Below are 72,089 nucleotides of genomic sequence, written 5' to 3'. Positions count from 1 at the left end.
GAGAGTTTAACATTTTCAAAATGATGCAGCCAACAGTGGTTGATCCAGAATTTGACACGGTGCTTTAGACTCTGAAGCCCTCCCACCCTTGCAAACTTTTCTTCATAGGACATTCTTATGGTTGAGTTTGATTTTGCATTGTTGGGACTTTAAATTCCCTATTCCTAATTCTGCCTCTGGAGCCACAGTGAAGAAGTCTAATTCCTTTGACAGGCCGAGTTTTGGATATTATTTGCTCTGAATTTGGCACCTGGTAGGTTTATCTGAAAATAGGACAATTGTGGCTTTCCTGTGAAAATTTGTATACCATTATTATGGTCTTGATGACTTCTTTTCTCCAAGCTTAGCCTCTCCAACCCTTCTCCTGATGTCTCATGTATCCATACCCTAAGTAGTGTTTTTAAAACATTTAAAAACAGAGAGCTCTTGCCTTCCTTATGATTTCTCCATGTTTCCTTTTTCCATTTCCCTTTCTTCCCTCTGTTCCTACTGTCTGCCCACCTCTCCATTCAACTCCAGACTTGGTAGGGAAAGTATTGAATGAAGTCCTCCTTTTAGGCTTCAAAGCTTTCAGATGTAACCCAAGATGGGCTAGTTGGAGGTGACGGTGGTGAACTTCTCCCAATCTTTCACAATGACCCATTTCTGCTCCTTCTCCTCAGGAATAGCTTGCTGACCCTCTGCACTAACTGGGATCCCAATATACTGTTTTTCTTCCTTAGGCCAGTGACCCACTGTCTCCTGGGAACGTTTCAACTGAAATACTTGGGCTGGCTCTCTAGAAGATAATGATTTAATTTATCCAGGGGTAATCCCCAGCAGGGATATGATTGTAAAACTTCCCAATTGAACCTACAATGTAGCCAATGCTGAGAACTACTGCTTTAGGTGCAGTTCAGCTTCTTGGCTTCATCCTACCCACAGCTGTGCAGCACTGATGATGGGTGTTTATTCCACAAGCTTGTCTATTCTTATCAATCACCACGGTGGACAGCAGGCATTCTGTTTCAACCCCTTCTTGAACTACCTACTAATTTTCTGTTGGAGAGAGAACCTAGTTCTCATTAATTTTCTGGACATCGGTGATTGGCTTACTCTAAGTCCATAATAAAGTTCCTCCTGACTCAGGACACCAGCTGTGTTCGCTCTCCGATTCTCTTTTGTGATGATTTTAGGCAACTTTCTTCCTTTGATTCTCTGGAAGAGTCTCCACGACTGTCTTTATTAGTAATAAAATGAACATCCCTAAAACTTGGGGCAGTATTCACACCTCCATACTTCCTTCCCACAATCACTTCAGACAGTAATAAACAATCACTCTGTGGATACCCAAGTCAAGACTTATCTTCTACATTCTCAGTACACTGTTCCAGGTGGCCACTACTAATCAGTTAGAACTGGCTTTGAAAATTAAACCTGTTCGTCTTAAAGTCTCAGTGAAAATGACTGTAATAATATCCAACAAAGGAAGCTGAGCGGTGTTGTCCTTACCAGCTCAGATCTGATTCTCACAACATCCTTATAAAAGGCCCCATCAAATAGAGATAGAAGATGCCTTGTGACAGCTCAAGTTTGGATGTGATGTGACTAGTGACTGCCTTCTATCACCACGTCACTTACTAACCTTGCAATGATACTTGCCCTCATTTTATTTTATTTTTTTAAAGATTTATTTATTTATGCATACAAAAACTGGGGTACGAGCCAGAGGTGTAGGGGCTGAGAGGATTCACCAGAGACAGAGTGGGGAACAGAAAAGGCAGATTGGCTGAAATATGCTGGTGAAGGGAGCAGGGGACGCAGCAGGAGAGGTCTGCTGTGCCATGTGGGTAGCTCCCTGGCCGGCCAGGGATTGAACTTGTGCTGCTGAGGCTGCGAACAGCTTCACAGTGCTGTGCTTAACCCCTTGCACCACCATTTTACATGACTGAACATTTGGGATTCTGCTTAGAGGATACTGGAGGAGATTGACTCTGTGTTTAATGATGGTTTATGTGTTGTTTGTGGCTATCTTGAAGCCCTAATTCCTAACTGAGGGTATTTGAAGATGGGGCCTTTGAAAGCCAATTAGGTTTAGGTGATGTTATGAGGATAAAGCACTCATGGTAAGACTAGTACCCTGACATAAGGGAGGAAGAGAGTTCTCTTTCCCTGTGCATGTTTCAAGGAAACATGTTTGTGGGCACAAACACAATGGAAAGGTGGCAGTCTGCCACCCAGGAAGTGTCTTCTCACTAGACTCAAAATCAGACAGCTGGACCTCCCTGGTGGCACAAGGGGTTGAGCACAGCACTCTGAGGCTATCTGCAGCCTCTGCAGCATGAGTTCGATCCCTAGCTGGCCAGGGAGCTGCCCACATGGTGCAGCGGACCTCACCTGTCTTGCCTGCTGTTCCCCTTGTTAGGGGGAAAGGATGTCCTGAGCTAATCCCATACAGGCTTTGTGGACCCCACCCCCACTCCAGACTAAAGCCATCAAGACATTGGGAAAGACAAATCCCATCACCACCAAAGGGAAAGTGGCTGGGACCTGAGGGTGGAGTTGGGCAGCCAGGTTGGATATAAAAACCAAACACGTGGGCCTTGGGGCACTGGCTATCGCTCGCCTCCTGGCTTCACGGCTCCTGGCTGGCGGCCAGCTCTCAGAGTGCCATTTTGGGATTCCTGATTGGCGGATTGGGTAGGACTCATTTAAAACTTTGTCTCCCTCTTTTCTCCCTGAGCTGTACATTTCCTCATTTCCCCTTCCCTTGTAAATAAACCTTTTATGAACATTTCGTGTGTGCCTGCAGTAGAGCATTGATAAGTCCTTTTAAGCGCGCGGGTGAGGACCCACAGTCAGGCACCCCGTTTTGTATCGGGGTTGCTCTACAACACCCTCAGCAGTGTATTTCAGTCAATCTGCCTTTTCTGTTCCCCGCTCTTTCTCTGGTGAATCCTCTCACCCTCCGTGCCTCTGACCTGTACCCCAGTTCTTGTTTGCATTAATAAATAAATCTTTTTTAAAAATCAGCCAGCTGTAAGATATAAATGGGAGATACTGGGAGATACTGAGTCAACAGAAATACTGAATTTCAATTTACAGGGAATGATTAGATTCATTTACCGGGTTTCATTTTGAGGATCCTAAAGAAAGTGTGGAAGAATTTAAGAAATAAATAAATAAAAAGATGTTCTCGTAAGACCTGTAAAAAAGTTGGAAAAAAAGCTATTTCTCCCATAATTTTTTCTTGATTTGGCAGTAGGTCAGAGCAATTTGAAATCTTTGCTCAGCCAATATGTGTTACATTTCATTACTGACAGGTTAATCTTGCAAGCCTTGCACTTGGTAGAAAGAAATATATATAAAAGCACCAATGGTGTCATATAATATCTGAAATATAGTTCATTGTAGTTGAGATTCTGAGATAAAAATCTATCATTCTTCTAATTTTCTAGCACAGTTTACCAATATAAAACTTTAAGTATGTACTAAGCAGAGTTGTAAACTATACTTTCTCATCAAATATTCAAGCTATCACAATTGTATTGATATATTTCTCAAAGGAATACATACTAAGTTAGGCTGCAAAAACACAACATTGCAGGAAATAGAATTTTCACATGAGATTGGTGAAAGTATTTCTTCTGGGAACCCCAAATTCAGTATAGTTAAATCTTTAATGTTGTAAAGATTGGCTTCTCTAGGGCATCAGATGAAAAGGCAAAGGAGGCTCTTCCTCATTCTGACTGAGAAATGGGCAGGTTTCCTCTGAACTGGATTTGAACAGTCCAGATACACTTTTGTCAATTCTACAATTTTGAAATGAACAGCATTAAATTTATTTATTTATTTTTAAATATTTATTTATTTATGTATACAAGAACTGGGGTACAGGCCAGAGGTGGGGGGTGTGTGGCTGGTGAGAGGATTTACCAGAGACAGAGTGGGGAACAGAACAGGCAGACTGACTGAAATACACTGCTGAGGGGAGCAGCGGGAGAGTCAGGAGAGGTCTGCTGCACCATGTGGGTAGCTCCCTGACCGGGGCTCAAACTCATGCTGCAGAGGCTGCAGCTAGCTTCATAGGTTGTGTCTTAACCCCTTGCGCCACCAGGGAGGCCCAACAGCATTAAATTTAAAGCAAATAAATGGAAATGTCTATTCTGCCATGGCACAAAAACTGTTCTTTTATGAAAAAACTCATGTTATCATAAAACATTGTTATAAATATAATTGTTCCCATAGGAGATGGAGTTAGGATCTAGAGTATCTTTCATGCACAATTTTTTATCACCTTCATTGTTATTATAAACAAAACACAAAGTTGGCCAAAGAGATAAACAGAAGAAGGCAGAGTTAAATGAGCAGCCAACCACACAAAATAGCAATGAATTCCTAGCCTGTTTGAGACTCAGAATTTTAATTTTTCTTATTTTAGTGCTAGTTCTTGACTGTAATTATTATAATTAAAAGAAATATGTGTTATGCAAAACATGTTCCCTAATTAGTCAATTGTCTTTCAAGTGATTCCTATGAAGAAAACTTGCCCTGACAAGGAAGTGTCTGTATTTAATACCTGTAGGTGGAGATATGGTCCACCTCATTCTAAATCTTGGAAAGGAACCCAGACCGTCTGATTTGGACACTGCCCTATTTAGGTTCCATACCTTGGCCCTTAGTTTGCCCCAAGACCCTCAAACTAGCATCCTAATTTCAGACGTAGAATCTCAGAAAATAATTCAGAATAGAGGAGTCAGGTATGACCACCAGACCTTCATCACCCCAAACACAGATAAAGAGATTCCTTATCCCTGAGATTGCTCACAACATACGAGATCTGTACATGCTGCCAAGTCCTCACCTCCTCAGGGAGGGATATTGCATAAGTGACCAGGAAATAAAGGACAGCCACAAGCAGTCTCATTTCTTGTTCAACCTAATCTATAGATAGCACTGGAAGGATCACAGCAAGACAGATTTGTATCCCTCTAGGAGAGTTGATCCAGTCTAGCTTGGAAGAAAAGACTAAGATTTCTTCTCATCTGGAGATTCCATAACCTATGCTCAGGCTTGCAACTACAGAGTCAAGGTATTTTGAGCAAGAATTTGTAGTTTACAGCTCAATTCCTTCAGTGTGAACAAGCAGTGCTATTTATGGTTATCTCATTTTATGGCTTTAATTTATGTATCTGAAAGAATCTGCTCTAATTGTGGGCCATTATCAGGAGGCAAATGTGCTCTCATGCACCTCAGGGGATTTGTTTGTGGGCCTATGGTTTTAAATAGCCCATTTATTCCCCAGTGGGTAGAAAATCAATTTTATGGATCTTCAAACATACATAATAACCATCATGAATAATAAAGTTAAATATTAAAGTGCTATAAGCTCATTTTTCATTTGCTTTCATGGTTTTCCTTTTCTTTCCATAAAGTTACCTCTATTTCTATTATGTACTTTCAAGGATAATTCTAGTATAATACAATGCTCGGACTTGGATCTTCTCTGGATTACTAGGAGTAATCCAGGGAGACGCAGGCCTCAAACAACCGAGAAGACCCTCCAAGGCATAAGACATGGTAAAAAGAATATCTTCTTGCAACAGATGGCCTAAAAGAGTCATGATGTGTCTAAGCAAAGTTCACCAACCCAATCAAGTCTCTAATATATCTCTTTCCAATCCAGTCTTCTCATTGACATAGAGTTGTTTCTGAACCAAAAGTTGAATGAAAATATTCTTCTCAACAATTGGAAATGCATTTTTGTTGCTTGTAGAATTAAGTTAGAAATTCATAGTTTGATTATTTACCCATACCCCCAACAATGTCATACCGTTTAGCACTATAGGTATGGGATTCATCTGACCTTAATGTTGTTGTTCCCCTAACAAATCCATACTCACATCACAGATAGGTGGTTCAAATGGTAGAATTCTCAAAACCTACTCACTCTGAAGCATATTCAATGAAATGCTTTCTGCTTAAAATCAACTGTCTCCAATTAAAATCAACACCCTTACATCCTTACTTGCAACCTACTAGGTAGTTATCTTATTTTGCATTCCATGACTAGCTGCTGACATGCTTATATCACCCATTAGCTTCTATACTCCTAAAATTCAGATGGTCTCACTTGTATATTCCTTAAAGTCCACTCCTAAACATAAATTATGATGGCGAGGTTATATGATGACATTATAATCTCTATATGGAAAGTTGAGCTAGATTAGAATATCCCCCTCCTTGTCCCATTCCTATCAAGGGAAGACTTGGAATCTAAAAAAATCTGATCACACCCCTGTTGGACAGCTGGAATGGTGGCTCAAGTCTTCAAGCTGAGTCCAGTGAAGAAACAAGTGTTTCTAAAAGTTCTGCACAGCAAACAAAACAAAACCAAAAAAGGGAAGGGTTCCTTTTATTTTGAAGTGGATAAAAGAAAACACGTGGAAACCAAGGGTGAAACAACCTTTCTTCAATGTGAATTTGGACTGTGTTGTCTTAAATAAAAAGTAACGTCTGCATTGGTGAGGTGTGATTGTTCTTAGAGACAGAGCTGGAGGGAAATTTGCCCCCAGTTGGATGACTAGGTATGGCTGTACCTTGTTGATGGCAGGCAGAGGAGACCCTCCATCTACAGAAACAGAAACTGATGAGGATGGAGGTGGCCACATTGGAGACCCAGGCTGCATTCACGTACTGGCAAAGAACACCCTGACAACCAAACAGGAGTAGCTTCATCGTTCTCTGCTAATGAGTATTAGGGATTTTAGGAGAGAAATTTTGCTTTGTGTCTCAAGTCGAGGGCTTCGCATTGGGTGGGTAGAAATTTAGGGTATACTAGGCGAACTCAGGTGAAATAAACCATTTGCATATAGGAGAGTGTAAGGGCAGGAAGGGACACGGTGCAGGTTTTCTACGATCCAGCAGACCTGGTAAAGGAGGAGTCAGAGTCCTCAGTGGTTTTGCAGGGTTTTATTTGGATTGCCAGATACACAGCAGGCAGGGGTACTGGGGGGCCGGGAGGCTGGTCTCTCTCTCTCTCTCTCTCTCTCTCTCTCTCTCTCTCTCTCTCCTCCTGCTGCTTCTCTATCGGCTTCTCGGCTTCCCTTTCAGCGTCTACTGGCATCCCCGTGATGCTGCCCTTAAAAGCCCTGTCTTAGCCCAGGTGAATCCCATCTACCTAAGACCACACCCTACTCCAGGTGCCCGCCATCAGGCATGCATTCAGGACTGCAAGGATCCATCATCTATCCTGATGATGACATTTTTCCTTACCCTACAGAGAGAAAACAAAAAAATGTATGCAGAGGCCATACTGACGAACACTCACCTTTTCCCAGTGGTGAGTGCTGGGGTATTGCAGAGTCAGAGTTGTCAGAAGACATCATTGGCTTCATTATGTAGAGATGGGTTTTATTCTATTAGCTATAGTCCTTGAAGTTATGTATTATTTTTATTTTGCTTTTTTTCTGTGTCAGTGACTTATCCAATTCATTTTCCTGATACAAATACAAATATTTCTTCTTTTTATTATTTATTATGGTTGTAGGGTAAAGAAAATATCAGGCTTTTCTGCCCTTCCGCCATCAGGATAGATGATGGATCCTTGTCCTGAATGCATGCCTGATGGTGGGCACCTGGAATAGGGTGTGGGCATAGGTAGATGGGATTCAGCTGAGCTAAGACTGTGCTTTTAAGGGCGGCGTCACGGGGGACGCCAGCAGCACCAGCACCAGCAGCAGCAGCCGCCGCAGCCGAAGCCGAAGCCGAGAAGCAGCAGAACGAACGCTAGAGAGCCCAGATAGAGTGAGGACTTGCTGGGGGCTGGGAGGCCTGCCAGCCTCCCAGCCCCCCAGCCAGCACCCCTGCCTGCCATATGCCTGGTGAACCCCAAATAAAAAACCTGCAAAACTACTGAGGACTCTGACTCCTCCTTTACCCGGTCTGCATGGGATCAGAAAACCTGCACTGTATCCAGTCCTGCCCCTTACAATTGGCGTATGTCGGCAAGATCCATGCAGACGGGTATTGGAGCCCTCCGAAGACCTGGAGGGACTAAGGAGAACAGACTTTGCCTGTGACGACGCTGGAGGCACCATGGCGGTATAGAAGATGGATACGTCCACGAGCTATAGGATGAGACCTGGTGTGAAGGAGACGCCCGAAAGGACCAGCCAACGACACCGGAAAGGACCAGCCAACGACACCGGATAGGACCAGCCAACGACACCGGAAAGGACCAGCCAATGACCCCTGAGGCAGCAGGCCATTGCTGAAGCAGGGAGAGGCCAATGGACTGATAGACTGATGAACTGATGATTTTGGACTGACAATCCCGCCAGAAGGCGGAGGACCTTAGCAGGTTATGTTTATTTTTTGAGAATCTGGGGGTGGCCAGTGGGCCTAGATGGCCAAAAGCAGCCTGTGTATGCCCAGTGGCCAGGTGGAGGAGAAAAGCCAACTAAGGTGGCAAAAGCTGGTACTGATGCTAAGTTGAGAAGCCCTAAAGCGGCTGTTAAGCAGCCTGGGTATGCTGAAGCCCTGTGAGTCTCGTAAAATCACCTATGGGTGATGCCCTGCTCATTCTTGAGTGAGGGTGAGGAGCTGAGGAGCCCGTCCTTGTGGGACGGGTGGGGAATGTGGCTTGGGGTGGAGCCCAAGCCAAATGCAAAGTTTGGATCCCCAACCCATGTGCTTGTGCAGTGGGTTGGCTTGAGAGCAGGGGTCTGTGAGTCGCATGGGTGGCCATGAAGGCCGAGTGTTGGAGCGACTGCAGACAGAAACCCTGAGGGTTGGCGATTACCCCCAACAGAATAAAATTGCCAATCCCAGAGCTAGTGCATCCTGGGGGTGGATGCTGTGTGTGACTTGTAGCCGAGACTACAGCCAGAGAAGGCCAGGAAGCCTGACGGCTCCTGGTGTGTTATAGCAGATGCCGTGTGTGATTTCCCTCCCTCGTATGAGCAGTGCCTTCGGCAGCAGATTTGGTGGCTCATCTGCTGGTACCAATAATTGTCTTTTGCACTTGGTTGGTGCCCTGCCTGGACTTATTTGTGTTCTGTTGTATTTTGTTATGTTGTATTTTGTTATTTGATGTATTTGCTTTTGTGGGCCATGGCTGCATTGTTTGTTTGCTTAGAAAATTGTGTATATATGTATAGACTGTATGGCAGAAAACCCTGAGGGGGTGGACTGTAGGGTAAAGAAAATATCAGGCTTTTCTGCCCTTCCGCCATCAGGATAGATGATGGATCCTTGTCCTGAATGCATGCCTGATGGTGGGCACCTGGAATAGGGTGTGGGCATAGGTAGATGGGATTCAGCTGAGCTAAGACTGTGCTTTTAAGGGCGGCGTCACGGGGGGACGCCAGCAGCACCAGCACCAGCAGCAGCAGCCGCCGCAGCCGAAGCCGAAGCCGAGAAGCAGCAGAACGAACGCTAGAGAGCCCAGATAGAGTGAGGACTTGCTGGGGGCTGGGAGGCCTGCCAGCCTCCCAGCCCCCCAGCCAGCACCCCTGCCTGCCATATGCCTGGTGAACCCCAAATAAAAAACCTGCAAAACTACTGAGGACTCTGACTCCTCCTTTACCCGGTCTGCATGGGATCAGAAAACCTGCACTGTGCCCTGTCCTGCCCCTTACAATGGTGTAAGGTAAAGAGAATATCAGGCTTTTCTGCCCTTCTGCCATCAGGATAGATGATGGATCCTTGGCCTGAATGCATGCCTGATGGCGGGCACCTGGAATAGGGTGTGGGCATAGGTAGATGGGATTCAGCTGAGCTAAGACTATGCTTTTAAGGGCAGCGTCACGGGGGGACGCCAGTAGCAGCAGCAGCAGCAGCAGCAGCAGCAGCAGCAGCAGCAGCAGCAGCAGCAGCAGCAGCAGCAGCAGCAGCAGCAGCAGCAGCAGCAGCCGCCGAAGAGAAGCCGAGAAGCAGCAGAATGAACGCTAGAGAGCCCAGATAGAGTAAAGACTTGCTGGGGGCTGGGAGGCCTGCCAGCCTCCCAGCCCCCCAGCCAGCACCCCTGCCTGCCACGTACCCGCTGAACCCCAATAAAAACCCTGCAAAACTACTGAGGACTCTGACTCCTCCTTTACCCGGTCTGCATGGGATCAGAAAACCTGCACCGCGTCCGTTCCTGCCCTTACATATGGTAACAGTCAGAAGTATAGGTTTACACTTCTTCAGAAGTATGTTACCACCCGCATCCACCACCAAAGCACCAATAATACTCCACCCTGGACACTGGGATCTCTTTCCCCTCTGGTCCCCAACTTCTTCCTCCTTATCTTGTAGCCTCAGTTCTATAGTCAGATTTCAAGGGTTTGTTTTTGTCTGTTCCTTTGCTTTGTTTCTTCATATTCCACATACAAGTAAGATCATTTATTATTTGTTTTTCTCCTTCTGATTTATTTCACTTAGCATAATCCCCTTCAATTCCATCCATGTTGCCACAAATGAGAACTATTAGCCGAGTAGTTGTTAACAATGGACGAGAAAAGTAGTGTTGAGGGGATTTATTCTGGAAAGAATATATAGACTGGAGTGTAGAATAGAAGCAACAGTAGTTGAAATTGTGTGAGGTGATAATAGGAAGGACTGAATTAAGGGTGACAGTGGTAATCCCACCTTAATCTGGGGATCCGGGCAGCTTCTCTATGGTTCACATGTTACAAATGGGAAAACGGAAGGTCAAAAGCTTTGAACTTGATTAAAAGTCCAAATAAAATAAGGTACAAAACAGAGGCTTTTTCTCCCCTAGTCCCTTGATCTGTAGCTCATGGCTTTGAACTACCGAAGTGTAGTTCTCTGGACAAGGGAAATGCAAATATGGGTACAGAAATACAAAGTGAGTGGTTGGCAATTAAACAAATGGACATGAGTCAGGACTCAAATTCATGTTTCACGAATTTTCTCTAACCACTAATAGTGCAGAAGATTTTTGTTTTTTGGGGGATGGGAGTAATAAAAATTTCACCTAGTGGAGAGGCAGGGTGGTGCAAGAGGATGCACTGGGTGAGAGAAACAGGGACCTGGATTCGCACCGTGGCTCTGTCACCTGTCAGCTATGAGACCTAACAAGCCACTTAATAGTCGGGCCTCAGTTCACTTGGGGAATCGGGCAGGTGATCTCAAGATCCGATACTCTTCAATAGAACATTTTCCTTAAATTCTCCCATCTGTGTGTGTTTATCACAGCCCATGTGATAATATCTAACTTCATTAGAATACTGGTATCCATCTGCAAACAGACATAAATGGACACCTTCTGAAGGATTTTGAGAGAAATGAAATGTAAAATTAAATTAAATTAAAAATTACAAAGAGTAGAGCTAATTGGAGTAATTTCCTTAACTCAGAAGTTTTTATGAAAGTTAATTACCTTGTATTTCAGCTCAAGAATAGCGGGTTGAGGGCTACTAAAATTTTTATAGTTCTTTACTGCCAATTCCAGAGTTCTTTGAATCTGGGCAGGCCCTATCTTTCCAAACTGCCAGGATGTGGTTGGGCACATATTCCATTTTAGTTTCTCGTCTGTACACATTCTCTCCCTTTGGAGGCAGAAGCAAAGAGCAGAGATATCAAGTTTACTTTCATGTAATTAAAGTCATCAGAATTCATCAGGGTCAGTATGTTTAGGCTGAGCCAGCTAGTAGTGTGCTCTAATCATAACTCAAAACTGCCCTTCACATAAGAAAATGAGTACATTCTAGGAGTTCAAGCATATTTCAAATCTTTAAAAAAATATGTTCATTGGTGATTTGTTACTGATTTCTTATAAACACTTCATTCATGATTTTTACTACCTATGTTCGAAGTCATAAAAATGGCAGATAAGCAGTGATAAAAATAAATGGAGTGTTTTAAAACACAAAAAAAAAGGTTTTTTTTTTACCACATGCTTATGATGGTGGCCTGGCACCACTGGTTGAGTTATTAGTATTGTTGCAGTTAAAGGGACATTTACTGGTGTTTACAGAGTAAGGAAGAAAACCAGAAAAAAAAATGTTTTCTTTTACACTAATCTGTTCTGCTATAAAGTCTGGTTTTTCCTGTCAAGTCACTCCAGGATGCAGATGCTCTGAGATGCAAAGTGGGACAGGAGGTAGAAAGAGGAGCTTAAGGGTTCCAGGTGCACAGAGTGCTGGCTTGTACAGCAAGACTGGGTGTGTCAAATTGCTCCACGTAAGTCTTTCTAACCTTCTGTGGTGGAATAATGTGGTGTTTATCAAGGAACAGACAACCCTTCAATTGAATAAAATGAGTCAAATTATAATGCTGTGCACCTGAAACATAAAATATTATAAACTAATTTTATCTCAATAAAAAGATACCTTATATCAAGTCTGTTATTAATTTCCGTAGTCTTTCCATTTGCTTTTATGTCCTGTTTCATTTTTAGTAAATTGCATAAATGATCACAATGAATGATTCTTCCAATTACCTTTGGGTAATACTGTCCTAAAGGTTAACAATCACTTCTTAATAATCAAGTCCAAACAGCTGTTCTCATCCTACTTGATTCTTATCTAATTTGACATGGCTGACAACCCCTATTCTGTGACTTCCAGCCTTGGCTTCCAGGGTGCCACTCAGTGCTCCTACCTCTCTAACTGCTCCTTCTTGGTATCTTGGTTCACTTATTATTCCACCTGCTCCACATGAGTTAATATTTCCCAAGGGATTTCTAACCTTAACAATCTTCTTTTACTTTTAATTCTTTCACTCACTTCCTTGGCTTCAGCTACAATGTATGAGACACTAATAACTCCCAAATCTATGACACAAGTCCTGACTGAGTCCACACTTTCCTGACCTCCAGAATTATGTCTCTAAGATGAAAGGAAGGCTTCTCAAAGACAACATGCCAAAAAGCTACCCCTCATTGTGGGAGACAGACTCCAGTGGCCTGCCGCTATGGTATTCACGTCCTTGGGAGAAGGCAAAGAACATGTCTGGGTGGTGGGCATATATTGAACATATTTTCCTTATTTTAATTTGTTCAGGACAATGTTGACTGTTTTAGATTATGAATGTTTCAAGTTCAGGAATTGTATCTTAATTTGTTTTGATAGCCACTTTGTCCTTAGGTGTGCAGGAAAAAGTGTTAATATCATTTTTTTGTTGTATTTAGAAAGTTCTCGCGTTTTAAAAAAATTTTTTTTAAAGATTTATTTATTCATGCATACAAGAACCGGGGTACAGGCCAGATGCGCAGAAGGGTGAGAGGATTCACCAGAGACAGGGCAGGGAGCAGAACAGGCAGATTGACTGAAATACACTGCTGAGGGGAGCAGCGGGCGAGACAGGAGAGGTCTGCTACGCCATGTGGGATTCTCGCAGGCCGGCCGGGATCGAACAGGCGCTGCAGAGGCTGTGGACAGCTTCACAGCACTGAGCTCAACCACCTGTGCCACCAGGGGAGGCCCCTAAAAAATGTTTTAACAAAACAACAAACAACTATCTATCTTTTAAAAAACCCTCAGCTGAATATTTGTATTTGATTTTGAATTCATGTCAAGCCATTAGTACTTATGCTGTTTCTGCCTCAACCTTCCATAATTATCTCACTGGAGCCCCCACACTGGCCCACACAAAGGAACTGGAGGCAGCCTATATATTTTTTTTTTAATAGAGGCATGTTTATTTATTTATTTATTTGTTTGTTTGTTTGTTTGTTTGTTTTTTGTTTATACATGCACTGGGTACAGTCAGAAGCACGGGAGGGTGAGAGAATTCACCAGAGCCAGAGCAGGGAGCAGAGCAGGCAGAAGGACCGAAGTACACCGCTGAGGGGAGCAGCGGGCGCCAGGAGAGGTCTGCGCGCCAGGAGAGGTCTGCGCGCCATGTGGGACCCTCCTCTGGTGGCCGGGGAGCAGCCGGGGATCGAACCGCGCCGCAGAGGTCGCGGGCAGCTTCACAACCCAGCGCTCAACCGCTGCGCCACCGGGGAGGCCCAGCCTATATATTTTTAAATGTACAGTTTGTTTTTGTTTCCTGATTAAGGACAGAAACCAAAGTAAAAGCAATTAGCACCATCAAACTAGTTCCTTCTCTAGGAATCAATGAGTTCCTAAATCACTCAGTGGTTTTTCCCTCTCCAAAAATGAATAATAATGCCAAATTTGCTGGTTTGTGAAAAGGATTAATTAGGTCACAATTGTAATGATAATAATTGCCTTGCAAGCTTTAAGTAAAGGTGCTATTTCTAGAATTTTGCCATTCAGTTCAGGAAATAAATATCAGATTTCACAATAACAAAGTTTTTTCCCTTGGTAATTAATAAGTAATTTGTGGGTAAAATTTGGAGATGCAAATAAAGTTAAATGAGCCAGGATTTGAAATCTGTTTCCTTCATCACATGCCTCCTTTCTCTCCTCTCTCTAAACAAAGCACACCTCAACTTTCGATCATGGTGTTCTTCAAGGTTTATTTCTGGATTATTTGTTTATCTGTAACTCACTTTATTATCAGTAGATCTCACTAGGAAAATGACCTTACATTCTCAAAAATCCTCAAGTCCAGTTTGGAGCTTCTACATTATCTTTGGTTCAGTGTCTCTTGTCTGAAACGTAGCCCTACTCACACATACCAACAACTGCAAGATAACCTGTCTGGAACAAAGTATCATTGAACACCAAATTCTTTTTCCATCTTAAATTCTCTTTTTGAAAGTGCTCCTATTTCCTCCTTTTCCCCAGACTAGAAGCATGGATAATTTTCATCCAAGTAGTTAATATGTTCCTTTTGTGTAAGCCAGACATTTTAGTCTATTGCCAAGTCCTGCCACTTCAATAATCTGTTTTTCACTACTAGTCAATGAGTGTCCCTCAGGAGCAGGGACAGGTCTTGGCTTAACAAATGTTTGCTGAATAAATGAATGATTGGATAATCTTTCTTGTTCCCCAACATCCTTATTCTCACTGCTAAGCTTGAGTTCACATTGACACTGAAGGTTGGACACGGAGTAGCTCCTGCCACTCTCCTTCCACGCATCAGTCAATCAAGTTCTTTGGGGGCTGCTTGGGACACCTTACATTAAGATGCACTTTTTATTACTTTGCCATTATATTTCACACATTTTTCAGACTATTTCACACCCCTCCTCAGAAACTTAGTTTCTTCCCAAATTAAATGAGAACTTTGAGTTGCAAAAGATTTCATTAAGTGGGTTTTCTCTTTTCCAGATGTTTCATCGCAAATTAAATTTGAAAAAATTCTGTTTTAGTCCATTAAATTTTCCCCATGGTAACTAAATGTGACTCCTCTTCTCCCATACCTGGACCTTTTGTATGTAATGTTTACATTCTGTCTCTGAGTAAATACCTGTCTCCAGAATGACTGGATATGTACTTTCCCGGCATCTAGAAACAGAAACAACTAATCAGCTGATCAGTACTCATAGACGTTTCTGTTAAACTTTATCTGCACTTAAAAATTTGACAGTTTAGGATACATGATAAAGTGGACTGGTCCAAATCCCTTTTACTATCCATGTGGAACTAATTACCTAATATCGTGAGACCTCCATTTTCTCATCTGCAAAATAGGGGTGATAATAATTACCTCATAGTGTTGCAAAGAGGATTCATGTCAAGCAGTTGGCTCAGGGGTAGGAAATGGTAAATTTGATATATGGTACTATTATAATTACTACTAGATTGAGTATAAACCTCAATTTGAGGTCTTTTGCTTTACAAAACAGACCTAGTTTTTGTACAAGAGACTTATTTCTCCTATAAATCAACTATCATATATAGTCTTCCAAGTCTTAGGAAATGAAATTCTTTTCACTTTTAACTACATTTTTCCTTCCCTTTGAATAAATTAGGTAACTTCAAGTTTATTTCACCTTAAATATTATTTTTTTAAGTGGAAATTGCTTTCTAGTATCCTAAGAAGTGGAGTTAAGTACCTGACTACATCTGCACTGACTCATTATACAAGCTGTCTTGTGTTTCTCTCATCAATAAAAATCACAAAGCTCTGTTCCAATTTGAGAGTTAGCTGATGCATGCAAAGAAATTCAATCAATATATATGCATGCACTCTAATGACAAAATAAGTAGCCGAATTGAAAAGGGAAAAGGATGATATATTCCATTTTAACTATGGAAAATATCTTTACACTCTATTATCGGGTACCTCAGGGATAAAAAGCATGTACTTTTTGAAACATAAGAAAAATGACACTTTGGAGGGCCTACAGTATGAGAACATGCTATCAAAAAATCATTCTGTCTTCTGGGAAGAATCTTAAGTAGCAGAGTTTGGGGCTAGACCACAGATGTTGGGTTTAACAGTTAAGGATGGTAGGTCATCTCAGAAAATTATAAAATGCCTCTGCTGAGCTAGTTACAGTAAGATTCCACCTACATATGCACTACTTATCTTCCTACATACTTGAGCATAAGTGACCTGTCAGCAGAGGGTGTCTGTGACAGTTATAAGAAAATGGCCTTACTTGCTTAGACCTGTGCGTGGGTGTTGAACATGGCACTTTAAACATAAATTTATGAGGTGCAAACTTTCAATGCAAAGATGACTCACAAGGTTTCAGAATGTGTAAACATGAAGCACAATCTAACTTATGCCGTCATTGGTGCTCACCCACAGCAAAACTAGCCTGGGTTGATTACCAAATTGTTTGAACTACCTGGAAATTTGCAAAATTTGCCACTCTTATTAAATTGATGAGAAGAAATCTTGGGCTGATTTTTGTGTTTGTGTGGTACTACCATCTTGAACCAGGGTTACTGCATAATTAAGTTATACTTTGCAACATTGTTTGATGGTAACATTCAAATTAACTCTTATTTCTCTTAGTCTGTGAAGAAGTCAATGCTTTTGAGAAGTCACAGTGAAAAACTTTAAAAGAGAAGGCAACTGTGTAACCAAGTAAAAATTAAACAAAGGCAATTTCTCACTGAAGTTTCTGTAATCAGGCAATTAAGAATAAAGTGGACAACGGATAACCAAATATTTCATATGGATGTTGAAATCAAACTAGTATTTTACGTGATTCATTTCCGATGTTCCTTGTTCCAGTTGCTACAAAAATGTCCTAAGAAATTTCTTTAATTGAAGATTAACTGGTAAAGACTAGCCCTTTAATTATTGGATTATTTGAAAGTAAATGATTTAATTGTCAGAAGAATAACCTTGGGAATGGTAACCATGTAAACATGATCAGGAGACCCAGAATTCCATAGCATATTAATATTTAAAAATTTCTGTGGCCCTAAAAGACAGGAAGAATGTGAAAGAATAAAGGAGTGTAATTAACCATTTTTGTAAATGGAACCTATCATTTACTCATAATTCCTTAAAGGTGGTTATTAAAATTTGCTAAACTTATTATTTTTAATTTAAATATGGTGTATTTCTGGATTATAACTTTAATAAATCATGAACTTGAAAAAGTTCTGAATAGCTTTTTTTGGCAAAAAAAAAATCTTCAGTGTTCAAAATTTTTTTCATAGGTTAGTACAAACCGAAACTGGCCAGAGGTGTTAACACTTTATTGCATACTCAAAAAGAAAAACCCTAGCCCAAATGCTTAACTTTTGATCACTTCTATAAAAATTAGGATCACCTTAGAGGGTCAGTAGGGAAAGTTAATGGTAAGGTTTTTGAGATTAAACATATTTGCAATAAAAATACATTTCCAGACATTGGATCATTCTTTTATTAACTTTGGAGATCCACTTGGGAATCTCACTTATGAAGACACCCACAGATTATAAACAATAAAAAAGCTTAGATTCCCTGAATCACCACCCATGCACAGCTGGACCATAAGATGATTTTAAACAGCAACTTCAGTCATATGCTTCGAGTTGCTACAAACACAAAAGTTTCCTCAACTTTAACTTCAGCTATTTACTAACTGAATTCATTTTCTGTAAAAGACCTAGTTTCATTAAACTTTGGTTATTTTTCTTGTGAAGATTGAGTGTAGTATTACGTGAAGTAACAAGCAAAATGGGTATTGTGCCAATAATATATTCAATTTTTTGAGTAGCCAACTGAGCAGACCATGTTAGGAAATTCCTCCCATGCTTATTTAAGTTGAAGTCTTAAGTATGGTCATCTATACTTGTATACAAGGTGCTGGAAATCTCAGAATCACCAAATCCTAAAGCTTTCTTACCCAAGTGATTTTAGTAACAGCAAAAATCACATCCCCTAACGTACCTCCCCCCACCCAAAGGTTCAATGGAACTATTAAATGAATTATAATGCTGGCAAGTAGATCTGATACTCAGCTTCAGAATAAAATTGCAATTAAAAAAAAAGTGGCCTCATCACTATAGCTTTATATCACATCGCACCTGTTAACTGTTCCAGTTCTGGCTGATCTAAAACACATCAAATGGCTTTCTTTCATGCATAAACTGCTTACTAACATAATGGTACTGAACACACAACTCATTCCCAGTAACACACTAAACTTTGTATTTTATCTGAGTGATATCAGTTTCCAGTCAGTTGGGTTCTGAGTTCCCAAAGGGCAAGATTACAGTTCCTATTTCTTCTGTGGTCTTCACCCCAGCACCTAGCACAGAGCTGTGCAAGGTAAAGCTCTTCATCAATTCAAACTTCGCCCACAAAGCTTCATTGATTTTTACCATACATTAACACAATTTCAGATAATTAGCTTGTAATACTTAGAACAAGTCACATTAACTTTACAAATACTAGTGTTTCATAAAACCCTAATGCCCCCCTCCTTCTTAATTTAATTGGTTAGATATGGTGGGTAGATTTTAAACATCTTGAAACTTTTCATAAGAAAAATAATGTAACCCAAACTTCTTCTCAGACAAAACAAAATCAACTGAGCACCTTATCTGCCTGCCAAATAACTTTCTAGAAATGAAGGTAGCTGATGGTAGTGTTAAGTTTTGACATAAGACTCTGGACCCTGACACCCAAGTCCAATTCAGACACAGAGGGGAGGCAGAGTAGGCTAGTGTTACCTACTGTGGAAAGTGTTATGCAGAAAGTTCTATAAACATAAATGTGTGAGGCACAGAAAATCTTTTATTGCCACAGAAAGCAAGTGTACTCGTCCCACCTCACCAACAGCTTAAAGAGTCACAGAAACGCAGACTTCACATAATAAAGTACAACACAGACTTGGGGAAAATGGTCCCTTGGACTATATTGGCTGTAATACTGAGGTAACCAATTGACCTTGTTCAGTGAAAATACCTCTAACACAATGAAAAAAATCAACTAGTTATAACATCCAATCATATATACAATTCAAATAAAAATATATATTATTTGCTTCAATGTATAGCAAGTTTAATACATTAGTGTTTACAAAATAAAAACTGTATTCTACTGAAATTTTTCTTGTGCTTTCTTTCCCCCATCACTAAGTTTGAAAGACCAGAAAAGTATGATACCTAAGGAAACTTATTTATGGATTTAAAGATGCAGTTTGTGGGGTCATGAAAGATGGATAAATATTAATTGGCAGATTACCATATCTTTAAAAACTGTTGCTTCTTAAAATCTACAAACTTGAACTGTAAGACACAATTTAAAAAAACCCACAAAATTTCTCAAAATAGATTAGAATACAAGAAACGTTTCATGAAACTACTGATATACTAACCAGTTCTATGGCTAATATTAAAAACTGAACAATCTATTTAAATCGTACTCATACTATTTCTACACACAGTGAACAAAACAACCACAATAAACAACCTCAAACAAGCAACAACGTTGCAAGGTCCATAAAAAGCTTCTTCAGTGGGCAAAACACTATAATACAATTAAAACATTTAATTTAGGAAGGGGAAAAGCCTTTTAATAGTATAAAAGTTGTTTACTGATGTTTCTACTGTAAAGCTATTCTACAAATCAAAATGAAAAAGCAATTATATAAGTGACAGTGATCAGAGACTACAGTGCAGACATTTCATCTAGTATTTGGCTGATGAATTGTAGTATAATAGGTTTGACTTAATATTTTTACAGTTATAAACTAGAGCAGAACTGAACACAAACAAAAAACCCCCCTCATTTTCCAAGTCAATATGCTGTTCTTGGCAATATCTGGGTTTAAATTAATCTGGAGAAAAGTAGGTAAAGGTCTCAAATATCTTCTCCAACAGCAGAAATGTATGTTGACAGAAGTAGTATTTGCTTTTTTTTCCCCACTGTGAATTCCCATGTAAAATTCTTGTAAACAAGTACATTACTAACATTTATGCACACCCTCATTTATATGCACGCAGCCTATGATTAAATAGGGGGAATTAAAAACATACTTTCAAGTTAACATGAATTCCAAAAAAAAAAAAAACCTGCATTCACAAATCTGGAAGGTGTACAAAAATTAAATTGTAAAATAAATAATGACTACAGGTGTGAACTAAACCGCCACAGAAATATGCCTACAAATGTGGATGTAGTGATTGTCCACACTTGTGATGGTTCAGGTGGGAAGATATTCCCCAGGGAGAACTATTTAGTCTCTCTGACTCCAGTACGTGGAGAGGAATTTCTGGATATAAAACGGTTCTTACTCTATTAAATATTATAGCCTTTTTTAACAGTCACCATCCTTATCACATTTAGGGTAAACTTACTATGTCTTAACCTATTTAACACATTCTGAAGTAGCAATGTTAAAGTCAAAACTTTTACACATCAATCCATTTGTTTCAAGTTCTCTGTCCACGTAATATTTTCCTTGTTTTGTTACTTTTGCGGAGCTATCCTACAACAACCCATATCAACAGCAGCAGAGATTTTCTGCTCTATTGCTCATTCTTTTTAACTTTACTCCACTATTTAATTGTGTAAATGTCTTCACTGATTAAGTCAGTAAAACATTTTACTATTAGAAAGGACACATTTCCTATAAATTCAGTTTTATCAAATATCAAATCCACATTTTCCTTGGTATAAATTGAGTTATTTGCTATTCATTTTTCCAGTCATTGCAACCTTGCCGATAACTACATTACTTAAACTTTCTTTTTTATGACTGCAAAGATTCTAAACGCTGACGTATATTCACGCTAAATACAGGTAAGTAGACAACAAAATTTCAAGTAAAATAAATTGTATCTGCGTCTGGACCAAACAGGTCTCAACATCGAGCTTTTAACTTCTATAAATTACACAAATACATTGTACATTCTTAAATAATGAATGCTTACAATATTAATTTGTAAGCCTTTCCACATGGAACGATTTACACAGGAATGTGAATGGATCAATATTTCTGTTATAGATTGCAACAATCTCTCACTCTTCTATTTTGTGGCTGCTGTTTTGTTTTCCTGGTTTCCACAGACTATTGTATCAGTCCTTACGCTTTGGCTATGAAATCTGTTTGAGCTGAATGAGGCAACATTGGTTATTAAGGCTTATATCTATGATGGAGCATTATCCTTAAATCTGATGCCATTTCCAGAGAATAGTGGGCGAATAACAGCTATCTTGAATCTTCAGGCTCTGTTTTGATGACTTTCTTTTCCAAAGTAAAAGCTGAGTGAGGGTAGTCTTTTAAAATGCCAAGGCTCTCTGCATAAAATGGAAACACAAATTGTATTGATATTTAAATCAATGATTTACAAAAAAAGAAACTCAAACTTATAAAACAAACTCCCATACTCCACAACTAACAGTACTAATTACTCACAATTCTATAATTCCATATAAAGATTTTATGTTCAAGTTATGATTAAGAGCCTGGATTATGGATTTAAATTCCATCTCTGCCAGTTACCACCTGTATTCATCTGTGGGTAAGTTACAGCCCTCTCAAAACCTTTAGTGTCTTCAACTAAAGTGGACATAGTATCACATATGGGGTGAAAGTTAAATCATGAAATGCATGTGAACTACTTTGCATATAAAGTAGTGTTTAATGTTTGGTCCAACAAAATATATAAAACAAAACTGGAGCTTTATCTACACAGAATTACTGCCTAAAATACTATCAATAAAGAAATAGAAAAACATCTTCCATGTTTTTCCAGGTAAAACATGGAACTATTTTAAAGGTTTCTCCAGTCATTAAATATTAATGTGGGAGAAACAGGTATGAAAAAATGAAGACTTTACTTTCATTGGAAATCATCCCTTGGAATTACATGTGTAGTTATTTTAACCTCACAAACACTGCAGAATGACAAGAAAATGCAATGATTATATGAAATACTAGTACTGGAGGACACACACACAACACGTGCATTTGTTTGCATGTGCACACACACACACTTTGAAAAGGATTTTAGAAAGGTAATTGATACTACTTGTCTAAAATTAGGCAGTTCAATCTATGAATTCACCCTCTTTATATAGAAGTGGGATTTTAAATTCTGCTTAAGAAAATTAATAAATAACTACTATTTATTTTCGTTTATCAGTTGTCCTACACTCACACATGTCAACTTGTTTAATCTTCATAACTACCAACTACTATATATTTTAGAAATTTCTATTTTACAGATGAAGATGAAGCAAATGAGCATTGAGACAGTTAAGTAACTCAGTCAAATTTCAGTGCTGAGATCTGGGCCCAATTTTGTTCTGCATGGAATCTATATTATTTCTATGCAATTTAGAAAAAGAAAAGAAAAAAGGGCCTCTCAGGATTTCCTCTGTTCTACATACAATCCTACTTCAACTATACTACTATGTAACTGAGCTACAAAGTGTGGTCCCATGATAGAACACAAATGACCAATGTACTTCATTTACAGAGCTTTTCAAAGGACTATCAATTCTGTGAACTGATAGAAAATGCTGGGTTTATTATCAAAATAGTTTAAAAAAAAAAACCAAACACCAAAACCCTTTTTCATGTTGTAGAAAATGTGACCAGGATGTGATCTTTAGTACAATTTCAATTTCCCAGCCTCTCTTTGGTATTTTTAAAGTGGCTAGAATTATGTATACAATAGCATACTAAGTCAAGGCACAGCATATTTCGGACTTTGGCCTTTTTAGCATCTGCTAGTAGAAGCATGAAACTGAAAGACATAAACTGTCTTGATAACTCTTTGTAATTCACTCTTTATAAATAAAAAGTATAAAATCAGATTTAATTCTAATACTTGTAAAACTACTTTTCTCACAGACTTAGAATATTTCTGGTCTCAGTTTTCTCATCTATAAAATTAGTGACTTGGTCAAGTGATTACTAGAGTTTCTTCAAATCAAAGACTAAAAGATACTAAGACTATTGTTGCTGTGGAGCATTATCCTTAAATATGATGCCATTTCCAGGGGAGAATCACCAGGCTCTGTTTTAGTGACTTTCTTAGTCATGTAATGGTGCTTATCTCATAGTTTGTCTAATTCATTTTACTTGAGTAAAAACATAAACATCTAACTATAATAAGGGACAGCTTCTCCTTTTGTGGAGTTCAGTTTATTTGCGAAATATTAGTACCATCCTCAAAATGCACACGCATAAAGAGTTTAGATTTTGGTATGTGACATTTTCATAGCATGAGGGCAAACAGGTAACCCATCAATTTCAAATTATGAAGGCCAGAAAAAAGCAATTATACAAGTCAAACTAGATAATTTTGTTTAAAATTTTTTTGTAAAAGCCACCATTTTGGGCAAGTTAATCGAAATAATCTCAACCTTCACAAGTTTTTCCTGTCAGTTCTCTGGAATATCATGTTCTCAAAATGCCTGGTTATTATTAGACCAATCTAGCATTTCCAAGGGGAGAAAAACTGACTAGTAACATTGTTGGTACAGAATTTTCTTTTTCTTGGGGGCAGAGGGGTTGTGGGGAGGCAGGAGAAGAAAATTTAAAGATACTTTATTCAAGTGTCACTCTCTTATCCTATCCTACATCCTCACCTGATGAGTGGGACTTTGCCTCACTGGAGTACAGTCTATTCAGCTCCCCATCTACCACAAAATGATGGGGTTGTCTGTTCTGTAAGTTAGACATTCGGAGATTCAAAGGTCTTTCTCCTAATGAAAAGGAAAAATAAAACCAAATATGAACAACATTAAAAACACCCATGTTTTCTCTCAAAATAAATTTTCATACACTGTCTAATCATTCCTTACAAAGGAGTGATGAGGATAAATACACATTGAATAATTTAAATGATGGCTGGAAAATATTTTTTTTTTATTATTTTAATTTAGGAGGAAATTCTTCCAGGACATTTTTTAAAGAGCTAAACATGAATTAAACAAAAGACCGAGTTTCCAGTAAGCTCTCCAACTTTGGCATATAATACAGGCCCCTCTGTAAGGCTTTCTTACTAGTGCAACCATTTCCCCAAGGCATGTCATTAACCACATAATAACAAACACTAGAGAGACAAAGATGGCTTCAAGTCAAATGCCTATTATTTAAAAACAACAAGCAAAAAAATCCTCTGACAATTCCATGGAAAAATAGTTAGCACAGATATGGGGAAAAACTGCTTTATATACCAAACTATATTCTGCCATAGACATAAATCCACCTCACTTAGTAGACTGCTGCCCCACACTAAATTATTCTGGTGTCAAAACTTAGAGACTCATCAAATCTTTCGTTAATGCCTTTGATTGAGTCTGAACTGTTTAAGCATGAGTGGAGGAGTTAAACAAGACCTCAATTAGAAAGTGTCTATAATATTTTAGAAAAAAGAGATGTTGTTTCTTTTAAAATTTTAAAGAGTTTAAGAGAAAAAATTTCTAAGTATACATCACAAAATGTTTTCATAGAGACTGTAGGCCAATGTAAACCCTGAAACAAGTCAAAACTTTTTTGAGTCTCTCCATTCTTAAATTGTCTCTTCAAATCGCTATTCTCTGTCATAATACTTCAGAAGCAGTTACCATATTCTCTTAGGAACCAAATGTTACAAATTTCACATACAAATCTGTTTTTGAAGTCTAAAAAAATATGCAATGTTGATCTGCAGCTTTCAGTGGAGGAGGGGGGTATGGAGAAGGAAAGCTGTTGGGGTGAGGGTCACTACAATGGACTTTGGTGGAAGACCACTGGCATTTCAGTGGTGGGAGTGTTATGGTGACTACAATGTAGGGGGGAAATCCTAGACTGTCAAAACACTAGCAAGGATGTAAAACAGTATTTCCCATGGAATCCATTCCTTTGGGGAAAATGACCTGTACTATTTCCATCTCCCATTCCTAGCGAGCCTTTACAGAAGGCATGCCAATAACAGGCACCAGCTACTGTTTACGAGTAACAAGTTTAAAAGAAAAGTTTCTCAAATTAAATCTGCAGGATGAATTCTTTCCTTAGAAAAAAAGTATAATTTGAAAATTAATTTTGATAGGGAACTTATGAAATAATCTCTACAAAATATGAGATTTAAAAATCAGTACTTTTTTTTTTTCTCTTTGAAGTACACATAGTAGTAGGCTGAGAAGATGCAGTCATTGTAAAGATATGTACCTTGACCATCAGAGTTATCAGAAGTCAAGCCATTAGGGCTGTGCTCTTCCGAGCTCTGCCTGTAAAGTCCTGCAGACAGTCTTCTTTCAGTATGCTGCAGTCTCTCATAACCAGTTTGGGTGCAAAGGAACTCCATCTGCTTTGCCATCACCTTTTCAGGCTGCTAGTAAGTAAAGCAAAAATAAAATCAGTAACTAAAATATTCTAGATTTTTTAATGGCTTAAAGATGCCAATTTCAGACTCCAGCAATATATTTAGTATTCATTAAAATTAGTTCACACTTCATGTGTTATACACGTTCCATAAATATGCATAGATGTCTATATCATCATGTTAAAACAAAAAATGCTGGATTTTATACAAAAGAAAAAACCATTCTGCTCCATCCTATGAAGAGTATTTAATTTCAGCTCAAAAGCAAAATAACCTTTGCTTTGTTTTCCAAGGTACTGAGTGCTTTAAAAGACTTTTTTTTAAAAAAAGGAACCTCAGAGCAACAGCAACATCTGCTATAAAGTGCTTCTAACACATAGGGTGAAATCTTGGCATTTTTATTTTAGGATTTGGCACTACACAGACTCTGATATGATGACAGTATGTTTGGGGGAGAAAAGGTGTAAAACGGCTGTCTAGAAGAACAAGACAAACACACCTCCCACTAAAACTAAACAATGCAAATTATGCAGAAAAACATCAGTGCCAAGGAGGATCTTCACCTTCATCACGAAATGAAACTGCAGTATTTGCCAACCAATCATAAAAAGACATGTTTTAAAATACACAATTAGTTGGCTGACATATTCATTTATCACTGCATGTGTTTTTAAATCCCATCTTTATGCACTGCTCTACATTACTTATATGGATATTCAAAGCAGTGTATTTATGTTATTTTGCCAAGGAGATAATAGTCAGAATGCAGACATGAATCACTACCATGCTATATAAAAGAGTAGTATAAGAAATTCATTACAAGAAATTCTGATTCACAATAGTAAATATCAATATGTGAAATTAACTCATAGAATAGAATATAAGCTTGATTTTCTGAATAAACTACACCAGAACAAAGGAACCATCACGTCAATTCACTTAACTTGTTACTAATTAATTGTTACCATTTCAGAAAGATTTTTGAAGAGTAAATGTAGTCTGTATTCTCTGAACACGATGAAACAAAAGTTGACACTACTAAATTTGACCACAAGCAATCGCTAAGGAGACAATCAACAACATAAAACTTACGGTGCTTTCTTAAAGGTGATGCTTGCAAAAATGATTTTTAAAAATGTTAATTTCAGTGTACACAATTACCTTGATAGCAAAAGTACCTGAATGAAGCTACATAATTTATTTTTCATTATACATGAACTGAAATGATTTAACAACAGTCACAATGCTGACAATTAATATTTTATTGAGAACCAGGACAGTTTTATCTCAGAGTTGTATTACACAGTTATAATCAACATGGCTGTTTTTCTGCTAACAAATTACTTGTTTGAGTTTTCATAATTACAGAATCTGCTTACTTCCTATAAAGAAGAAAGAAGCTGTACTATATCAGACTCTTCTCATAAATAAACCAAATCAAACCAAGTTGTTATTGCTATCTTATTGATATATCTGAGGTTCAGATATTTTAAAACAACCAGAGATAAATTTAGTTCTTGAATATTTAAAAACTGATGCCAGTTGAAGCAGCCATTTATTTTTAAACCTACAGACATTATGAAATACTAACTGGTTACCTGAGCACTAAGAGCAGCGAGTTCTTCACTCTTAGCTTTAGCCTGCTGGAAGAGAGTTTGCACAGAGTCCTGAAAATCTGGAAACCCATCCTGTTGGTCAAAGAATACGCTTTTACTTAGAGTTTATAAATTAAATAATCACACTACCAAAAAATTAGAAAATAAAGTCAAACACCTTAATTACAATTAAGATTTTAATGTGCATTATTTCCTGTTATGGAAATAATTGTCTTTTATGTCTTTCATTATTGTCTTTTATGGTACAATTACTTTATTTCTATGGTTGAAGCCTCAGTAAAAAGGCTAATGCAGAATTAAAAGATCATACTTCCAGTGTTTTACATTGGAATGCAGACTTCATGATCATTGATAACAGTTATCTAACATTTCATGTAACATTTTATCTAGTGGTTCAACTATTTAACCACTATCTTTTTACTGGATATTTAATTCTTTTCCTTATTTTTGGTATTAAGAAAAAACATTACAAAATATTTTAGTGGAAATACCATTTCCCACAGTGTGGGTTATCCAATACACAGAATCCCAGAAATAAAATAATTGCAAAGGGATGAACACGTTTGTGTCTTTCACATATTTTCCCCAAGGGCCTTTACTGGTTTAGCGATAACGCGTAAGTAAGCAACATGACAGTTACCTTGCCGAAACTGCATGATGTTGTTTTCTTAATTTCATCAATTTATATTTTTGTATTAATATTCAAACAGATTTCAAATTTTGCATATGGTAGTTGTATATACTTATACTTTAATTTTGCAATATCGTCTATGACCATAAGGTTTAGAAAGATACTAGAGATATTTGGTAAGAACTCAAAACTACCCTCTAGATTTTTCTAAAGGTTTTATTTTGCTATTTGTTCTTCAAATTTTACTCTCTAACCCATCTAGAATTTATGAATTGTTGTATGTAATGAGGTCAAGATCCAAAGTTAATTTTCTTTAAAGTGCTACCTGATAATCCCAGCTGACTTGTGATTCCTTATATAAAAAATAAAAGTAAGAGAATTCATCTATTAGGGTAGTTGTGAAGACCAAATGAGATAAAGAGATGCCTTCAGCATCTAATAACTGCTAAATAATAACATCTATATCTGCTAAATTTTTAAATTAAAGAGAGACTATTTGGGATACTCTACTTCCTGGAGAACACTTCAACTTAAATTATTCCCATTTTATAATTTAGATATATTAGTGCTGGGCCTCCCCGGTGGCTCAGCGGGTTGCGCGCCCCGCTGTGAAGCTATCTGCAGTCTCTGCAGTGCGGGTTCTATTCCCAGCCGGCCAGGGAGCAACCCATATGGCGCAGCAGACGTCTCCTGCCTCGCCCGCTGCTCCCCTCAGCAGTGTCTTTGGTCCGTCTGCCTGTTCTGCTCCCCACTTTGTCTCTGATGAATTCTCTCACCCTCCCGTGCCTCTGACCTGTATCCCAGTTCTTGTATAAATAAATAAATCTTTAAAAATAGATATATTAGTGCCTATCCACCTATTACTTTTTTTCAAGGTTTATTTTTTCCACCATTTATTACTCCACATGAAGTTGACATCGACAAATATGTTAGATAACCATGATGGTATGGTTTTGGTAACTTTACTAGTGGAGTTACTTTACTAAACTACTAGTGGATTCCTTGCAGAAACTGTCATTACCCTCCAAACATTTCTCCCCTTGTTGATAAGCTCTGTATCTGTAGCACAGGGTGCATCATTAAAAATCAATGTTCTCACAACAGCACAGCAGAAGAAAGATGTAATAACAACGTATTCTACTACTGTGTTTGAAAAAACTGGTTTAAAAATTTTTCTCCATCAGTATCTTTTAAAAAAATTATTTCTCAGGGCCTCCCTGGTCATGCAAGGGGTTAAGTCGTAGCACTATGAAGCTATCCACAGCCACTGCAGCACTGCACAAGTTCGATCCCTGGCTGGCCAGGGAGCTAACCCACAAGGTGCAACAGACCTCTCCTGTCTCACCCACTGCTCCCCTCAGCAGTGTATTTCAGTTAATCTGCCTAATCTGTTCCCCACTCTGTCTCTGGTGAATCCTCTCACCACCCCCCATACCTCTGGCCTGTACCCAGTTCTTGTATGCATAAACAAACAAATCTTTAAAAAAAATTACTTCTCTACTTTAGATGGCATGTTTTCAAATACTTCACCTACCAAAATTCATTTCCTAAATAATTTGCTACTTTTTAAATTCAAAGACATGAAATAATTAGTCAAGAGCAAACAAAATTGACAACTTAGTCTTATGTAGCTTTATGGTGAGTTAATATACAATGGGCACTTTTAAAGTAGTGAAACTGACCACCTTCCTAGGTTCTTACAAGACTGAGGACCCTGGGCTTAGAGAAATGCATGGAATATAACCATTAAGGGAACTACAATGAGTTTTATACAAGCATATACAATCTAAATCTGAATAAAGTGTTATTTTTCTTAGTCTTTCCATTTTTCTTTTAAGTGTTTAGCCCAAAAAGCCCAATGTTCTCTTTAGCAAACTCTCCTAGTTCAATGAGGTAAGCTAGTAGATGACTTAGAAAACAACAGTATAAGCAGCTATCATTTTGCAGGTATCTACAATATACCAGTTCCTGACAATGCTTGATAGTTTATGTAAATTACCTCATTTAATTCCCATAACAAACCACCCTGATTTTCCCTCATTTTATAACTACAGACACTGGCCTCTAAGTCTATGCTCAAACCATAAAACCCTAGCATTACTGCTACCTTAATACAATTCAACAGAAAATAGAAGCATTTTTCTTATAGCTCTGTTTTTCTTTTTCATGAAGATTTATTTACTTATGCATACAAGAACTGGGGTATAGGCCAGAGGTGTGAAGGGTGAGAGGATTCATCAGAGACAGAGTAGGGAACAGAACAGTCAGATTGACTGAATACACTGCTGAGGAGAGCAGTGGGCAAGTCAGGAGAGGTCTGCTGTGCCATGTGGGTCTCTTCTCTGGCTGGGGATAGAACTCGTGCTGCAGTGGCTGCTGATAGCTTCACAGGTTGTATCCTAACCCCTTGCGCCACCAGGGTGGCCCCCAGCTCTGTTTTTCTTAAGCTGATCTGACTTCAACTCTGTGATTTGAGCTAAGTTCACAATTCACTTCTACTATTAATTTGCTGTGATACTGGACAGACTATTTTATCTCTCTTTTTCCTACTCTGTAAAACAGGCATGACAACAGTTCCCAGCTAACTTTAGAACCATTCCAAGGAAGCAAGAAATTCATGAGAAACACTAAACACAGTGCTTGGCACACAGAAATTCCCCAATAAATGTTCATTATTAAGCTTGCCCAAAAGCCACTAGATTTAATCAGAGTAAAACAGATAAATGCTGTAGGTGACTTACTTATTTCTATGATTGGAAGAATAAAATAAACCTTACAGATATTTACAAAGTATCTTAGCGAACGAGTAAAGTAGACATTTAGATTAAAACCAGCAAGAGAATACTGACTATAGTGGTGGGGAAATGAAGAACAATGGAAATCGGGAAACAAAAATACCTTGCTCGCCTAACAGGTTCTACACTTTATAGCCAATACACAATTAAGGAAACAATGAGTATCCTGCCTTCCTAACAAATGCAGTCTAGAGAGGTAAATGGACAAAGAGATCCAGAGCACAGCAGAGAACATGACATTAAGAAAACTTCCCAAAGAGTACACTGAGACTTGAAATAAGGGTTCTCCATGGAAAGAGAGGAGCTTATATAAAGGCCTAGAGGCAAAAATAAGATATACTTGAGAAGCTGGAAAGTAATGTAGCTAACATAGGAAATTTACTGAGAAAGAGGAGTGTTAAGAAAAGTAGAATACACAGGACCAGATCCTGTGAGGACTTGGAAATCAGATTAAGAATTTAAGATTTTATCTTAAATACAAAGAGAAGCCACTGAAGGTTTTAGGGAAGAGGCTAATAAATCAGATCTGCATTTTACAGAAAGCCCAGTCTGAATGTAATGGAGATAATATGTTGGGGGGCAAGGTTCAAAGTTGGTCTCAGTGACATGGTTAGAAAGCTATGGTGGGGCCTCCCCGGTGGCGCAGCGGTTGAGCGCTGGGTTGCGAAGCTGACCACAGGCCCTGCAGCGCCGGTTCGATCCCCGGCTGCTCCCCGGCCACCAGAGGGTCCCACATGGCGCGCAGACTTCTCCTGCCGCCTGCTGCTCCCCTCAGCAGTGTACTCCAGTCCTTCTGCCTTCTCTGCTCCCAGCTCTGGCTCTGGTGAATTCTCTCACCCTACCGCGATTCTGACTGTACCCAATGCTTGTATAAATAAATAAATAAATTAAAAAAAAAAAAAAAAGAAAGCTATGGTGAAGGCAGAAAACAGTGGCCTGGCCCTGGACAGCAGCAGATACCAAAGAAATACATGAATTCTTGAGCTATGGCTTTGGCAACAGGGAATTTGGTGATAATAGTCACTAAAACAAGGAATCAGGACCAAGAGGTCTGAGGAGGGAGTAGAAAGCTGATGAATTTAGTTGGAGACATTTCCAGACAGACCTAGTGGTGAGATGTCCGTATTGATAAGCTCAGTACACAGGTACTCAGATTCTGGAGCCTAGGGCAAGATCAGGGCTGAAGAACCAGACTGGAGAGTTCCAATTCATCAACAAGCCTTGAATCCAGTGTGCCCATCTGGAACCTCCAGTATCTCAATATAGTTTTTGAAGGGGATTACCAAAGGAGAAAGTGGGGATCTAATATTCTCATTTTCAGAAGTAGATGTGAGGTCTCAGACAGGAAAGTTAACCTCATTATTTCTAGAGTTGCCAATTTTTAAGGGCGATGAAACCATTTCCTTTACCTGTCCTAATGGAGATCTCTGAGTGTTAAATGAAGGAACGCAAATGATAAATCTTGGGGAAAAAACACTTTCCTATACAAATAAATGGTGCCACCATTGTCAGGATTACTTAACTATGAAAATATTGAAAAGCTGGAAGGTAAAGTTTCAAACTCTGCATGTGAAAGTTTCTGGAATATGGACACTGCTTCATCATTAATGAGAAATAAAAGCACACAATAAGTAATAAATCACAATATCTAAGTAACCAGTGGTCTCTGCATCTGGTTATACTAGTCATTATGATTTTCTCTCATAGTCTTTGACAGCTCACCCTGGATGAAAAGCTGCAGGACTGGGCAGCTATCACTTCGTGACATAGAAAGTGGGTTCGAGGTACCCAAAATATGTGACTGAGAAATAAGAGTGAGAACATTCCCAAGAAGCTGCTTTCTTCCACATTATGTTTGGTGCAGGACCTTTGTATATGTCTCTCAAGGTTTTTTCCTAGGAACCAGCTGTACCATGCTATGAGCAATTTATCTTCATGTCATATTCTTGGCTGCTGTCATTAATCACAGTGTTTCCTAACTGGTTTGACTCTGGATCTGAGCACTAAGAAAATAAAAGATTTAGGGTAGAATGCTATTCATGACCTAATTACTCTTCTCCCATTGGTATCCACCCTAGTAACTCTTCATCCTTTCTGCCAAGTATCAGCTAGCTGCTTCAAGCCACAGCTTAGCCCTTTAAAATGGTTTGCTCCAGCAGATGTTGTCAGCTGCACATGTGCATTTTCCTTTTCTCTACTCACACTTTCTATATGAATAGCAGATTGTAAAGCTTCTGTTTTTCTGATCCAAGGGGAAAAGTCTACATCTAATTAAACCAGCTTTCTTTTCAACAAGCTTAGTAACAGCGTGGGAGGATATTCTGACCCTCTTCCCTCCCCCGCTCCTCAATCTCTCACTCCCACCCTGTTGGAACTGCTAGCAGATGTTTCCTTGTAAGTCTTTTCTTCTTCAAGCCCCAATTCTCTGACGTTCTGGTCTCTATTAACAAACTTCATTTCTTTCATCCAGTTATTTCTGATTGCTTTGCACTCCCAGCCCACACAGGATCAAGAATGCTGTCACCTCCCATCTCTTTGCTAGTCTCCAGCCATTTAAGTGAACAAAGAAAACTTAGAGATGAGACATGAATAGGTAACAGTCCACAAAGTTACCATCACAGTTGTGGTGGCTGTTTCACCTAGCCTTCCTCTCTATTAAAATATAACACTAGAGGTAATGGCAGGGTTTGTTTTGGAACATGATAATGTTCTTAATCAAAATGAAAGCATATCAGTTGAATCCAGTTAAAACTAATGTTTAAAAAAATTGAGGGGATGACAAGAGTGACAGCGACTTTGGCTCTTGATTGTTCATTTCCTTTACCTAGCTGTCAAACTGTCTCGAAAACTTTCTCACAGGTAGAGTACAAGAAAGTCAGGCTTATTTTTAAAACTTACTCTTTATCTCCCCAACAGATTTTCCTCATTCTAAGCTATTAGTATATCGAATAATAATGTCTTATATTTAAACATTTTGTAATTTGCCATTCAAAACTTACTGGCTAAACTTCATTAGATTAGAAAATGACAACTGCCCCTCTCTTCCCCCTTCTACAAAGACACCCAGTCCTGAGGAAGACTTCATACTATACAAGTAGGAGGAAAGGTATAATCCCAGTAGTGTTTTCCATACCTAAGGAGTTTTGTGAATGCTCATTAGCACCAGGATGGGAGTACTGCTTTAAGTTTAGGAGTCAGACATAGACCTTAGGCCCCAGCTTTGTTAATAGATAGCAATGTGGCAACTTGGACAAGTTTACCGAGTCTGGCTGGGTTTCTCCTTGGCTGTAAAATCATAAAGCCTACATAAAGAATAAATAAGAAAGTTTATAATAATGAATTTCAAATATATAAGAGGGATAGGCACATTATAGATTCAATAATAAGGAGTTCTAACAAATGCCATAAAGCTAGATTTGGGGGGGGGTGTCTCTGATAAAAAGCAAAAGTGAAAATAAACATAATCCATTTTCATTTTAGTTAAGTCTTTATATTCTTGGTGGACAAATATTCACCTAGATTGGGAAATATTTTCCAGACCTCATTTACTATCATACAGGACTGATGAGCTGCTTTCCCTAAAGGTTTCATTCCAAGAAATGGGTTTTCCCAAAAGCCTCCCCAAATGATCGGATGTCTTTTTTTTAATCTCATATATTCTAAGAATTAAAGAAATAAAGTTTAATGTCGCTGTTGTTTTCATGTTTAATATGCCCTATAGAAAGGAGTGCTATTTAAGGGCAACAGATTCTCCTGAGTACTTCAATATAATGTGTATCCTGACTCAAACAAAAAATAACTAAAAAAATAGCTAATGAGTCTTAAGGGGGAACAACTATTGCTGAGTAAGAGCACTGCAGGTTAAAAAAATCAGATAAGGGTTCACCTTTCCCACACACACCAGGAAAATACAGCGTTGAGTAAAAAAGTTTTTAAAAAGCTTTAAGAAAGTACTAGGTTTTATTAGAGAATCCTAATGAACTGATAATGGCACACAAGAAAATGTTTCTTTCCCTTACATGTCTAATTATTTTCATGCCATTTCTATTTTACATACTGGACATTATATTTCATTTAATGTAAAAATTATTAAGATTAAAAAAAAGTAACTTGGCATGATTCCTCATTGGTGTTATCAAAGAGTTGAGGAAAATAAAGATGAAAAAGAGAAGAATAAATGATCTCATTAATTTGGGTCTAGCAATTAGGAATTTACAATGTGCTAAACTCAAATTTATCATTATATTAATTCTAATAGAGAATTAAGAATCACAAAATAAATGATTCAAATGAAATAAGAGAAACAGCATGTTCAAAAAAATTCTAAAATCTTTCTAGTATTACTTATAAAGTTCTTTGTTTCAGTCACATATTCTGGACAAACTGGTCTCACTGTTCTCTAAACATGCCCACTTTTTTCTTGCCCAAGCTAGTCTATCTTTGTAATATCTCCCTGCCCACCACCACAATTCCCTACCTTCTGAAATTCTACCTTTCTTTTAAAATCCAACTCAAATGGTAATTCTTCAATAGAGTTTCCCCTAATCTTATCTAATGCCAGAAACTCTCGCCCTCCTCACAGTCACAAAGGAGACAGATATAAATAGAAGACTAATACTTAGTGAAAAGTTTTCATACAGGAGTAGTAACCTTGTACAGCCAATATTAACTACCTCAACATAAGCTTCCAAAACCAAACATTCAGCTCCTGTATCTCAACTTTCACTTAGAATTTATACAAGGATTTATGCCAAAATTGCCCACATATACAGTATTGCATATTTTGCAAAGTATTACACGTGTGTGGGTAGGTATACATGCACGCATAGCAAACACATGCATGCTTTGAAAAGATGCCTGCAATACATAAGTGCTTCAAAAACTATGTGAAACCAAAACAAATTTAATAGCAAACCAACAAAAATTATTAAACTACTGTCCTATTTAGTTTTGGGAAACAAAATCAGGAGTATAGAGTTTATAAAATTATTTAAAAAAGCTTGGGGTTGATTAGTCATTTAGTTTCATTTAGGAAGGATTAGGGCTGTTATTCACAGAAAAAGGAAACACTAATTATCTTAATTTTAAATCCAGAAGTGCTCAAATAGTTTTGTGAAATCTAATAAAACAATAAACTAACGATATAGAGCTACAATTCAATTATTTCTAGAGAAATACATTTAATGGACTAGAAGGGTCACATCTAAAGCTATCATCCAACACTCTGAGCTACTGAAAAGAAAATAAGAATACTGTAGTTGGATATAAAAAGCAAATTTGCTTAAATTTCATATTAGGGTCACTGAAAGGTCAAAAAAGACTTGCCAATAGAGTCTAATAAAAATAAAAACTACAGCTTTTTTGTGTGTTGTCCTTAAATAGCACTCCTTTCTATAGGGCATATTAGACATGAAAACAACAGCGATATTAAACTTTATATCTTTAATTCTTAGAATATATGAGATTAAAAAAAAGACACTTGATCATTTGGGGAGGCTTTTGGAAAAACCCATCTCTTGGAATGAAACCTTTAGGGAAAGCAGCTCCTCAGTCCAGAAGATTCATAATCTCAAATTTCATTGTTGAATAGTGACCACTGAAGCTAAACACAAAAAGGAAAACTGGACTTAAATGAGAGAGCACTGTGATCATAATCACATGGAGGGCAACAATGAGAAAGAAATAAGGATGTCAATTCTAGCCTAGTAACTATTTTTCCTGGCCAGTGGGTAGGTTTATAACCCTCTTTCCTTTAAATCCTCCAATGGCAAATGTCTTCTGAGCAGTTTCTATGATTATCTCCATCCCTTTCAGTGGCAGAATATACTAATAGCTATCTATAAAACATTTTTCAATGTTCTTTTAGATAATTCTAACAAAATTTTTGAGTGGTATCTGAGTTTAACCCATCTTAAACATTAATCCACAGCTAACAGAGGTAAATCTAAGCATATATAAACATACTTTTTAAATTTGTGCCCCTTTTTTTGAACAAAATTCTTCTCTTCTTTGAGAACCATTGCTTTAGGCTGAAGTTTTGAAATGTTAAAGATGCTTATCTATAATCATTCATTATTTCATCAAACACACTTTAAGTGCAAAACTGAATATAAAGCAAATGGGTACATTTGGGGAGCTGACCCACATGGCACAGCAGACCTCTCCTGTCTCACCCGCTGCTCCCCTCAGCAGTGTATTTCAGTAGATCTGCCTGTTTTGCTCCCCACTCTGTCTCTGGTGAATCCTCTCACCCCCCCATGCCTCTAGCCTATACCCCAGTTCTTGTATGTAGAAATAAATAAATCTTCAAAAAAGAAAAAAAAGAAAGAAAAAAAGAAAGAAAAAGCTCTAGATAGGGAAAGAGTGAGTACAAAGGCACAAATGAGTCTGGCTTTTTCCAGGAAGAGAAAGTTGGTGAGCGAAGCTGAGTCACAGTAAGAATGGGAAATATACTAGCAGACAATGTTAGAGATGCAAGCCATAGTTAGATTATGTAGTGTCTTAGATGCCTCAGGAAAAAGTGTAGATTTTAATCTATGTACAGTAGAAAGCTATTGGAAAGATTTAGCCAAGAAAGGGATTTATGTATTTGTAACTTCAGCTTTGATATGAAAGATTATTTCATATAGATAGCACAGGTGCTAAGAATAATTTGATAATGGAAATTTAGGGCAGTCAAACATAGTTTACTGGCTTTAACTGAAAGCATTATGAAATTAAATAATGGGTGGCTAAGAGAGTACCAATCCACACACCCCCATCCAAACAAACAAACAAACAAAACAGAACAAAGAAAGGAGGAACATGGATCAGTAGAATTTCAAATTTCTCCACTGGCAGACTAGCCTTTAAAAATGTGTTCAATCCAAACAAAGCAACAGTAGTAGTTCTGAAGCCATTCTATAGTTCTGGGAGCGCTAATAAAAAGCACATTTTCCTTGCTTAATTCCACTTACCACCTATAGGTCTCAAATCAAGAGTATCTCAACCATAATCCTCTAAAATAGATTTTAATTACAGTAAGGTCTCTGTAATTTCAAGCTAAATTATCATTTCTCTCTTATATTTAATATAAAGTTAATTAAATTTTAGCTCCTCTGAATGTATTTGAGAAGGTGACCAATGACTTAAATAAGATTATAAGAGATATATTTTAATCACTAGAACATTAAAACTGTAAAACAGAATTTACAAATAAACTTTTGATAAAGTGATTGGACATTAATCTCATCATTCTACTAAAAACATTCTTAGTATCCTCAGTTCAAATTACTATAAATACGTCAAAGCAACAAATTCTATGTATTTAAAAATTCTATAATTCACTTTTTTTTAATAAAGTTTATGGATCACACTTTTATTTTAGATTCAATTAATAAGCAAGTATCAGCAAAAGAAAATATGATATTTATTCTTACCTCCACTTTAATTCTCTTCGGGGATAATTCATCTCTTTCTCCACATTTTGACCTGAGGGGAATAAGAGAGTAATAACCTCTGAGAAGGTAACAAATTTTATACAAAAGGCATTTCAATCTATAAACTTCCACCAAATACAACATCCTGAAATCCTGACACCAGAAACAAGAAATTCACAATGAATGTGAACAATAAAAATGAAACTTTTCATTATTTCTAAATTAACATTAGGGAAATAACGCAGACACAATTATACTATATATTTTAAGTCACTACCTAAAAGTCACTATCTAAGGAATCTCCATACAGAATTTCTCAGAAAATAGGTAATGATTATCACTTAATAGAAAAGGAAAAAAGTCAAGAAGATTTAGTCCGACACATCTTTATGGATCAGTAGGCGCATCAGGATAAAATGACAAAAATGACCATATAAATGCTTAAGGTCACATTAGATTAAAATATATTTGTTTGTATATTGAAACTACAGATGCATTTTCCCTTTATGTAGTGATCCCTTTCCTGAAAAACTATCCAACAGTGGAATCTACACATATATGAAATACAACTGCCAATTAAACTATGAAAAGCCATCAATTTTAAGTTACATATAACTTAACATAGAAGATGTTAAAATGTGAAAATACATCTCAGAATGAAAAAAAGTGTGATATGTATGATGTTATTATTAAGGCGGTATATAATGACAAAAGACTAGGAAAAACTCCAGTAGCCCATCAATAGGGGACTGGTTAAATGAATCATGGTATATCCATATAATGGAGTATCATGCAGCTACTAAAAAATAAAAGAATAAGAAAGCTGTATACTGACTAATATAGTGAGATCTCTAAGACATGTTAAAATAAAAGCAAAATACAGAAAAATGTGCTTCTTACATATTATTTTTGAAGAAAATGAGAAAATATATTTATAATTGCATGTGTATAAATAAATTCTGAAGGAAAACTATAATCACTAAACAAATAAAACTGTCTAAAGTGGAGAAGAACAGGATAAAAAAAGGACATTTTTGTATTATCTGTTTACATTATTTTGGCATCTACATTATGTAAAAGTGTCATGTATTTAAAAATATATTAAAATTTAAAAATCAATATGAATCTAAATATTAGAGGAAATGCTAAAATATGTTGAAAGCAACTGCTTCTAGGGCATGAAATTCAGAATGGGGAGGGAATAGGGCAAGGAAACTGCTGAGTTTCATTATAAGGTTTGTGTCCTTTAGGGACTCTTAATTCATGTACCTGTATTACTTTGTTTAAAGAAAATTATTGAAATAAAGTACTCGGAAAGAAAATGTTGTATAATACGGTGAAGAAAATGAAAAATTACTAAATTAGTTCTTGATTACCCAACTCCTTTTCTTGCAAATAATCTTACAATGTTGCTATATATTCTTACTTTTCATTCAGTGGCTGTAATTTTACTCGTCAGTTTCTAAATACAGAGGCTCTAAATATGATAGAAAACAAGGCACTTTAAGTTAGGAAAATAATGGTGATAACAGCAAATGCATTTATGGTGGTTTTCAAACTTGAATATGCACAAGAATCATCTGGGGTGCTTGTGAAAGTTTGGATTCCAAGACTCCATCCCCAGAGGATGTGATTTATTAGGGCTGGGGAGGGTGCTTAGGAGGTGGATTTTCAACAACACTCAGTTACTTTAAGGCAAATGGTCAATCTGCACCCACTCAGCTGTGACAAGCACAACTCATGGTGTGCAGGAAACTGGGGTCCACGTGCAACCAATGAACAAAATCAAAATAGTCTGTACTCACAGACAGGTTTAGGGTTCAAATGAGAATAAAATGAACAATAAATTGTGTGTTTTTCTGTCTCTGGTAAATCCTCTCACCACACCCCCCTCCCCCACACCCCAGTTCTTGTATGCATACATAAAAATAAATCTTAAAAAAAAATATGGTGTTTACAGTAAATTTTAAAATCATCATTGCTTTTCAATATTATGTTTTTATTTCAAAAGCATGTTTCACGTTCGCTTGCTAGTAGTCAAGTCAGTGTATCTTTTTTTTTTACCTTTCAGCTAACCTCACTAGAGTGTAAAAACACCTTTCAAAGGGAACCACTTTGCTTCTTCAGAGAGTTCAACAAGTTCATATACCTAGTGTACAGTAAGTTTGTAAGTGCTGACTAACAAAATCTCATCTCCATTCTCAAAACCAAACCAAACCAAACCAAACCAACCAGAACAATGTAATAATGCCAGGAAACAATGTTTTTTAAAAGACAGACAAAAGAGAATAAAACAAAACAACAAAAACCACATTTGCAGTAGCTTTGAAAAGTTACTTCATGTTTTAATTTTAAAGAACTATAATCACACTTCTACTTTTTCAGAAACGCTTATATTCTATGAATGGATAGTGTTTCAAGCTCTATTTCTATCAAGCAATGCAAAACACTTACTTGGTGGTTCTGTAAGTATATTTATAGGTGACTTCTCGAGAAATCTGCCTAGCCAGGGCAAAAAGTTCATCTCTTCTTGTCAGCAGGGCATTATCCTTCACACAGAGTTGAGCGGCAGCTTCATTAACAGTGAGCTGCATATCCAAAATACAGTTTTAACAATGAGAGACATTTCTTATTTCATCAATATGTAAAATATAAGAATTTCACATCATTATATAACAAAGCCATAAGTTATAAAGATCAAGCTGATCTTTATTCCTAATTTATTCCTAGCCTGATGCTAAATTTTAGGGAAAAAAATCAAGTCATTTAACCATCTCTTACAACTTAAACCAACAGTCACCTTGATTTTATTTATAAGCTTTACTTATTTTTGTCTAGGTATGAGGGTTTATGGAAAAAGGAAAAATTGCTCTGCATCTCATTCTTCTAAATGAAAAACCAGGTGATTTTGGAGTATACAAAGTTGACATCTTTTCTCAATGTGTTATGTTAGTATACATCGTCTAACAGATTTTTTTTTCAATGTGAACAAGAAAATTCTTAGGAAAGAAAAAAATGAAATGAGTTTAGTTAAACATTAATTCAACTAGTAAAAAACATAATTATCACAAATTAATATTATAATGGAAAATTATTAAAATGGAAAATATTAAATGGAGTCATTAATCTAAGATATGTCTAAATCTATTCTTTCATCTAAGTGATAAATAATGTCAATAAAGAACTGCTAGTTGGCCAAAACCCTTGTACTAAATTTAAAATAGCAAATGTTATCTTAAACTCAAAACCTGAAATTGTTCAATAAACCTGAAAATGTTTTTTCACATAACTTTTAAAAATATTTATTTTGGAGAAGAATTGGGGTGTAGGCCAGAGGTTTGGGGGAGTGAGAGGATTCACCAGAGACAGAGTAGGGACCAAAACAGGCAGATCGACTGAAACACACTGTTGAGGGGAGCAGCGGGCAAGATAGGAGAAGTATGCTGTGCCATAGTGTACATACTCAACACTTAGGCCACCAGGGAGGCCCCTTCATATATTTTAATTTACACTAGATGTAGGGATTTGGCAGATAGTGTATCAAATATTTTCAACATACTCATTCAACATGATTGTTGACAAAGAGAATGGGAGTTGATGACAGACATATCTGTGATGAGTCCTGCTCCTTCACTTACCAGTTCTGTGACTTTGGACGGGCAAACACACATTTCAGAGCCTCAATTTTCTCAGAGGCAACAGTTTTGCTACTTAAGACATCAATATTCCATTGTAGGAAAGAGCAGTTTTTTTTTAAATCAACCACAGTGTCATTCTGGACATTAAACTACACCCAGTTTTTCATGTACTAAATAAAGCAAACTACAAAGAATATTCTTAAATGTGCATCGTTGTGCATATATTCATTTATTTCCTTGGAATAAATTCCTATACATTTACATAGTTCACACCAAATTACACTCTAGAAAAGCTGTTCCAAATCTAAATGCTACCAACAATTATAGTCAATTTTCCAGAACTTGAACAATTGTGATTATTATCTTTTGAAAGGTTTACCTATTTGATTTGTCATCAATGACATTTGGCTTATACTTTGCTTTTTTTTTTAACTGTAAAACTGAGCTTTTTTTAAAAAAAAAAAAGTCTTTAACTTTTAAACAGCTTGCTCATGGCTGTTGTTTCTCCTATTACAATCCTGTTTCCTGGGGACTTTAGGAGTTTATGTATTAACAGCAGTAACTCATTATATGTAGAGCTTCTTGTTATTGGTTTTGGTACCCATAGTTTGTCATAAGCCTTACAATTTTTGTCTTGAGTACCACACAGAAACTCCCTTCTCATCCTAAAAATGTGTAACAATGTTCTCCTATATAATATAGCAGTTTTGTTTTTTCTTTTTAAGTATTTAACCCATCTAGAAAATTATGGTATTATGTAGATATAATGCAGATATAAATATCTAACATCCTCCCCCTATGAAATTTACACCGGCTTATTTTGATATAAGCAATTTGGCTACTTTAAAGTAGCCCTCCCCCCCCCTTTTTTTTTTCAGCCCTCCTTTTTTAAACCCAGTCTTGAATACAAAAGAGTAATTGGAGAAATAATTTATTTTCAGTCTTCTTCTTCTAAAGAGGCATAAAAAAAATAAAGTTTCCCTAAGTATTTTTGGTATGGTACAATGTTATTGGAACTAAAAGTGAAATATACTTTGAAAGAATGATTTTCTAAATAAACTTCATTTTTGGCTTAGCAGTAGCTACAATAACACTGAAGACCCTATCTGAATTATTTTTTATGTAGCTGCTTCCTTTTTGTTCTCATAAATCTAAACTACTACGGAGAATTTCTGATTGTCAGTAAGATGTTCTAATTGATATTTTAGAGGTACAGTTTATGTATAACCATAGAAAATAACTTTTCAACATAAACTAGAAACAAAGTTCTAGTCTTCCATCATCTTACTAGAAACCAAGAAAAACAAACATAACACATTCTTGTTATTGATTTTAGGTTCCAGCAGTCTCTAGGACTTCATGTAGAAAAACTGAGGCTACAGAAGTTATTACAGTTCACCCCAAGTTGTAATAATAAGTCGATTCATGAAGCTTTCCCCTAAAAAATGTATGTTCTTTCAGTGTTATCCAGATTTCATTACCCCAGCTGTTAATAATTAAATCAATAGCTATTATAATTATATTTTAAAAAGAAAAACAGTGTATGTATTCCAAAAACAGTAATTGCTCACTGTAGCACCAAGCCAGTTTTTAAGAAATTATAAGTTTCTAATTTTGTCAAAAGCATAAAATAACAAGATACTCTCCCTTACTGGTTTAGTTACTTCCTCTTCTCCATGGTTAAAAATAGCAAAATTCCATTTATATTTTCATGTGAACAATTTCTTAAAGTTATCTATCATTTTCAACTAGACAAAAAATTTTTAACTGGTAGTTAAAATTATAATTTTTAAAAATCAAATGATTGTTACTTCTGATTAAGTATTGTTAGCATAAAAATACAATGGAATGCTGTGTGCCAGGGAGACTAAATGACAATCTAGACTTTCATTTCCAGCATAGGGAAGGCTAGGTGCCACCACTGCCCCCTCTCACAGAAAGCAACTAAAAATGCTGGGTTAAATAGCAAGGGGGAAATATTATTTTAAATGAATCCATGAGTCAGCAAAAAAAAAAAAAAAAAAAAGAAAGAAAACTATTCCTGTATTCCTGGCAAAATGAATGAAAACAACATCTCAAAGGAGTAAGCTGAAGATAGTTGCTAAACCAGATAAACTTGAGTTTCACTCTTCATAGCCTCATGGGGTTGCTGAGTATGAGAACAATCGGAAAAGCCCCAAATCCACCAAAGATGAGGATTTTAACTCTCTGTAGGGAGATAAAGCTGAAACCACAAAGCACTACAATCCCAGTGAAAGGCTGAATTAGGAATATATCTGTAGCTCCAGGTATATTCTGTCATGAACCTTGTAACTGAGTGGGAGAGAACAGAAGATACCCTTGATATTTCACAAGTGTAAAGCAGCCCTCACATGGGCTTTCTGCCCTTATTCATAACTAAGTGGGCTGAGAATTATTTTCATAGGGCATCAGAGTTGTAGTGTGCAGAGTGTAGATACCTGATGGAAGCAAAAGCAAATAATCTTTGGATGCATCCATTTTGCTCTTAGGTCTCAAAAACACGAGTTTGTAGATAGAAATCATAACAAAAGTAAAAACCAGTTGAAACAATGGATAGCAGAATCAAATGCTCAAAGACTTTTTTTAAAGAAGGGTGAAAATATGACTAAAGAGTCTAAAAGACAAAGAAAAATTAAGAAATCAGAAGGAGAGAAGAAATTGGGGCAGAGGCAAACAGATTTCAAAAGCAAACAAAAATTAGATAACCACTGACTCTTAAAACACAGCAATGAAATATTCAAGTCAATGAAATAGTATCTTCAATTACTAAAGGAAAACAACTGATACTATAGAACTGAATACTCAAAATAAACCATTAAGAATGTGGTAAATTAAAGACATTTTCCAGTGGGGTGGGGAAGGACAGTGAGTCTGCCACAAGAAGGTCTTCATAAGGAAAGGTCTTCATATGCTACATGATCTGCTTCAAGTTAAAGAAAACAAATTCCAGAAGGTAAATCTGAGATACAGAGTGCAAAATGGAAATAAATTCAAAATATTAGCCACCATAATAAATGTAAATGGACCAAATGTTCCACTTAAAAGACAGGAGAATATAAGATTGGAGTTTAAAAAATCCAACCACTGGTATTTACAAAAAATGTATCTAAAACATGGATTCAAAAGGGCCAAAAGTGAAAGAATGGAAAGAACATGTAATATTACTAATAAAAAGAAAGCTCATGTACTTACATTAATATCGGACAAGAAAGATTTTTATTTATTTATTTATTTATTTATTTAAGATTTATTTATTTATTTTATTTATTTATAAAAGCACTGGGTACAGTCAGAAGCGCAGGAGGGTGAGAGAACCCACCAGAGCCACAGCGGGAGCAGAGCAGGCAGAAGGACCGAAGCACACTGCTGAGGGGAGCAGCGGGCGGCAGGAGAGGTCTGCGCGCCATGTGGGACCCTCCTCCGGTGGCCAGGGAGCAGCCGGGGATCAAACTGGCACTGCAGAGGCTGCGGGCAGCTTCGCAACCCAGCGCTCAACCGCTGCACCACCGGGGAGGCCCAACACAAGAAAGATTTTTAAAGCAAAATGCATTATTAAAGATTAATAGTTGCTACATAATACAGAGAAACATATAATTTCACCATCACAGCAGATGACTTTAACATATAGTTCTTAGTTACTAATAGAGCAGACTACACACACACACACACACACACACACACACACACGTACATATTATAGAAAATTTAAAGAGTTAACAAGATTGTTAAAACAGACACACAGGAAATACTAACATTAAATGAAGATGAGACTATTCCCAGGCACATTAAAAACATGATAGCATACTGGGCTATAAATAAAATTTCAGTGAATTTTAAAGGTTGGCATCATGCAAATCATGTTGACTGACCAAAATGTAATTCCGTTAGAAATCATGAAAAAGCACTAAGGGGAAAAAAGCCTCATATTTCGAAAGAAACAATACTTTTTTTTTTTTTTTTTTTTTTAATAGAGGCATGCTTTATTTATTTGTTTGCTGGTTTGTTTGTTTGTTTTGTTTATACATGCACTGGGTACAGTCAGAAGCGCGGGAGGGTGAGAGAATTCACCAGAGCCAGAGCGGGGAGCAGAGCAGGCAGAAGGACCGAAGTACACTGCTGAGGGGAGCAGCGGGCCGCAGGAGAGGTCTGCGCACCATGTGGGACCCTCCTCCGGTGGCCAGGGAGCAGCCCGGGATCGAACCGGCGCCGCAGAGGCCTCGGGCAGCTTCGCAACCCAGTGCTCAACCGCTGCGCCACCGGGGAGGCCCAAAGAAACAATACTTTAAATAACTAATGGGTCAGAAAAGAAATCACAAACAAAAAGAGAAGTAATCAGAATTGAAAAACCACCTTCATATCAAAACACAGGGAATAACAGTAATTCCATATATACTGAGAAAATACAGCCTTAGAAATTACAGGCAGCTTGCATTAGGAAAAAAATATTTAAACTAAGCACCCACGTTAGAAAATAACAGTAAAATAAACTGTAAGAAAGTAGAAATACACACACACACACACACACACACACACACAGAATTACTCAATTAAAAAGGCAAAAGTTGTTTCTTCAAAAAGATCAGAGATCAATAGACTTTTTCTGTAAAATGTCAGGTAGTAAATATTTTAGGCTTTATAGGCCAAACAGTCTATATTACAACAAATCAACTCTGAGACTGTAATTCAAAAGTAGCCACAGACAATAGCAAACAAATAGGTATGGCTGTATCCCAATAAATGTTTAACTGCAAAATGAGGAGAAGGCAGGCCAGGTGTGGCTTCACAGGTTCTACTTTGCCGATCTCTCAAAGAGATTAATAAAACTGACAAACTCTGAGCAAGATAGACTGGGAGGGGGAAGAGGAAAGAGATAAATGGACCCAAAAAAAGCCCTAAAAGCTATAAGTAACTTTACGCTACTAAGTTTGAAAAATCAGATTAAATGAACATTCTTAGAAAAATATAAATTACCAAAAGTGACCCAAGAAGAAAGAGACTAATCTAATAATCCTATTAGTTTACAGGGACAATTAGTCCCATAACACAGTTCTAAAAATCATCAGAAGAAAATGTCTGGCACTTCTTTTCAAGTATGAAATGCTGAAATATATCCATTCTAAGTTGACTGTTATGTATTATACAGCATCATAACTTACTAATAATGTGTCCAGTAAGGCTAAGGGCTTCCCAGATTCAACATTCTTCCTCACTTAAAACTGAGATTGCTGGATGCCTTGGAAACATCCAGCCTTGAATTCTCAACACCAGGATGGAAAAGGACCTAAATTTGCCATCATTGTTTACTCTATGAGTAGGTCTACAACTTACCCATTGATGCTAGATCTCCCTCTCTCCCCCTTCCCATCTTTGAGTTATAGAGGTGTCAGAAATTTGCTACTGGCTGACAAATATAAAAGCTTTTACATAATATAGTGTCTTGCTGTGGTCAACTTTCAGTTTATCTGTCCTCATCCATTCACTGATTTAAGATCTGATGTGCATGGCTTGCCTAGTTTACCATCTGCTAACATACCTTTGGAGAAAGAGAACATTCTGCCTGCTTGAGCTTTTTCCTAATATAAGTGCTTACAGATTTGCCCCTTGGCACATGCTCTACACTAATAGAGTGATTCTGAGCCTCAGCCCCTCACACTACCTTTATAGTCTTGACTCCTATAAAGCAAGTCATGCTAAACCAAGTTGGAAGACTATTACTGATTCTTTAAACTAAAAAAAAAAAGGTCTTTATAACAATGATTCATTCCAGAATTCTTATAGTATATATTTAGAAACAAGTATAAAAATGCCTACAAAATAGAGAATCTTATGTACTTGTGAGAGCTGAAAAAACATTTTTAGGTGTAGATAACTTCTTGATTTTCATCCACTAGTGACCTACATACAATTCTATGGCTTAAAAAATTAAAAGATGAGTAGCCATAGAGTTTATATGAAGAAAATGCTCAGAAATACTGCTGGCAGTGAATTATGGATGTGTCATATTTCCTTATTTGGAAATTGAGGACAAACTGGTAATATTCTTTAATCTTAAGAATTTATAAAAACAAAATTATTTCACTCCTATTGCTGTAACATTTAAAAGGTACATTAAAGAGTACCTTCTTTAATTCCCTCAGGATTTGTAATTTCCATCAAGTTCTGAAGACAGCTTTCTGATTCATAAACTCCTATCCTAAACTATATTATTGGATCATATTCACAACTTGAGTTACAAGTAACAAGTGGTCTAAGTTAAGTTTCAAAAACACAGCCACATTTTCCAAACCCCCACCCCCACATCTCAGCCTACTGGCATTCATTTTGAGTGTTCCCTTATTTTGGGAAACCCACGATGGTCTCATTACTTAAATACCATCTGTACCTATTTATCCAAAGATGTAAAGAGCCCCTTAGCAAAAGCCAAGTGTGAAATAATTTGTTTCGGATTTTTTTTAAGTAGGGTAAGATTTTTCTTTTAAAAAGTGAGGTTGACTGAGTTTATTAAAGTCATCTCTTTAAAATACTTCTGCTTTGATAAAAATAGATCTTTTGATTCAACTTTGCATTTCATCTACTATGATTTTAAAATAATATGAAAACTGGATTAAAGCATGAAACTAAAACTGCCAGCCTGTTTTGTCCTTTGTTTTCTAATAATGGCAACTCTAATAGCCTTTTAGTAGATTCACTCTATTGGTTCATAGATTATGCAAGTGCCAAAGTGTATGTGAACTATTATGCTAACTATGTTTTCTAGACCTACTTCACAAATTCTTCTGTTATTGCCTAACAGTCATATATAGCAACTGTAAAAGGATATGTCTGAAATAGATCAAATCACAGATTTATTGTAATTAATTTTGCTACCCAAAATTTTGATCTTAAGCATCAGCATCTATTCATATCTAAACTCATGTATTTAAAAAGATCAGATGGGGAAATTGCTGAAAACAAGATTAACTTAAAAAAATCAGTCAGTGATAGCAATTTTTAAAAAGTGGGAAAAATTAATTTACAATTCAATCTTCTTCATTTCTTATATATCTGTCTCTCCTATATAAATCAATTTATATCCTATAGATATTTAACACACATATATAATACAGACAATCTGACCTAACAAGAAATGTGCAGAACCTATGAATAAGAACTATGTACTTACGGAAGAATGTAACAGATCTAAATACTACACATTTTATATAACTATGTGAAAGCTCTCATTGTTGTAAACATGTCATTTCCTTCCAAATTAACCTATACTTTTAAGGCACCAACAGAAATTTGGAGAAAACCTGATAAATGTATTAAAATTTTTATTTCTAAGGAAATATACTTAAGATTACCTTAAAAAAGAGAGAGACAAACTGCAAAACAATATTACTGAAATGGCACTCTACCTATTCAGATACCAAAATATAAAGCTGCAGAAATTAAAGTAACTATATTGGTGAAGGAACAGACTAACGAAATCAAACAGGGCAGATCAATTAGTATGATTTCATAAAAATAAAATTTCACATGACAAAGCATTTGAAAAATCAAAGGACAAATGATAATCTGGGAAAATGTCTACTATTTAAGACAAAATGTTAATAACCTTAAAACACAAAAAGTTCTTACCATTCAATCTTTTTTAAAGTAAGACAAACAACTCAAACATTAAAACACAAAATTGGTCTGTTAAACATTTAAGATACTCATCCTTACTAAGAAGGGTAAATTTGAGCAATGAAATTTTTTCCTCTATTGTGTTAGCCAAGATTATAAAGAAATGATAAATGCAATATTAAGAAGACTATAGCAAAAGGGACACACTTGCAAATAATATTAGGAATTGGTGCTGTTCCCCACCCCCCAGAGAAAAATTAGGTTTCTTCAACGCAGAGGTATCTCATTCATTTTTATATCCTCAAAGTATAATATAATGCATCCTACAAGTGCTTGGAAAACAAATGTATTTTCAGAAGTTACTGTAAAGGACAGCTTAGTATACAAAAAAAACCCCTATAAAGTGCTAAAGTTATTGTGACAATAGTGTATGTAGTGCATGTAGGTAATAAATGAAAGGTGGATTCTACTTGTGGAGGGGGAGAACATATCAGAAAAGATTTAAGTTTGTGCTTGGGTTGAATCTTAAAGATGAGCTGCCAATGGACAAAAAAAGAAAGGGAATAAATGCAAAAGAAATGATATATGCATTCTTATGCTTACACAGAGTATTTCTGGATAGAATGCAACAAAGATAAAGTGATGAGAATTTTTAATGCCAATGTTAAACCAAAACAATGTTAAAAGCTGTAATTCTTCCCACATTCCTCTAATATAATTTTGTTTTCTGTTAGCTAAAAATTGCTTTAAATTATGGTATCTGTACAAAATGTCTTTTTCTAAAAAAATGTATAAAAAGTGGTTTTTAAAATAAATGGTTACATTTAAAATCCTATTTTATTTCACAATTAAAAAACACCCCACCTGGAGCCTCCCTGGTGGCGCAAGGAATTAAGCACTGCACTATGAAGCAATCCACAGACTCTGCAGCATGAGTTCGATGCCTGGCAGGTCGGAGAGCAACCCACATGGCAAAGCAGACCTCTCCAGTCATGCCTGTTGCTCCCCTCAGCAGTGTATTTCACTCAATCTGCCTGTTCTGTTACACGCTCTCTGGTGAATCCTCTCACCACCACCACCCCACCCCCGCATCTCTGGCCTGTACCCTAGCTCTTGTATGCATACATAAATAAATCTTTAAAAAAAAAAAAAAAAAAACCCACCTTGCAAAGGCAGACTTCTTGTTTGCACTACTTAAACATCTTTTAAAAGTCACCCTACACTAGCTCCAAAGCTAAACCTGTTTGAGTTCAACATAAAAATCCTAACCCAGTAAATATGGTCTATCTACTCTCTTAAAAGAGTTATATTCTGCTAACACCTAAATATTTTTAATACTGCTTTCAGGAAGTGTTATCTCCTTTGCTACAGACTATTACCAAACTTCTGTAAGGAACACAACACACTACAAAACATACAAAGAACTTGTATTACCTCATGAAGCGTGAGATGTTTCCCATCCTTTCTTTTTGAGTCAAATCTTCCATATATTGCACTGTATTTTCGAATTTCCTCCTCTTTGTGTGGGTCATCATCGCTCATCTCAAAGATATGACCTATCATTTTGGCCAACTTCTTGTTGGTTTTTAGCAGCTCTTTCACTTCATTCAAGTCACTTTTCGGCAGTGTGGGGGCCATTCGCTCCACACACTCAGCTACAGAGAGTGCTGCGGCAGCATCCAGTGCCTCACTGCTTTCCTTTGGGGATGCTGGGGAGCCAAGGTCTGCTGGGGAAAGGCTGTGCTCACTTTCAGTGGCATGGTGGCCTTGCCAGAGTCTGGATTCACCAATACCCTGTAGCGCTAAGCTCCCCACATCTGATTTCCCCTGTCCCAGACTCTGCACACAGGTGGTGGCAGCACACTTGGGGATTTTTAAATGAGGTTCCCGGGCACTGCTATTTCTTTCATAACTGCTGCAGGATATTCCCAGCCAGGTTGGTGATCCCTCTGGTAATTTATAGATGGGAATGCTACTGACTGGCAGAGAAGTCAGCGGCTGATTGAAAAGGCCAGGGTTTGTAACCCAGTCTCTCAAAGCTTTCTGAAGCCTTCTCACATGAAGGGGCTTGCTAGCCATGCCCACGAGGGCCATGATTTCCAAGAATTCCTCTTCTCCAGCTTCACAGAGTTGCTGGACATCGTCACCACCTTGCTGGATAAAGGCATCAAAATAAGAAAGCAGATTGGCTTTTTGTAATATTCTATACAGCTGCAACTCCCCCAGGGTCCTGGGTAAGGCCGCAGCCATTACTGTGATGAGCTTAACCTGCAGAAAGGAGAGAGGAAAAAATTATCACACTTGCTTCAAACTTCTTAAAGCTATTTGTTAGACACTATAGGATTTAACAACACAGTTTGGAAAGAACAAAAACAAGTATATGCATAGCAACTGACATTAAGGAAGCATTCTTAGAACTTTATGCCATTTTTTCCTCCAAACAATCCTAATAGTCAGCATAATCTTTTCATTTTAAAGAGAAAAATACAAAGGCTCAAAGAAGGTAAGAGATTTGCCTGAGATAGCACAACTGATGAAGCAAGCATCTGGGGACTCAAACTAAGGCTCCCAGGGCTCCCAGTTCTCTGAGCCACATCACAGAGGTCTATAGCTCACATATTTTAACTATTCACTTTGCTGCTTCTATGGTGTGGATAAATTTAGAAGGAAGCAAGAAGTATATTATACTACCATTCACTGAATACTTATTTTATGTCAAACAATATGCTAAATACTTAATATTACATTACACTTAATCCTCACAACAGTCCTACAAGATAGGAGTAGTCATTCCCATTTAAAGAAAAATTAGCAAGATTAGTCTGGCAGGCAGAGGAAGAGATTCCACTGTGCATTGGAGGAGATGGAAGATAGTTTATTTAGGAACCAAGAGCACAAAAGCAAGGTAGGGTGTATCATTTACTGACACTCTCTGTGGTTCCAGAACAGAAGAATCATATAGGACTCTGGGCTCACATACATAAGAGTCTAGAATTGTGACAGGCATTGGGGAAAAAGAAAAATTGGGATGATGGGACTCTCAAATACATGACACTTGAAAGTGATTCAGGGTAGAAGAACTGTATTTCTTGCAAAATAACACTGGAGTCTAACTATGTAAAGATAGTGGATGAAACCAGGGAGGGTGGGAGAACCCTCCAGAGTAGGAAAGCCCCTGAGACAAGGACAAAGAAAAAAAAAAAAAAAAAAAAACACTTTTAGGGCCTAAGTAAGACAAAGAAGCCTGCCTTTAAAGAGACAGGACAAGACCCAGCAAAGTAATTCTTGACCTCTTAGCAGTCTCTAAAAGTTATTCACAGTTGCCTGGAGACCTCCCACGTACAAAGAGAAGTTGGCCAAGTACTTCCATTTAAGAGAAACAAACAAACTTGTAATCAATGCACCCTCAGGATTAAAAGGAGAAAATTACAGAAGGTTAAAAAAAAAAACAACAAAAACATACATCAGAGGAAAATGGAAGCTCTACTCTCAAATCAAAACAGTATAGCACAACAGTTAACCAGGAGATGAACAAGCATAGGAATATTAGGAATATCCCTAAGGGCCAGGAGGTCACCAAATCTGGGACTTTCCCTTCATGCCATTAACCCAAACACTATACAAACGTCTAGACTCAGTTATCGCATCCAAGGAGAATGCATCTCCCTACAACTTTAAGGGAAGCCCCATCTTCTGGCGCCTCTATACTGACCACAATCTGCTTTGATCAAATAATGACCTCTTCAAATTTTACAAAGGCATTGCCAAGTGACCTGACTGACTTTCTCAAGAGACACACAAAAAACTGAATCAGGGGCCAACAGTTTCTACAAACACCCTGGAAATCATCTGGGGCGCTTTTTAAAAATACAGTTTCCCAGGCATCTGAGGCACATCTCAGAAGTGTGCCATCATTTGGCAATTTTGGCAAACCACACTAGAAGATACCTATTTAGTATACCCTCTGGAGATAACAACATTCTTACATCTTCTAAATAGCCCAAGGGAAGATTAGCTAGTCCTGCCACTCCAGAGGAGATGCTCCATAAAGAGCCCACCATCCAGATCCCTACCCCCAAAAACACAGCCCTCAGGAGATACAGGTCTGCACTAGACTACATTATTCCAAGGAAAAGGGCTTCCAGAAAGTGTCTGAGGTGAAGAAAAGAAATGTACTTTCCTATCATACACCTAATGCAATAATAGATATACGGCCTTTCAACTGGAGTATAACCAAAAAATAAAAAATTCCCATACATATATGCATGCACGCAATCCTTTTTATAAATAATTTTAACTTTGCAAGATGTATGATGTTATCAATTATCTCACCAATACGTACTCCCCAAATTATGAAGAGAGGAAAGATTACAAGAAAAAATATGGAAGAAGAGTTCTGAATCTTTTCATGAGCAATTTAAAAAAATGCTAGACAAATATAAAAGGAAAACCTTAAAAAAAAGCTAAAGACACAAACTTAGGTTTTAGTCTTCCAAGATAAGGCAATGATTTTAGAAAAATATTTCAACTTTTATCCTTCCTCATCTTTACCCAAAAAGAAAGGAAACCCCCTACTTCCTAAGAGAAAGCCCTTCAGTACCAGTAAAAAGAAGTAGTTATGAATATCTCCATAGGAATGACAGGACCAAGCTTACATTTTCAAAGCCAAGATAACAGATGCAAGATAAATAAGTGAACTATTTAGAGTCCCAGGGGGCTTTCTAAAGACTGGCACTTACTGCTGGGAAAGGAGTTTTCTCCCTAAGCTTTTGCTTTAAGAGTGTTTCCATTTTCTACAAAAGCCTGGGGTGATAATTTGAACACCCACCACTTCATATATTAACTTGATTTGATTTAAAAGAAAATTTTTATAAGATGAGATTTTCTGTTTTTACTAACTCTGAATCCCATTCATGCTTCAACATGAAGGTCAAATAAGTCAAGAGTAAGCTTCTATCTGCCTCTCTCAATCTGAAATAAATATAACAAGGACACTTACACAACATTATACACAGGCAGCTAATAGTACAGTATATCTACTCAACTGAAAACTGTTACCTGGCCTTTTCAAGACATGCTGGAACAAACATGCTGAGTCTGACCTTTTTATGAATTCCAGTTAAGAAAAACCAATTACTCATTCTTACTGTATTCAAAAGCTACAGTAAAGGCTTTTGTATAGCAAACTCAACTTGCACCAACTTAAATGTTCCTCAGTCTGGTCAGTTAAAGAGGAAAAGGAATTAAAGGATGAGTTTAAGGCCATCTGTTGTCATTTACTGATAAAATGGTAATAAGTTGTGTCAGAAACTTTAAAAAAAAAAACCCAAAAACCTCGCTTTGACTCTCAGTGGGATATAGGATCAGTCATCTTCCAGATTAAAATATGCTAAGTGAAATAGGAGCTAGTTGGTCAGGAAAACTTTTAATGGTCAACTCCTGCTCTTTCTACTGCAGAAAGCACTTATTACTGCTATGAAAAACCATATTTCCCTGACATTCTCGAAGTTGGGAATGTGGGGACTTAGGGTCAGGAATGCTTTAAAAGAATCATTCCTTCAAACCTGCCTCAACCCATTCCAGGAAGTTTCAGTCTGCTTCTGGCCCCACAACTCCATCCCAACTAATAAATAACTGATTTGTCACTGTCTCTCTCTTTCCAATCTCTTGGCAGCTTGACATCACACCTTGACATGCTCTTCATCTGATGTTGGTATGCCATTATGATATTGTCTTCCCTAAGTATATTTTAAGTGGAAGAATTCTCCAAAGTTTATTAGATCTTTTTTCTATTGACTTTCCATTTTCTCCCTTAATAATCTCATCGACTTCCAGACTTCAATTATCACTTACAGCAGTTGGGACAGCTCTACTTGTAACTTGAACCAGTGATTAGATGGTTCTGAGTAAAAAAGATGCCTCTCACACGTTTACTTTGCAAATAAAGGTAAATAAACACTTTGTGATTTAAAAAACAAAAATTCATTTAAACGTTTCAAAGTATAATTCTATTCATTATAGTTATTTGTCATATGCATTCTCAATTAACAAATACAAAAAATGAAATTATCAATGAAAATTTGCTTCTTTTGTTAATTAAAAAAATTATCGTTATACCTGCAAAGTTTGAGAACTATCACCACAAGTAGTTTCTGGTATGCACATTCAACTACCACTTGCAGGCTGTCAAAATCTTCAAATGCATTAAGTCTAAAAGCAAATATGTAATATATCTCATTTTCCTCCTTTCTTTTAGAGAAACAAATCTATTCCCAACTCTTGCTTCTGTTAATTACACGCCCTATTCTTGCAGTTCCCTGAGCTCATAAATGTAAGGATTCCATTTTTCTTCCTCAAATCAGCATGCCCTTGGGTCACACTACCGCCCCTTTTCTTACTCTGCCTCAAAAACACCTAACTCTAGTTTTCACTGTTCTTGCTCCAGCTTCCTGGCCTTCAATATATCCCACATTACAATGCCAACTTTATCTTCCTTAAGTACAGAGATAACTCTTAACTCAGTTGTGCAAATTTCCCCATTGCACAGATACTATACTCAAATAGGTATCCCAGGCCCAAGATTACCTTTTCAGCCTTCTCTCTGGTCCCTAATACACTCCTATGCTCATAGCAAATAGATACACTGAGCATTTCTCAAATGTGCATCCTGCTTCCCTGCCCTTGTTCCAGGTAACCTCCAAGTGTTTTCCATAAAACATTCTCCACACCCCATATAGTAGGGGTCTTCTCCCTTCTCAGCTTGCCAAAATTCTGTTTCTTGCGCACTCATTTTTTTCTTCATTTATTCAAACATGTCAGTTACTGAGCTAGTCCTGAAGAGAGAAGAAAGGGAGTCTTTCAGGAAGAATCAGTTAAGAAAGAAGAGAAAGAAAAGTAAGAAAAAAAAAAAAAAAAGAAAAGTAAGCACTTAAATTGTGACAGAAACTAAGTGAAGTGTACATAAATGGAACAGAGAAGCAGCCTCACCTGGTTCTGTGGAACAGGGTACCACTAGGTGATAAGCTCCGTAAAGATAGAGACTAAGTCTCATTTATCTTTTGTCCCTCTCTATTCCTAGCAGAGCTCAAGATAGAAACATCTCTATCAAGGCTGCAGCTGCATGAAAACCATCATTTGAATCAAAATCTGATCAGAAGCCTCCTTTCATATTCCAAATGGAAGACTGTATAAATTGGTGTCCCAGTGAATTACCAACCTAATAACAGCACATCCTGCTACTTTACCTACAAATCCTTTTTATTTTCTCACTCTCAATACTTATAAGGCTTTATGTTGGAGTCCCAACATGCTATTTTTCCAAGAGATTAAAAAAATGCTCCCCCAAATATAGGAACTACACATAATTAGTAAAACATACATCATGTGTTAGCATCAGACCCAACACTAGTATTTAAGAAATCAATTTCAGTCTTGAAAGATTCTAGCTCTTTTCTTCTGTGTTAATAAAAGTTATCAGTTATCTCCCAATAACAAGTATTAATCTTGTAAATTATCACTACACTCAAATGGACTCATAATCAATCACTACTCTTGAATTTTCCTTTACATGACATACATAATATAAACTTATATATGCACATACATATATACTTAAGCTATATATTTATATATGCATATACATATTTTATGTCCATGGCATCTCAAAGAGAAGACTTTCAGAAGTAGGGAGAAACCAAGAGCAAAATCCCCATAAAATCTGACTTATGATTGCAGAGGACTATAAATTCCTTCCTCCCAACAAAGCCTGAAATTTTTACTTTTTAAAATTATCTACATTAACAGCAACCTCTTAGATACTTGTAAGATATGTGAAAAAACTTGAAAGGGCATAAGAGCTCAAAAGTCATTTACAGATTAAGGTGAATTAGTTCCACCAGATTATTTTCCTTCTGCTATCTGTATGAGATCATGTGTATACTAAAGGAATGAAAGACAAGGATGGGAAATGACAAGGAAGGAAACAGGAAATCTGAGGGCAGAGACTACATTTAAAGCCTCTGAAGTACTGCCAAGTTTTGGGAAAGTATAGCTTTAAGGTACAGAGGTCAGGGGAGAATGATGGATATACTACAGATTAAAACTGGAAAAAGACTAATTAAAAAGCCATAATTTGGCATAGCAAAAGCCTTAATAAGCCTAGGAAATTAATTTTGTCACTTTTGTCCTATTCCTGAAACTAATTAAATTTCACTTACATGAATGGGTTACTTAAAATTGCAGGGAATGGCCTAGGTACTAATTCCTGTTTATGCATTTGAAGTATCAAACAATTTATCTAAGCACCTTTATTAATAAGCATTCAGTGCTATATCTTAAGTGAAAATGTTTTTTGGATCTTACTACTGTCATAGCATGAATTAAACATTAGCTTCTAATGAATTAATGGTAATTTGGGAAACTTATATTGATGCTTTTCTGAATTCTAAAATGAAGTTGGAAAAAAAATTTCAGATCCCTTAAAAATTTAATGAAAGTATTTAATGTGTTTATTCAATTTATCAAAATCAGAAAAATGTAAATCAGATTTATTTTGCAATTAATTAATAACTATGCACTAGCTATAATACCAAGAGCTAAATACCAGCATTTCATGTTATATGGCTGGAAATCCTTCAATCAACTAACAAACTCATTTAACAAACAGTAAATGCCTTCTGAGCATGCAGTATATATATATTTAACTTATCTTCTTTCAGAAATTTCTTTTAAAATTATCAAATTAACATAATGTGAAAATTAATGTGCAAACTCCAAACACAACGTTTTGAGAAATGACAAACTATTTGAAAGCTTAATGGTATGTTTTAGCTGTGTGAATTCTGACAAGATGAGGATTACTATTTTTTCCCAGCATCAACTTCTCTAATTTCCCACTTGTTCCATTATTAAGTTTAAGAGAGTATATTCAACTATTGTACTACTTATTGAAAATGTCAGATCAAAAAGGAAATTTGCATTTAATATAATAACTGAACTATACTTCATTGTACTACAAAGAATAAAAGAAGCAGGTAAGATAAACTAAATCCAAAGCACAGGGGTAACAACCTTGTGTTATGCCTGAGTATATCATTCATTCCTTAGCATGTTTAACAGACTCCACAATGAAATAGGAATACACAGGTCAATAATTTAGCAAAATCTTAAACTGCTCAAAACATTGTAAAATGTTCATTTCATTAAAGTAAGGTAAAATATATTATGGTCCTATTGTATCCAGAACACAATTTTACATAGAAAGGTAAATTTTACAGAGCTTTCATTTCCAATAATGCACAGGAATAGCATAAACAAAAACAATTATCCTAGTAATAATCTAATAGATGAGGCCTAAATCTTTGAACAGAGTGTAGATCAACAAACCAAAAAACCTGACATATTTGTTTCCATCATCTTTTTACTATAAAAATTTAAAGTTCATACAATAAATTTTTCAAGTCTCCCCCACTGTGTTATACATCTAATTTCTTCTTTCAAAAATTCTACTGCATCCCCCTCCAAAATTTAATAAACCAGTTAAGATTTTAAAGTGTAATTAAAAAAAAATCTAATGCTTTAACTGATTATCTAAATAACAAAGAGAATGGAAATCTATTAACTATTAACTTTCCTATAAAGTAGTGGATGTTATTTACTACTCACAAAAAAATAAAATTTTTATTTATTTAGCTAGGATTAGTCTACTTTATTAATAATTCTGAAATAAGATGTCAACTAGTTACCAGATATATCAATTTATTAAACTCACTAAATTTCCTTATGTCAACTACAGTATTCCTAAAAATATGTTATTTTAATAACATCTACAATCAGCAGGCAGGATGCAATAAAATAAAGATCTATAATGTCTCAATGTTTTTCTTATTATTAATACATGTACAAGCAACAGGAAATCACCAGAGCCAAGAAAAACAAAATTCTTCTAATACTGGGATGGCATATTAACTTTCGTGCAAGATACTAAAAATAATAAAAATTAAAATGAGAAACCGTCCAATGGTTTCTTGAAATTATTCTCTCAAGATCTAATTTTCCAATATCTAAAATCCAAACAGAAATAAAGTCAGACCTTGCCACACATCTATAAATTCAAAAGAACCCTTATTTTAATTTCAATACCTCTAAAGGCATCGTGATTTCAAAAACTGAATATGACAGTATTAAATGACTCAGATAAAAATCAAAAAATGGAGGAAGCCTGGATACCCTTGAAAACCCAAGAGACACTTTTAGTGGCACTTAGATTAGAAGCAGCTCTTTTAAGTCTTCAGGAAGATACCAGCCTCCACCCAGACTAGAAAAAGTAAATCCTGTGCATTCTCTCCCCCAACATTCCATCTTAAAATCCACACATAAATGACATGTCTTTATTTGGTATGTTTTACAGGAGAAATTTTTCAAAAAGGTAAAAAATCCAAGCAGGTAACTGCGTGCACACTTTTTAACAAAACAGCTAAGCATTTCCTACGTGACTAATCTATTTTAAATTCTGTTCCTCTCTTCCTCGCAATCCAATATCTATTAAAACTGCCAAAATATTTTTAAACAAGATTTGAGGTTTTCCCTCTGCGTCTGATCTTTGCACTCCGAAGTTTGCAGACATGTCACTGGCAAACCAAATGAACTCTTAGGGATAAAATTTTAAATCGACAGCTACCCCCAAATTTTCCATGCAGCCTGGATCTCACCGAGTGGTGCATACTTAAGAGCTGCTCCTGATGACCTGCTGCAAAATTTGGTCTTCGGAACCTGCAAGTACACACTCCAACGCAATTATCCTTTCCCATGCTCTGACATTTGCACTTACTGTAACTGTCGCTTCACATCTTAAGCCTTGTGAACCCTGAGGCTGCAGCCCACCAACATTTGATAGCATTCGCGATGTTTCTACACCAATAAGGTCACACACCTCTGCATCCCAGGCTTGTATGTCCCACATGTGTTTGCAAATTCCACACTCGGCCTTCTCGAGCACAATGAGTCTCTCTTGCTCCCCTGCCCCTTGGTGCCAAGTTTCTGCAAGCTACTTCCAAGCAAAACTCTCCTTCCGCTTTCAAAAAAGAAAAACTAGGCTCGGAAGGTGAAAAATACCCAGGACAAGAACTAAACCTTTAAGTGCAATACTTTCCTAAAGTAAACAAACCAACACAAAGATTCCGCCGCCGGGGAAGGCGGCTGCAAAACTCCGGGGCCGGCGCGCGCACCCCCGACGCACCGCACCGCGCGCCACCGCGCCCCGACCCCGGCTCGGGCCGGAGCGGGGACCCCGGACCCCACCCCCCCTTCGCTCCCCGGCGGGGAGACGCTCCAGGGCGGCCCGCTGCGGCGCTCGCCCTCGGCTCGCTGCCCCGCGCACCCAGTTTCTCCGGGAGTCGCCCACACGAGCCCAGCGCCGCCTTCTCCTTCCGGCGGCGGCCGCCCGAGGCCCGCTGCCCCGGGGCCCGCGCCCCGGCCGCTCCGCCGCCCCAAGTTCTCCCGCGGCCGCGGGGACACGCGCGCGCCCCGCGCCGGGCGGACCGCGACTCGGTACGTACCGGGCCCGCGGCGGCAGCGGTCTTGGCGCGCTCTCCCTCGAGGACGGCTCAGCCCCAACTCCGGAACGCCGGCCCCGGGCGCTCCCTCCTCAGGCGGCTGCGGCGGCCGGGACGCCCCCGCGCCCATCGAGGGGGGAAGGGAAGGTGGTGGGCGCGCGCTCTCCGGTCCCCCCCGAGCCGGGCCCCGCCGCTCCTTCCCGCCCGCCAGCCCCGACGGCGCTCGCTCGGCCGCGGTGGCCGCCGCGGCTCCTCGGGCTCCGGCGCGCGGGCAGCGGCGGCGGCGCGTCCCCCCGCGTCCTCCCTCCGCCTCCGCCTCCGCCCCCGCCCGCCCCGCGCGCCCTCCCCTCCCCCGCCCGCCGCCCGCCGCCCGCCGCCCGCCTCCGCCGCCTCCACCCCCCGCGCGCTGTCACATTGGGAGATTCCGCTCTTGCTACATTCGCCGCTCCGGCTCCCGCCCACGCGCGGCCGAGTGACGCAGATCCCGGCGTGGGCCGCGCGGGGCGGGGGCGGGGGCGGCGGCCGCCGGGGCCCGGGCTCGGCCTCTTCCCGCCGCCCCCTCCGCGGAACCCGGAGGGCGGCCCATTCACACGGCAGCTGGGAGGAACCAAGTGGGCGCGCGGGAGGGGGCGGCGCCCGCGAGTCCGCGCCGGGCGGGGGGCGGGGGCGGGGAGCCGGGAAGCGGGGGCGGCCAGAGGGAGGGGACGCGGCCTCGGGCCTGCTCTCCAGCTGCCGGGTGCTCCGGGGAGGCTTGCAATTAAAAAAAAATAAATAAAAATTCTTTTAAACGTGTGAGGTGCCCAAGATAGTATTTCAAAGAGCAGACTCCGCCAAATCCAACATCCTCAGGGAGGCTGACTTGGAAAGAAAATAGCGCGCCCGGCTCGCCCCCACCGCCCCCCCGGCTCGCGGCTGCCGGCCCAGGGGCGCCCCTCGCCCGGCGGGGCGTCCAGCGGGAACTTGGAGGGGGCGCGGGCCGCAGGTGCGCGGCGCTGGAAGGGGAACGGGGAGTTCAAAGAGAAGCCCCGCCTCGCCCACCTGGCCCCTTCTGCGCCGCAGACTTGGGGGGCGGGGGGACTGGGCACAGACCCGGCCCGAGTGCGGCGGGAGCCACGGGCTTGCCGGCCGGGTGACCTCAGCGCAGCCCTCTGCAGCCTCCCGAGCCCGTGCCCGTCGTGGTGCTGGTTAATCTGTTCTATTTCCATGCTGTAGAACTCGGCCGGCGCCAGGGCTGTCTTGGGGTGTGTTTGAAAATAGAGTTCCCAAGGCAAGCTATAGAATTTTAGACTTTGGTTTGCACAAACTTTCTAACCAAAGAAAATATTTTAAAAAACCCCAAAAATGTAGATGGTTGCCAAAAAATTGGGAATTTGTTTTCGAGTTTGTTATTCCTTTCTTGGCAAAAAATGGGGGAAATGAAAGAATGCCCTCGTTTTGGCGTTGTGTTCTTGAAGGGTAGGGAGAATTCGGTACATATATAACAACTGCAGGTACAGGTAGAATCCCGTTCTAATGTGCATATAAAAAGGCAGTTTTATAGGAGGCCATCCCCACACCCTGGCTGGTTTCCCAGAGTGTGCCTACTTTGCTGATGGGAATACAAGGCATTCTTTCAGATGGGAAATTCTTTATTCCAGATCTTTATATTGCAGCAGTGGATGGGATGATAACATTGAAAGAAAAAGACTTTATTAAAGTACTGAACATTTTTTGTTCCTTTTTCAAAATACATGTTATAGGGGTGAGTAATGCCGCGATGGAATATGTATAATTAAATCTCTTTCTCCAATGTCAGTGAAAGGTTCTAGCTGGAGTAGCTGTGATATTTTACATGACTACACATGCTTACTTCCTGGAATTTTTCAACTCAAGAAATCACTGCAGAAAGTTTCTCTTAACCTAACTGTCAAGGTTCTGCAGTTGTGGGCCGTTTTCTGCTAAAGACAAAGTTTACTTAAGTTGTCCTAGTAAAATAGAGTTTCTTACAAAGAGAGATTTGCAAATCTTTGGACCATGAAGTCTGCAAAATTTTTCTCTTTTGGTACCTCTCTGGAGTCCTGATGTGTTTTGTAAACACTTGCTTCTGAACAGCTAGAGGAAATTATTTCCTTCCATACAGTTCATTCACAGTCCAAAAATGAGTGTCTCACCTGAACTATTGAGCCTTGCAGTGAAATTGTCTCCAGGGTTGGAAGAAATGCCATCAGATGTTCTTCCTGAGTTGTATATGTCTGGCCCGCACTGAACATGATGCTGGAAAGGTAATGTTTCAGGGCAGATTTTTTTTTTCTTGTAACTGTTTATTTTCAGGGTTAAATACTGAAATCTCTCGGTTTCTGGTCACATTTAGAGAGTAAATTCTTGCCACATTATGAATGATGTTTTGGACCTATGTTGCTTTGCCCTCAAACACTCTGTATAGTGCTAGAGCAGGTGGAGGGAGGAAGAATAAGGAAGGAAAGAGAACTTTAAGCCTTTAGGCATTCAATTCTGTGTGTCTACATGATAATGCTATAGTTAACATGACTACCCAAAGACAGTAGCATTGATTTGTATTTACCTCCCCACCACCTTCATCACCCATACTTCCCTCCCGTCCTTCCTCTCTCTCTCTCCCCTTCCTCTCTGCCCTTCTCCACACCCCCACCCCCCAAGTCTTTTTTGACTTCAAGCCCTGCTGGTTTGTTAAAGGAAAGCATTTCATATGGTGTCTAGTTGTATGGTACTCCTTTCCATCCTGTATGTCTTATAATTCCCTTGAATTTAGTAAATATATGTTTAACTGGATTATTAAAAATACTTCAGTGTCAGTGCATTTTCAAAAATAAGGAACACTTTGGACAAAAGAATTACAAAACTCAAAAGAAAATTTTTCATAAAAGCTGTAGAAAGTTAGTAGTGGTTCTAAGGAAGTGAAAATTTCACAGAGGGCATTAATTTATTACTTTCAAAAAGATTTCTTCTTTAATGTGCTTCAGTGATTCGAAATAAAAGAATGCATAATAGGTTTAAAATGTTCTTAGATGAGAGAAAAAATAATGGTATGGCTTGTGACCTACAAGATTCAAGATACAATGTAATTCTGTCCTGTTCTATTATTGCCTCAGAACAATTCTGTACTAAGGAATCTGCCACTCTTTGTGGTGGTGTCCCTACAATTAACTGAGTCATGTGCAATATTCATATTACCAGAAATATAATTAAAATGTCCCTTTGTTATATGAAATTTGAAACTTTGGACTTGTATTATAGATTAAGTAGATTTTTTAATGTATGGAGATTTGAATATTTTAAGATAATGCAGAAATTATAAGCAAGTTTCTTAAAGGGAAGCTAAGAGAAATATATATATATATATATATATATAAATAACTGATCATCTCAAGAGCCATGAATTTAAACATACCCGCTCTTCTAAAATAAGCAAATCTTCATACATTGCATTTTATTACAAGATACTACGTAATTTTAAGATGTAAAGTATTTTGAAGTTCACCTAGTTCAGGCTCCTATGTATATTCAAAGTATATCCAAATACTTGGTAGAAATTGATCGCAACAACTAGTGTAGCTTCCAATAGTTCATTTATAAGTTGTTTATTTTGAACTTATAATGCAGTCCCTGCTGAAAAAGAACTAAGATCATTATATTCTGTTAGGATGAGCTACAAATGCTTATACAATTCAAGTGAAAATGCAGAATGATAGACTTTGGGAAGAATACATAGACTCTTAGAAGTCATGTAATCCAACTGACTTTTACAGATAAGGAAATTATGCTATACATTACCAGTCTAAATAGTGGAGAAATATGAATGTAATATTAGACAGTAAATATAAGCATGTAATTGCATGAAAAAGTAATTTTAGATTTATTTTAAAACTTTGTGATTAAGACAGATGAAAATGTAAACAGAACCTTTTGAAAATGTTTTCTAAAAGATTATTTCCAGATAACTTTTTAAGGATTAGAACCTGTTTTTCTTCCTCCTCTGTCATCTCTGTTTGGCAGCAGTGGTTATAATTCAGTTATACTTTCTCTTCTCTTCCCACCTTTTCTCTTTTCTCTGGCATCTGCTGTGCAGGATTTTGTCTAGCTAATTGTTCAGTAAAACTGCTTCAGTTCTCAACAACACTGACTACTGTCAACTTATTTCTGGCTATTATGGACTGAATGTCCACCTCAAACTTCCTCCCCAGCCCCCAGCTAAATTTATATGTTAAAATGTCAACTCCCAATGTGATCGTGTTAGGAGGTGCACTTTGGGGCAGTGATTATTAGGCCATGAGAGTGAAGCCAACGTCAATGGAATTAATCCCCATATAATAGAGTCACTTGAGATCTCTCTTGCCCCTTTGGACATGTGAGGACACAGTGAGAAGGCCATCTGTGCACAAGTAGATGGCCCTCACCAGACACCAAATCATCCTCCAGCGCCTTGATCACGGACTTTCCACGCTGTAGACTGTGAGAAATAAATATAAGTTATTTGAGTGACCCAAATTTTTGTAATAGTAGCCTAAATGCATTCAGACACTGGCCATTAATAATTATCCGCTAACTACACAAGACAGCATGGAGAATAGTTTTGGGGGAAAAAATACAGTCTCTGGAATTTATCCAAACCATCTTCCATTTTCACACTTCATTCTTGGCTTTCTCCTTCCTCATGACCCCATGTGGGGCTTTTGTGCTCCACCCAACAGCAAACCTGTGCTTACTCTCCCAGCTTACTTCTGAGCTTGTGGCTTTCTCCAGTTCTACACTCTGCAGGACAATGACCCACCCACAGGTGTATTCATTTTTAGCATTCCACATGAAGGTGCATGCAGGATTTTGTTTGCTTCCTTGGCAAAGTTGCATGACTTGTAAGCTAAGATATGAGCCCTTTTCTAGCTTATAAAAGGAACAAGGAAATAGGAAGAGCACATGTAACAGGAAAGAGCCTTTCTTAAAGAACATGGGTAAGAGTTAGATGAGCGTGGGAGAGGGAAAGGGGAAAAAGCAGATAACTGCACGTGTGAGAAGCTGACTAAAGTGGATGTAACTATTCTGGGAGATGTGCAAAACCAAATAAATAAATAAAGAAGTACATGATTCCCCTGAAGAAAAGAGAGGAGAGATCATCTTCGCAAATCCCTCTACAACAGCCACAAATTCTGACTCTCAACCTATAACAGATGCCAATGACAGGATCAAGCAGTTAGGACAGATCTGCAAGAAAAAGGGACAGAGAAATAGCCACCTGAATGCTCTTCACTTGAAGATATATCTTCATTGGAATGGGAGAGGTGGTATATGTACCAGGTACAGGTGTGTAGCAGGAAAAGGAAAGAACGGGAGAATCCATTGAAAATGCACCCACTACACCAGTGCTTTCACCAAGCTGGTTCAGCTATAAAGAAACTGAATGTATTGATATTAATGAGTTGGACTAATTGTCACAAATAATTATTCAACACTAACTTCTAGAAACAGGCACTTTGAAAGGACAATGAGGGAATTATACAGTATGGAAATTAAAACTATTGCATTAAAGGTAAATCAGATATGGTTCTGTTCACATGTAATTGCCAAGTTACATATTTACAGTTTGAATTATATTATTGTGCTTACCTAGAGATATATATCATAACTCATAAAGTGGCTAGGATTAACAATAATACATGGTAGTCAAAAATTCTAAGGACCCAATTTCTTCATTTTCTATCTCTTGCTGTATTTTTTCACTTCCTACTCTAAGAACAATGCCTTAATTGTGACAGAGTGAGAGTGTTTCCAACTGTAAACTATATTCCTTAAAAAAAAATCCAAATCAGTCTGGTGTTGGTAAAGCTATGGCTCTTAAGCAAGTTACTGGCAAAAAAACCGCCTTTAGAAGGGCAGTTTGGCAAACTGACCCAGGAGTTTCAGGGTGTTCATGCAATTTGATACTACAGATTTGCTTTGGAAGAATTACTATTGTTAGAATGTCTGTATTACCTAAGGCAATTTATAGTCTCAGTGCAATCCCTATCAAAATACCATTGGCATTCTTCACAGAAGTAGAATAAACGACCCTAAAATTTATATGGACCCACAAAAGATTCAGAATAGTCAAAGCAATCATGAGAAAGAACAAAGTTTGAGGCATCAAACCTCCTGATTTTTAAACTAGATTGTAAAGCTATAGTAATCAAGACAGTATATATTGCCATAAAAACCTAGACATAGGGCCTCCCCTGTGGCGCAGCAGTTGAGCACTGGGTTGCGAAGCTGCTCGCAGCCTCTGCAGCGCCGCCGGTTTGATCACCGGCTGCTCCCTGGCCACCGGAGGAGGGTCCCACATGGCGCGCAGACCTCTCCTGCCGCCCGCTGCTCCCCTCAGCAGTGTACTTCGGTCCTTCTGCCTGCTCTGCTCCCCGCTCTGGCTCTGGTGAATTCTCTCACCCTCCCTGCGCTTCTGACTGTACCCAGTTCTTGAATGAATGAATGAATGAATGAATGAATGAATAAATAAATAAATCTTAAAAAAAAAAAAAAACTAGACATAGATGAATGTATCAGCAAAGCCCAGAAATAAATCCAATTAATTTATAATCATTAAGAAGGCAAGAAAATACAACAGGGAGAAGACAGTCTCTTCAATAAATAGTGATGGGAAACTGGACAGCTATATGTAAAAGAATGAAGCTGGATCACTACTTACACCATACACAAATACTAATTCAAAATGTTTGAAGACTTGTATGTAAGACCTAAAACTGTAAAATTCCTAGAAGGGAACAGGTGGTAAGCAGTGCTTTTTTAAAATTTAACCCCAAAGGCAAGGGCAACAAAAGCAAAAATAATCAAATGGGACTATAGCAAAGTAAAATACTTATTCACAACAAATGAAATCATTAACAAAATGAATGGCAACTAAGTGAATGGAGGAAGACAATACAAATTACATATCTGATAAAGGATTAATATCTAAATTATACAAAGATCCATACAACTGTGTTTAAATACAAAATCTGATTAAAAAATGGTTAGAGGAAACGAATAGACATTTTTCAAAAGAAGACATACAGATGTCAGACAGGCACATAAAAAGGTGTTCAGCATCAGTAATCATCGGGAAAATGCAAATCAAAATCACAATGTGGTATCACCTTACTCCTGTGAGAATGGCTATTATCTGAAAGACAAGAAACAGCAAGCATTGTCAAGGCCGTGGAGAAGAGAAAACTCTTACACACTGCTGATGGGAATGTAATTGGTGCAGCCACTATGGAAAAATTACGGAGATTTTTCAAAAATTGAAAGAAAGCTGATGTGTGATTTAGCAGTTTCAGTTCTGGGTATTACCTTAAAGAATATCAAAACACTAGATTGAAGAGATAAACACATCTCCACATTCATTGCAGCCAAAATATGAAACAAAGGGCCTTCCTGGTGGCACAGGCGGTTGAGCGCCGCACTGTGAAGCTGTCTGCAGCCTCTGCAGCACAGGTTCTATGCCTGCCGGCCGGCAGACCTCTCCTGTCTCGCCCGCTATTCCCCTCAGCAGTGTATTTTGTCAGTCTGCCTGTTCTGTTCCCTGCTCTGTCTCTGGTGAATCCTCTCACCCTTCCACACATCTGGCCTGTACCCCAGCTCTTGTATAAATAAATAAATCTTTAAAAAAAAAACAACAAAAAATATGAAACAAACTAAGTGTCCATTGATGGGTGAATGGATAGGCAAGATGGGTATACTTGTATACACACACACATACACACACACAAACACACACACTCAACTCAGCCATGAAAAAGCATGAAACCTTGCCATGCAACAACATAAATAGACCTTGAGAGTATTATGCCAAGTAAATTAGAAAAATATCATATGGTCTCACTATTATGTAGAATCTGAAAAACACAAACTAAAATCATAGAGACAGAAGCCATACTGGTTGTTACCAGAAGATGGAAGGTTGGTGGGTAGGTGAAATGGGTAAAGGGAATCAAGAGGTAGAGACTTCTAGTTATAAAATAAGTAAGTCAAGGATGTATAGTGTACAGCATTGGGACTATGATCAATAATATACTGTTGCTAATTTTAAAGCTGCTAAGAAAAGTTGGGAAATTGCCTGTGATTTTCTCACAATGTGTACAAATGTCAAATCACTATCGTATACACCTGAGAATAATTTAGTGTATGTTAATCATACTTCAATTTAAAAAGAAAAAAGGAGCAGTCAAAAAGAAAAAAGAAACAAGGTGGAATCTAAGAAAGCCCGTAAATGTCCCCTACACTATTAAAACCTGCATTTTAAGCAAACAAACAAACAAAAAAAATCAGGAGTTTATCCAACAAATATGCATTGAACCCTCATGTGTAAATCATTCTGGAAAATTATATGTCTTGAGAGTCTATCATATGTTGATGTGTGTGTGTGTGTGTGTGTGTGTGTGTGTATGGGGGATAAACATGCACATATTGCTTGATTGAATTGCTTTAATTTGTTGTAGCAATGATAGTCATTTTGATTTTATTTTTCTGATTAATCATTGAAACTTGTATCATCTTCTTGAGGTTGCCTCTACTTCAGGGACTTAGGTAGCCCAGGACTTTTGTCATTTGAGGAATGACATTTGACTTCCATTTCCAACAAAGGATTGGCATCTTGAAAGCCTCTGATGTCCCTCTGCCCTGTTTGCTGAAGAAAACTGGGCCAACCAGTTTCTTACTGGTCAAGCGCTGCTTGAGACCTCTTTACAGGCTACTACTCTGTTCTTGAGGAGAGGACAGAGAAGCCACTTTTTCTAAACCTGCAGCTTGCAGGCCTCTACTGCTTCTGCATTTCACAAACACAACATCCCCCAGCATTCCAGCTCCATTCTGACTGGATCACCTCTAGACCCCTATCCCAGAGTTCAAACCACCCACTGTGACTCTTTCAGACTACTTTTTGATAGATTTTAAATTTGTTTTACACATTTTTTTTTTTTGATGATACAAACTTTGAGTCACACTTCTCATTCCTGTTCTTTCATCCTCTCACTTTGCCTAACAGATGGGATGCATTTGTGTAAGGACTATACATTGCTGCGAGGTTCCTGTGGCAGGCTGCCCAGATGCTTACCATCCAGAACTTCTGAGCACCAGGGCAGCCACACAAGGCCCCTCTTTGTGTCACGTTGTCGCCCTCTGCTCCCACTCACACATACTATAGGTGGACAAGAGTTTTGAAGAATTGAATGTTCCACCTTCCTTCTATTAGAGGTCAATAATTAGGCAGGTTATTTAATAAGGTAACGTTTCTTAAGCAACAGTGGACACTCCGAAGCAGGTGGACAGTCCAAGGACAATCAGAGGCAGGAAAAAATGTGGCAAAGATGTCGGAACAGCCAAGCTTCCCACACAGCCCAGGGCAAGGACAACTGGCAGTCCTGTCTGGGAAAGGAGGGCACAGGGCGAGGCAGGTCCCCCAGTGCAACCTCCAGCAGTCTGATCCCTCTTTGCCCTACAGGCTACGCAGAGATACAGGCAACATCATTCCAGCTCCCACCTCCTCCTTGGCGATTCATCTCACCTCCTTCACTTGCTTTCACCTCCCTCTCAGTCACCCAGTGTTCTCCTGCTGTCTAAGTTTGTTTCCTGACAAAGAGGAATATCATCTGCTCAAAATATACCTGGAGGTGTTAAAGTTGCAGTGTGCTACTTTTTCAAAGATGTTCATACCTGGATGGTATTTGTCTCCTGAACAATTAAGCAACTACTGAGAGATACAGATTAGGACTATATGCTCAAGAGAATTTTAAAAAAATAATCTTTACCCTAATTACTGGTCTGGAAAGGGGAATGGGCTTTTAAAAGAATAGTTGTTCCACATTATATTTCATCACACAGTGGAAAGAGTGATGGCTCCGCCTCTGCTGGGGCTCAGGGGTAAATGTCACAAGGCTTATAAGAAAGTGACAATTGGACAGGTCCTGAAGGATGAGTTTAATAGAAAACTCAGGAAGTACAAGCACTTCATAGCCAAGTCCAAGGCAAGGAGACAGCTTAAAGCATGAACAGTAGATTAGGGAAATAATTGTAAAAGGAAACATGACTGGTTCCATATGACTTGAGAATGAAATGTGAGGAGGGCAGAGGCAGAAGATGCAGTTGCAATGACCGAACTGTACAGTGTCCTTGTGTGACATGCTAAACAGTGTGGATTTTTTATCCTGCTACTGTAATTCTCATCTTTAATGAGTACAAGAACCAAGCTGGTGGTATTAGATATCAGAGCAGTCATTACAATTAGGGAAGAGGGAGTTAAAGGAAAGGGAATAGGAAAGCTTCTAAGAGCTGGCATGTTCTTTCTCGTCCTGGGCCATGGACATGTGGATATTCATTTTCTAATAATTTACTGAAGTTCATATTTATGTTTTCAGTACTGGCCTTAAGTTGTTATCCTTCCAAGTTGTTAAAAAAAAAAAAAAGTGTTTGTTGAAAATGCAGATTCCATGGCCTCACACTCAAATGTTCTGATTGAATAGGCCTGGGCTGGGACTCAGGAATCTGAATTTTTTTTTAAACAATTACCTTAGAGGATTTGAAGCCAAAAGGGACCTGCAGACCACACTGAAGAACACTGCTAAAGTGGCAAGAGAGTCACCCAGAGGAATAAGCCAGAAATTAAGGACACAGATTTGCCTGTCTGAATGTGCTGGATTAGGGAGTCAAGAAAGCCCTCCATCATATACTTGATTACCAATCTAAGTCCTATTCCCTTTGTACTTTTGAAAGAGATGTGACTAAACAAGGTGCAAATGACTAGTAAGTACTAACCATATTTTTTGAGATGTGTTTTCTTTTAGAAGCTTCTTAAATATTTAAATGAAAATTTTTGGCCCTACTACATTGGTTTTAAATAGTTGAGTTTAAAGATGGAACAAACCCCTGGAGTAGATCTACTAGGGCAAGAAACTTTATAAAAAATTTTAAATGAGTGTCTCTTGAGCCTGTGAGTAATAGTTGTTCTGCTACTGACCCTCTGTCTTTATGGCATGTGCTTAGTGCTGACTGATTTGCCTGGATGCAGCTAATATGTTTCCTTCTGCCCATTTATGATAAGAAGGATATTTTTGTGACATAAAGTATCCAAGTGGTATTCTCCCCAAGCCTAGTCCCCATGGGGAAAAAAAATAAGAAATTCTGTTACAAAGTTGTTTTTTTCTTTGGTGTTCACAGTTTTGGAAAGATAAAAGAGATCTCCCCTGTGGCTTAGGGTAATTTTAGCCTGAGGGCTATC

General features: G+C 38.1%; 1 protein-coding gene across 3 annotated transcripts; it reads right to left on the bottom strand.

Moving 5' to 3' along the window:
* Positions 1 to 19,009: 19,009 nt before the first annotated feature.
* Positions 19,010 to 60,940, bottom strand: NAB1 (NGFI-A binding protein 1). 3 transcript variants are annotated; one of them, XM_037523721.2, is made up of 8 exons: positions 60,839 to 60,940; positions 50,718 to 51,551; positions 40,471 to 40,604; positions 38,017 to 38,068; positions 27,155 to 27,244; positions 25,403 to 25,565; positions 23,839 to 23,955; positions 19,010 to 21,537 (listed from the first exon to the last, which is right to left on the bottom strand). In XM_037523721.2, the coding sequence occupies exons 2-8, from the start codon at positions 51,531 to 51,533 to the stop codon at positions 21,449 to 21,451; spliced, it is 1,461 nt and encodes a 486-aa protein (XP_037379618.1). In that variant the 5' UTR covers positions 51,534 to 51,551; positions 60,839 to 60,940; the 3' UTR covers positions 19,010 to 21,448. The 3 variants fall into 3 exon arrangements, with proteins under 3 accessions (XP_037379618.1, XP_054555913.1, XP_037379617.2); XM_054699938.1 differs by lacking the exon at positions 60,839 to 60,940 and adding an exon at positions 60,214 to 60,354; XM_037523720.2 differs by lacking the exon at positions 60,839 to 60,940 and adding an exon at positions 60,214 to 60,354 and having other exon boundaries at positions 25,403 to 25,562.
* Positions 60,941 to 72,089: the final 11,149 nt, after the last annotated feature.

The sequence above is a fragment of the Talpa occidentalis genome, unplaced genomic scaffold (assembly GCF_014898055.3).
Source record: "Talpa occidentalis isolate TD23 unplaced genomic scaffold, MPIMG_talOcc4v2.1 talOcc4.3, whole genome shotgun sequence".
Lineage (NCBI taxonomy): Eukaryota > Metazoa > Chordata > Mammalia > Eulipotyphla > Talpidae > Talpa > Talpa occidentalis.
The sequence above is the reverse complement of the archived record's forward strand: the minus strand, read 5'-3'. Positions and strand labels throughout refer to the sequence as shown.

Coding starts and splice junctions, on each gene's coding strand:
- NAB1 (XM_054699938.1), bottom strand. CDS start 60,243: ATGTGGGACATACAAGCCTGGGATGCAGAG. Junction 38,069..40,470: donor TATACTTACAGAACCACCAA/GTAAGTGTTTTG, acceptor TATTCCCCTCAG/GTCAAAATGTGGAGAAAGAG. Junction 27,245..38,016: donor CGAAGAGAATTAAAGTGGAG/GTAAGAATAAAT, acceptor TTTGACCAACAG/GATGGGTTTCCAGATTTTCA.